The 72,089-nt window shown below is 38.2% G+C and overlaps 4 protein-coding genes across 4 annotated transcripts; 1 reads left to right on the top strand and 3 right to left on the bottom strand.

Annotated features, from left to right (window-relative positions):
• Positions 1-20,679: 20,679 nt before the first annotated feature.
• LOC145776013 (monocarboxylate transporter 2-like) lies at positions 20,680-24,345 on the bottom strand. The gene is made up of 3 exons (XM_082587423.1): positions 24,252-24,345; positions 23,027-23,773; positions 20,680-22,169 (listed from the first exon to the last, which is right to left on the bottom strand). The coding sequence occupies exons 1-3, from the start codon at positions 24,343-24,345 to the stop codon at positions 22,042-22,044; spliced, it is 969 nt and encodes a 322-aa protein (XP_082443549.1). The 3' UTR covers positions 20,680-22,041.
• On the bottom strand, positions 24,268-25,554 carry LOC145775183 (monocarboxylate transporter 13-like). The gene is made up of 2 exons (XM_082586418.1): positions 25,278-25,554; positions 24,268-24,395 (listed from the first exon to the last, which is right to left on the bottom strand). The coding sequence occupies exons 1-2, from the start codon at positions 25,475-25,477 to the stop codon at positions 24,386-24,388; spliced, it is 210 nt and encodes a 69-aa protein (XP_082442544.1). The 5' UTR covers positions 25,478-25,554; the 3' UTR covers positions 24,268-24,385.
• A 14,610-nt stretch (positions 25,555-40,164) lies between these two features.
• On the top strand, positions 40,165-50,700 carry LOC145775845 (monocarboxylate transporter 4-like). The gene is made up of 4 exons (XM_082587227.1): positions 40,165-40,363; positions 47,727-47,870; positions 48,414-49,166; positions 49,265-50,700. Exons 1-4 carry the CDS (start codon positions 40,165-40,167, stop codon positions 49,429-49,431), a joined length of 1,263 nt encoding a protein of 420 aa, XP_082443353.1. The 3' UTR covers positions 49,432-50,700.
• A 15,089-nt stretch (positions 50,701-65,789) lies between these two features.
• Positions 65,790-66,728, bottom strand: LOC145776012 (protein CFDP2-like). Its single transcript, XM_082587421.1, has one exon. The coding sequence runs from the start codon at positions 66,726-66,728 to the stop codon at positions 65,790-65,792; it is 939 nt and encodes a 312-aa protein (XP_082443547.1).
• Positions 66,729-72,089: the final 5,361 nt, after the last annotated feature.

Raw genomic sequence — 72,089 nt, 5'->3', positions numbered from 1 at the left:
TTTGTGGTTATTTTATATTACGACTAAGGATGGTTTATAGAGATTTTTAAATGTTAATTGACTGTCAATGAAATTCTGTCTGCCTGATGGATGTTCAAACTAATTTGACTATCTAAATCCACACAAAATACGGACTTCATTTAACGTTCTCTTTCTATGTATCTCGTCTTGTTCTAAAGGCAGAATGCGAGCCCTTTTATGGTATGCTCTTACTTATTTTGATTAATGATGGATCGCTACAGATTGAACGTTCTGTTTCTTCTACGTTGTTTCTTTCAACAGATTGAATGTTTTTGAGAGCACTAACTTTAATGCTGCAGCATTAGGCTGATAAAGAACGTTCAACCTACAGCTGCAAAAAAAAAGTAAATTGTATGTCATAATTTAGTATGCTATAACATAACCTAGTGCAAATGACCCCAAAAATACGCTATGCCTAAATGTGACGTAACGGCAGTGGCGTAGCCAGGAAAAGAATTTGAGGGGGGGCCAAATATTTGATGAATTGAAGAGAACGACAAAGTGTTTGATTTAAGACATCGCCACCTGATGTGCAGTGGTCTATCCTGGTGGCTTGAGCAAGGGGAAGATATGAAACTGGTGGGGGTTAGAGCGTGCCGAAGGCACGCGTATTCTAGGGGGGTCCGGGGGCATGCTCCCCCGGAAAAATTTTGCAAAATTACACTTAAATAATGGATTATAGCGCTTTCTGGAAACACTTTTAGGGTAATATCTGTATGAAATTTATTAGCAGAAAAACAGCTATTAACTTATTAAAGGTAGCTCTTACACACGAACGGGCAAAATCTGCGGCTAAAATTAGAGAACACCAAAAACTCAGCTACACAAAAACCCAACAGAGTAAGCCATTTTGAAATTGCTTTCACAAATTAGTTAAAAGAAACGTAAATCGAGTAAATTTTGCGCAATTTACGATTTGCAAACTTTATTGGTGTCTTTCTGTGTGTCTAAAACAAGTCCTTGGGGTGTTAATAGCCAGATGTCTTGGAAAACGTTATAAATTTCTACAAACTTTATTATATTTTCAACAAAGGGCTCAACTTCGGAATCCAAACTTTGAAAATTTGAGGGGGCCATGGCCCCTTTCGCCCCCCCTGGCTACGCCTATGCGTAACGGTATAGCTTAGTTAAACAACTCTACTGATGACTCTAAGAGTCATCGCCCAATATCACGACATTGCGTTCCATATAAGATCTTGAAACGGCTCCTGCCAACTAGACTCGAACCAGTTTTTGATCCTCAGCTGCCTAAAGAACAAGGTGGATTTCGGCAAGGACGCTGCACACATCAAGCAGTCAAGCTGATCGAAGATATTAAGGAAAGTTTCGAGAAGAACAACAAGACAGGCGTAATCTTGATAGACCTCACTGGTGCTTATGACACTGTGTGGCACCAAGAGCTGACATTAAAGCTACTCCGCATGATCCCAAACAAAAATGTAGTGCGATTTTGACCAGTGATGGGTAGTGCAGTCGCCCGCCACGAAACGATTTTTCACAACAATCAAAAAAATAATAATCAACCTGCACAATATTTCTCTATCAACCTGGCTAAAAATATAGCGGGCCAACCACGTTCCTCTGCCAGATTGGTTTTGAACATCTTGTTTGCAGTTTCGCTGCATTGTGAGCCCTCGAATATTGTAGTAGCAACGTTTCCACAACATCAAGATTAGTTCAAAGATTCTAAGTTGTTTTTGCAAAACCTCACCCAGTTTTTTTTTTACTGTTCAAGAATACAAGTGTTGATAACCACTTTACAAGCTTCAAAAACATTACAGAGCAACACAGGGTCGTGTTAACATATTGGCCGTGTCGCACTCCCCGGTGGGATGGCGCAACGGATAAGGCGTTGGCTTTCCAGTTATGCAAACCTGGTTCGACTCCTGCCTTCAGCTGGTTGTTGAAAAACCGCTCACCTTTACCTAGGGTGTAATAAATTCGGTGGCCATAATTGCTGCAGGAAAGGTGGCCGAGAATAGGAACTGGCCACCCTACTCTCCTTAGTGCCAAAGATTTAGTACAATGAGAACCTTATCTTCTCATACCCAACACTTAAATCAAGTATAGGACCACCTTTACCTTTTTTACTCCCCGACGAAGGGAGCACGGCTGTTTAGAGGCCTACTCATTTAAGTTTGTTTAATCTTTTTTGCTATTTGAAATAAAGCAGGCTATCAATGTTGCTACAGAAGCTAGATATTTAATAGTTTAAATCACGCAAGACCGTATTTACTGCTTCAAAAAAAACGGTCGAAGGTCCACTTCTGTTTAGGGGCCCGACCATATTTGTTTAACTCGATACAAACTACCGCCCTGGTAGTGTCGTGCTTAAACTAAAGTGCAACTCGCAGTTTAAAAATTGGGCCCGCTACTGGATTTCGGGGGAGGAACAAGATCTGCGTATTGTCTGTCCACATGTTTACCACAAATCATAGATTTGTTTCTTAACTTTCACAACTCAAATCATGCACCTTTTTACATGATTTTGCTAATTTTAAAGTCAATTGTAAAACATAATGTTAATTATTATACAAGCAAGAAATCAAGATGACAATAAAACTTCTAAAAGTTCCTGTCTAAGTTTTTACAAAATTGGCAGAAATTTTTGGCAATCTGGAAACTTTGGGGGTACGGTTGCATCCCTTGCACTCCCAGTTCATACACCTTTGGGTCCTGACATAAACCTCATGTATTATGATGCGATTATATAGTAAATTGAGGCCTTATGTATTTAGCATAGCACTCGTCAAGGAAGACGTTTTATAGTCAAATAAGTAGCTGATGCACATTTGTTCTTATCAAACTAAAAGTAAACATTCAACCGTTAAAGAATAATCTGGGTCTTATGAGTCTATTTCTACAATCATTGCATCTGATTCTGAACTCAACCTCAAGTACATCTGCTGTCTATTTTTCTGTCACTAATCTACTATACTTGATTGAAACCTGGTGATGATGCAGTAATGCATCTAGTGCTAATGCAGTGCAACAAAAACAACCCTACGTCAATGGTAGGTAAGTAGTTTTGCTAACGTTGCAAAAGAGTAGACTTTGTGCTATTAAAGCCCATGTTCTTCGATCGACGTTTGTTCTTCCAGTAGCCTGACATTGCTTGAGGTTGAGAGTAGCCTAAAGTTCAAGTGGCACTACACTCATAGCCTATCTCTAACTGTTTCAAAACTTTTGCCAACATTAGTTAAAATTTAATGACTTTAAACAATATTTTCGTTGTGATGGTCAGAAATAAAAACAAACTGAACTGAATTGAAACAATGTCACGGTCTAAACTAACAACACAGAGAATTTTGTATCTAGTTTATGGTAGGCTAATTGAGAATCATTGTCAGCCACTAAATCTCCTTGCAGCAGTTGTTTGTCTAAGAAGAGTTACTTTTGTATCCATTGCGACTTTACATTTCCACATATTTTTACATCGAATTCTACATCTCAATCTCACTATGTACTGACATTCTTTAACTCTTGATACAAAATCGATAATTAATCTTTTGCTATATTACTTTGGTCTTTAGACTTCGCCACTTGATGTCACAGTCCAGTTTTCACTTTCAAACTTTTCCAAAGGTTAGCTGCATTGATGTCACAGTCCGCTGTTTATTGGGTAATTGCTACATAAATATTTCATATGTCTGTAAACTACTTGATTTCAAATGTGATATACGAGTATATATTGAAATTAAAACATCTTTAACCGAGTTTGGCTATTAAATAGTTATAACACATGTTATTCCTCAATTCAAACGTAACATTATGTCCTGGTTAATCAAAAAAGCTCTTTGTATCTGCAAAGTCATTAATTTTGTGAAAAAAGGTTTAAAAGTAAAGATGTTATTTTATGTGGCAACTTTACACAAAAATATCAGTAATCGCAAAGAGATTATCTTTAAGCAGTGGCGTATACTCCAGGTACTCAGTTTATATGCTATTGTAGTGTTAAGATTTGATTTCGTAACGTTAGTAGTTTTATTTGACTTGATGCTTTTTACTTTCTGAAGTAGCCTAAGTTTTAATCTGTGGTTTCTGAAAGTTTGGCACGTTTCTTTTCACCAGTTTTCTTCTTCATCGTGTGTCACACGGCCGTAGCCCAGAGCATCAGGCAAGCTCTTGCTTTATCGTTGAACTCGGCTAAATCCTGTTCGGAGCATCTTGCTTTTAGGACAGGGCATTTGAGGAGATGTTGCATCGTTTGCTCTTATCTTCATTTACAACTTGTGTTTCCCAAAGAATAGGCTATAGGCTACCCCGCAGTGTCACATCAATGTCTTACATCTTCTAATACCAGTTCTTAAGCGGTTGAGGCATCGCCAATACTTCCAAGGTTCACGCTTTCCCAAAGGAAGGCCTTCTGCGGGAGAAAGCTCCACATTAGCCGGTGTCAGCCCGGCTGCAAGCTCCTCCTGCCATAGTTGGACCCGCACATTGGCGGCGATCTCATCTTGATCCAGAAGGGCAACTAAAGTAAGGAAACTTTTCTTGACTTCAATTGCCTGCGTGCTGGGGTTTGGCCATGCACTAGGGGTCTCAAATCCATGTCCTGACAAGATCTTTCTTTTCTGCAGGTCACGCTTCTTCTGATGTTAGGAGGAGCAATTCCAGACAGAATGTGTAGCGACGTGATATTGATTGGTTTGAGAACGTCTGTAATTAGGCTGAACGGCAGCTTTGGTTCAATATGGAGTCGATTTTCTTGTCATGCACAGAGCGTTTCCATACTGTACAAGCATATTTTACAGTCAAATAGCATGCTAGAGCAGTTGACCGTTGCCAGAAGGGAACCCCAATCAGAGTTCCCTAATTTCAATAAGATACCAGTGACTTATAAACCATGCGTTCAAAGTGTTTACTGAACACGCGCACAAATCAAGGCAATAAGTTTTTTTAGTAATAAAAGGTTTCTGCAGACTCTTAACCTCAGTTCTGGCTTCTCGGTGTTATGGAAATTGCTAATCATCAATAATTGTAGGATCCATGTGAGAGAATTCAACCAAACGTATAATAATCAATAAAAAATCAACCAGGTTTGGTAACTACAAAAATTTATTGGTAGAGCTTTCGCCGCCGTAAAGGCGGCTTCATCAGTACTCTATAAAAGCACAAATAAATTAGCATTAAAAAAAAGAATATGTAAAAAATTATAAAGTACAAGGTAACACTTCAAAAGATAACGTTTGAACCATAAATAAATAAAATTTTAAAATATTATTTATTTATGGTTCAAACGTTATCTTTTGAAGTGTTACCTTGTACTTTATAATTTTTTACATATTCTTTTTTTTAATGCTAATTTATTTGTGCTTTTATAGAGTACTGATGAAGCCGCCTTTACGGCGGCGAAAGCTCTACCAATAAATTTTTGTAGTTACCAAACCTGGTTGATTTTTTATTGAATAAGTTTTTTGTTTACTTTTCTTATTTAATGTTTATTTCATGATTGTTGGAATTACCCTTTTAGTTCTGTTTGACTAATGCAGTTTTTATCTTCGGTGCATTTAATTATTAAATGTCAATGCAAACCCGTAGCTTTCATCTTGTAAAACTTCAAGTTTTTCAGACATTTTGACGTCTTTTAGCCATCTTGATTTTTGAAATCTTGTCCCAGCTGTTTTACAATGTATCACGGGACAAATAAATACTTTTTGACGCAAGAAGTGCTTCAAGAAATAAGTCAGCCGTGTGTGATGTCAGTGATGTCCGCCGTGTTAGCTCTGTGGTTACGCGCTCGACAGATCACGCGGCGCTGGTTCGGCTCTCGGGGTGTGCGGCTGTGCGCTTGAGCAACGCATTTCAGGACTGCCTTACATTCAGCGACACCTAGTGAATGGAATGATTCTCCGGCAACAACACTTCAACAATCGGAAAATTTCACTCTGTCAATCTCGGTAACCGGCCCTGCGTCAAAAGCCTCTACAAGTATGCGAAACTACCAGGAATAACCAATCAAGGCTTTGTCAATCCGAGAATAAAGATTCAAAACCAAACCAAATGAAATCGAAAATTGGTCTTATTAATCATGGTTTCATGCACAAAAACTAATTTTTATTACAGGAAAAAATTAGTCATATTTTACACCGGATTAAATTAGACTTACTAACTGCGTGGGCTTTGCCATGGACTTGGTAAGCGAGAACTAATGCAAAGTAATTGTATATGTTTGAATCTCGTTGAAAAAGTGAACACCCAGCCAAAGCGGTCACGGTACGCCATTGTCTTCAAGGGAATAAACGTCACTACAGAGGCATAAATTGGGCTTGTTAGAATTGCCATATCATGGTCAATACGTTTAGCCCATTAGAGCAGTGCTTCTCAACCTTTATTTGTGGCGACGCAAATATTAAGGTTAAATTAATAGCGAAGATTTGGCGACCCTATTTCCAAAACTACGTTTCGCACAACGTTTTGTAAGCATGGAAAAATGAGCCACACTCGTTTATAACACGAGAACATAACAACAAAATGTCGAATTTAATTAATGTGAGCCTTGGCTTTGTATTGTTTCAACAAGTTTGTCAAAATTTGGGGTTATTGTGCTCAGTGCCAATCTCATGTCATCTTCAGGCTGAAGACAATTTCTTTTCTTTGCTTTGATGTGAGTAAGCGCAGAAAACCCGCTCTCACACAGGCAAGTAGTAACAAATGGCAGGAGAGCTCTTACTGCGTGCATACCAACAACAGTCTTTTCATTCTTGACTTTTGTCCAAAATTGACCAAGGGTGTCTTTCTTAAAATAGTTCATCAGTAGGCTACACTGTCGCACTGAATGTCAAATCCTTTACAATTTTAGAGATAATCAAATTTTCGTATCAATGAACCCAAATGCCTTTCTATGACAAGTTGGACATCGTCAAAGCCTTAACTCCGTATCTTCCAGTAACTAATTCAAAACAGTAAATGATGCTGTTTCTTGAGACGCAATCTTTATGTTTGGTGTGGTTTTTGAAGCAATTAATTGTTACAATTCCCTAGTGTAGTGTGTACTGCTGTGTACACATAATTCATCCAAAATGCGTGTGGCAAAATCGTCTAGTGAAACCTGCGGCGTAGTTTGAATAGTGGAAATTACGAAAACTAAATTAGTGGTAGGCAGTTTTAACTTTGCTCAAGAGACATTATCTTTTATTAAGCGATATTTATACAGCGTGACCCAAAAAGATACGCACCCATGTTTTATTCGATTTTTTCACATTTGGAACACATCTTGGGAAAGCCATAAACTGACTAAAAATTGACAAAAAAAGCTGAAACTCTGGTCAATGGTCTTCCATAAACTGAATAATGTGTGGTTGTAATTTGAAATAAATAGCTTTTCAATCAAAGTCACAATTGAAATTTTCATGGGTACGCATCTTTTTGGGTCACTCTGTAATATTATATTTCATTAACGACCCAACCAAATGAAACGGCGACCCAGTTTTGGGTCGCGGCCCAGGGGTTGAGAAGCACTGCATTAGAGCATGATTTTTTGCCAAAAACATTTGAGTCCGCCTCCTTTCCTTATGAATAGGCTGCTACATTGGTCATGCAGGTTAAAACAACCTTATGTTTGCAGACGATAGGCTATGTCGTTTTGTCTCAAGGTTGAAAGATCATGAAGCTATTTTGTCAGTTTGCTCCAAATATCCCACCTCTCACGATATCCAGTGGCCTAGTGTTTTTTAATGCATCAAAAACACACTGCATTTGGTGTGTGCAACAAACGCATGAACTTACAGTATGATTTTGTTGACCCTTCAAGGTGAAGCGTTGAGTTTGTGCAGTCAACCAAATATTTTAGTGTGCTTATTAGTAACATGTTGTGTGCTGACACTGACAGTGATGTAATAGACGTGTGTTTTGGCTTATGTAGATGTGAAAGTGTGAGCACTCTCCAAGTTCGTTGTAATGTACAAACGATTGATGCTCTTTTTCTACTGCATAGCCGTACGAGCCAGGGGGCAACTGTCTCCCTGTTATCAAAAAATGTCGCACATTCACGCAAAATGTACAAATATTTGGGTAAACTATGCTACATAAAAAACTAGAAAGTGTCTCCTTGATCTTTTTATGAAGCTGTCCTAATCAATATGTTAATTTGGGTAACAACAAAATACGAAATTAGCCTACCTCAATCTGATTAAACTTTCCATAAAATTTTTAAAATTATCATGGTAATTAGGGAACCAACAAGATTGAAGTTACCCGAAACTGATTAATCCATCTATGAAACTGTCCATTTCAACATATTTATTTTAGGCACCAACAAAATAAGATAGGGTATTATCTGAATCTGACTAATGTTTCTGTGAAATTGTCCAAATCAACATAATGGGCTAATTTGGGCATCTACAAAATATGAAATTGCCTAAATCTGATAAATCCTTTCATAAAAGAGCTTCCTTCCTTCTTCTTGTTTGTGTCAATTTGCTATTTAAAAACGCAATACTTTCTTTCGTATAACTGTTTGAATGAGAGAGTGCAGATTCGACGACCTTCTACGCCAGTGGTTCTTAACCTTTTTTTCTATCAAGCCCCCCTGCAATAATGGTCATGTGCCTCGCGCCCCCCTAGATTTTAAATAAGTATCATACCAAAAAAAATGCATTTTTGTCTGTTTATTGTACACATCAGTGAGATACTTGACACTGCTTCTTAGCGACTAGATTTTTAATGCAAGGTTTAACTCCAGAGAGTGATCAACGTAAGTCTCCTTCAACTCTCAGCCTGTTTCTGTACTTGGTCTTGATAGCAACGATGAGCAGAATATGCAGCTTCACAAAGATCCAAACATTGTTAGAATGCGAAGAGCCCGAGTTGCGATAAGAGGGTAAAATAGTACCACGTGACTGCAACTATAGGCTGGGGATAGGCCACTGAGCTAAGCACTCATGTGACCTGATAAGGTGAATTCAGGCCCGGTGCTAGGAACCGCGGGGCCCAATTAGAAATGTGATGACGGGGCCCCTACTCTTCATAGCAAAATTTATGGGTGTTTATATATCATAAAATACATACCAGTACATACAAACTACAAAGATAGACATTTATTACTTGCTATAAAACAAATTAAAGGTAATGTGGATGTTTATTTACGATATGTTGTTTTACTTTTAATACGGTAGCAAAAAAGGAAAATTAGGCAATTAACCTTTAGTTTTTCAGAAAAAAACTTTTCTTGCCTTTTTATTAGCAAAGTCATTCAAAATAACTTCAAAGTCAATGGCTTTAGCAATCTCGCATTCTATAGAAAGCATTGACAAACTGTTAAGTCTTTCTTGCGCGATTGTAGATCTCAAGTACGTTTTAATTAGTTTCAGCTTTGAAAAGCTTCTTTCCCCTGATGCAGCAGTTATTGGCATCGTCAAATAAATCCTCAATGCAATGAAAACATTAGGAAATGTTGTAAATCTATTGTTTTCTATCAAGTGTTCAAAGAGGGCATACGGCTTAATTCTGGGTTGAAGGAAAGTTTTTAGAGCTTCAAGTTCTTCAGCTAGCATATACCCATCAATATCTTTGTTTTTTTCTGTAACAATCTTTTCTTCAGCGTCCTATCTTCTTGTGGTAATTGTTAAAGCAGCTTCAAGGTTTGATGTGTGCTCCCTTATTTCCTCCTTTCGCATATCTTGAAAGCTATTTATAAATCCAAATAATTTTGCATGATCTTTAAGTTGTTTAAATCTACTTTCCATTGACTGAATAGCTTGATCGAGGACTAAGTTGAAGCATTGAACTCTGTACATTTCTTTTGGATCATCATTAGGTTGATCCTCTGCTTCATACAAAAACATTCGCTTCCTTCGACGTATCTTTTTTTCATGAAATTTTCTAGACTCCGGTGGTAATTCAATCGATTCAGCCAATTCATTTGCACCTATTAGAACATCATTAAAGCCTTCTTCTCTATAATTTCTTAGCCATGACAAGAGTGTTTTAAATGACTCTATACCTTCATTAATATCTTTTGTTTCACTTTGTAGTTCCTTGCTTACGTAGTTAACTTTAAAAAGTACTTCATACCAAAATATCAAAGAAACACAAAATTTGTAGTCTTTTAGCTGGTTTGCTAAAGATTCAGCCTCTGCTTTTACCATCGGCTCATTTGTTATCTCTGATATTTCAACAAGAGCATCATATAGCCTACTTCTCCAACCTGATAACGGATAGCTTTAACACTGTCAATGCGACATTCCCATCTTGTAGTGCTCAAGGGTTTTACTGATAACCCAGGTACATATTTTTTTAAAATAGCCCACCTCTTAGTTGATGCCGAGAACAATGTGTAGATCGATTGCAAAACTCCAAAGAATGTTATAGCATCTGGACAACATTTGGCTACATCTCCGAGTAATAGGTTATAATTGTGACATGCACAGGGTACAAAAAACGCTCTTGAATTTTCTTTCAGTAGTCGTGCTTGTACTCCAGATGTGTGACCTTTCATGTTGCTACCGTTGTCGTAGCCTTGGCCTCGAATATCTTGCACTTCTAAATTTATTTCCTTCAGTGTGCTTAATAGTGTTTTATACAAATCTTCTCCTGTGCTACTTTGAACTTGTATAAACTTAACAAAATGTTCAAAGACACCTGGAGGAGCCAAGTTACCATCAGACACATACCTGATAATTAGAGACATTTGCTCTTGATGACTTATATCAGGAGTGCAGTCTAAAATAATGGCATAGTACTTAGCTGCTTTTACACGTTTCAGTATCTCATTCAAAGTAGCTGTAGCCATGATATGTAGAAGTTCATTCTGAGTATCTTTTCCTAAATAATGATTTTTAATCTCGTTTGTCTTGATTTTTCGCAAATGCATGTCAAGAACAGGATCAAACTTTCCAACTAACTCCACAAGACCTAAAAAGTTTCCATTGTGAACACTCTCATGTCGAACATTTTCATTTGTTCCCCTAAACGCTAAATTTTTCTCTGCAAGAAACTGCACTATAGCTACTAGCCTTTCAAACACTTGCTGCCAGTGCTTTGCTTGCTCATTGATAATTTTTTCTTGATTTTTATCAATTGTCTGTCCACTACAAAGTCTTTTACGTAGCTCCCAGTAACTGCATGTAGCTTCCATATGGTTTGTTGATTTTTCATGCTGACATAACCTTGTGTGAATATTAGACCAATCGTTGAAGCCACTAGTTGACAAGGCCGTGGATGCATTCTTTACAAAAAGTTTGCAATAAAAGCAATAAATTCTATCAGCAGACTTAGAATATATAATCCAAGGTTTTTCAACACTCTCCCCATTCAGAAGTTTTCTCTTACAGTGGAATTTTGAAAAACACAATCCTTTCCCATTTCTTGAAAAGCTATTCCCAGGAATATTTTGAGGACCTTTCATTGCTAAATAATCTCTAAGGTTGTTATTCATAGATGTTAGCCAATTTGCTGGGTCATCGTCCATAATATTTACAGCTGTACTTATGAATGATACATTACTGTATGCTGACGTTTGGGCTTGCTTTTTTCCGGTTATGATTCTGCATTCTGCATTGGAACTTTCCTATGATGAATTGAGATTGTCTTCAATTCTATTCACTGCTGTGTCATTCTTTTCTAATTCGTTATTTATCTCCGATGTGTATTGATCAACTGTTGTCGGATTCATGGTTATACCACTTTCTGAATTGCTATTATTTTCTTCATTCTCAATCCTTGAGCGCTTCAAAGGTGGGGTAACAAGGAATTTATCGATAGCCCCTCTTTGTTTTTCATTTTCAGCTTCTTTTGCCTTCGCCAATGCTCTTTTCTGGTTACCACTTTAATTGCGTCCTTTATCTCGATCTCTGCTAGTATTTCCCATGATATAAGGCTTATTTATATCATATTTATCTCTTTTAGAATAAACTTCAAAAATCTTAATCTGAGTTTCTGTAATGAAGCAGAACAGAAAAATTTAATTGCTAATGGTGACATAACGATAATTTACTAAAATTACTGTAGCACCTATCACTTACCGAAATAAAGAGACTATTTCTTTAATACTGTACGACTTAACACAACTAGACCTGCAACTATAACTTAGTTAAACGATTAAGCATACAAAAGAACTATATTTAAGATTAAGCTAGCTTCAAGTCTTAATACGCCACACTTTAAAAGAACGAATGATCAGAGCTGCCAGATTTTTGACACAAAAAGTAGCAAAAAAAGTAGCAAAATGGCTTGATAAGTAGCCCAATCTGGCAACTCTGCGAATGATTGCAGGCATGCAACCATATTCATTATGACGTAACAGGCAGACACAGAAATATAAAATTCAAAGAAAATGAAGGGGTGTACCATCAAACATCTATAGGATTGGCCCATGATACAAGAGAAGGATCCCCAGAGGATACAAACTGATATGAATGAATCAACAAGTGAATAAAAAAATAACAGTTAACCTCTCAAGTACATGTAGCTCCACACAGAGTGAAATTTACATGCCTTTTGACTCTTTTTTATTTCTATTATTGACTCAAAAAGAATGTCTAAAAAGACATTACGAAAAGTAACTACGGACAAAGGCCAGTGTTTCGATTTTCCGATCTCTTCAGCGTAGTAAAGTGAAAGTAGAATACATAAAAAATTAAAAAAAGTAGAATATATAAATAAAAAATAAATAAATAAATAAATAAATAAAAAATAAATAAAATATAAATAAATAAAAAATATAAATAGTGAAAGTAGAATATATAGAATATATACAGAAATATAACTTTGATTTAGTTACGATGCATAACAAATTGATGTTATGAGAAAGAATATTATTTCAATTTTTATTTTACGTTTCAGTAGTATTTTAAACCTCGTAATACAGAAAGACCCCCGCTAGCGCGGGGCCCCTTCAAGGTGCGGGGCCCAATTTGATCTAATCGGTCAAATCGGCCTAAAACCGGCCCTGAAGGTGATCGAGCATTAAATAAAAGTGTAAAAAAGCAATCTAGCATTAAGTAAATAAAACTGTAAAAAAGCAACTTGAACAAAAAAGTAAAAATGAAGCAGCGTCGAGAAAATTTGATAAATCTGAAGGAGTTCAGCGCAAAATAGTTTTGTAAAGTTCTGGTCTAACTAATAAAGCAAGAATTACTGAACACAATATAAAATAAAACACAAAATATGACAAACAGCATAGATCCTAGGACATTAAAGCAATTAAAAAAATTGAATTTGTTGTAGAGCTCGCGCCCCCCCTGAGAGATGCTTCACGCCCCCCACCCCCCGGTTAAGAACCACTGTTCTACGCCTTCCGGGCTATGGTCTTTCGCACTCTCTCAGTCATTGGATGCACACAGTTTTTGTTTCGCGTACGTTTCGCATCCGAAACTGCCCAAATCAGATGATGCAGTAGCCTCAAAGCCTATTTGGAGTTATAGATGTATTTTCCCAAGCTCAATTTTCGAGCAGGTCTCATTAGCCTATGTAGAGCAGCATATGCGAAAGCTGAAATTTCTACTAACTGAGCACACCCAACTAACTGCTCAACAAATTTTGGCGCGAAAATGTGTCACATGTTTATTTCAAATGTGACCCAATAGTAGCGGTGTTTATATCCGTTTGTGAGAAATTCCAATTTCCCCTTTGCCCCGCGTTCCGCTTTGCTCCACTTTCCCCTACACCAGGAGTCACCAAATGGCGGCCCGCGGGCCGCATGAGGCCCGTCACGCTGTATCGCTGCGGCCCGCGGAAGGTATTAGCGTACAAGTATAACCAAAAATACTTTCCGGGAAGCATATTTTTGCTTTGCATACGATTCCACCGATCGACCATTCAGATTGTATAATGTATAGTTCTAAGTGGGAGTCGCTTAACGTTATTCCAATGCGATGTCCAGCCACACTGTCCCAGTGGTTGACTAAAACGCCGGTTTTCGAATTTCGAAATTGTCTGTGAGCATAGGGTTGCTTATTTTAAGTTTGTAAGTGTCATGTAAACACTAGTGTGCGTTTCACCGTTATTGTGTTTCACGAGCAGAGTTCCCTTCAAGCAAGTTTTTGTTAGCAAAATAGGCCGGTGTGCCAACTCAATTTATAATAAATTGGCAAAATATTATATATAAATTTAAAGACATTTTCTGGTTGTATCAAGAAAATGAAATATCTTCTGACAGGTGTTGGTTGAATTACTTCTGGTTGTATTATGGTTGTATTTTCATGAGACAACTTCTGGTTGTATTATGAAAATATTTAGTTTGGTACTGCAAAATGTTGTTAATCAACAATTCTTGCCATGCTGATAAGCACCGCAAGTGACAGTTGTCTAATAATCAAGAAATATGGTTTTATAGACTCTCACAAAAAGATGAAAAACCAAATCATTGCTTTTTTAGAGGGAACACCGTTCATGAGTTACGATAGAAACGTTTTTTTCGGTGATTTCTACAAGCGTTTGTTTCGTGGAGCCTAGTTTGTTTCTCTCTGTTATTGGAGCCTATTTTTCGCTGATATGTTAGCAGCATAGCAGGTCACTGTTGTTGCCTGTATTGCGATGTGTCAAACATTTCTTTGGTTACTGAAACTGTTAATTGCAAGATATCTTTTGTGAAGCAAAGTGACAACATCACTCTTGCTTGGCGATGAATATTCTAATAAAACCGTTCGCCTCGCTACAAGTGCGCAAAACAAGTGGCCTTGCTTATTAGACATTGTTAAAAGAAGTCAAAAGTGTTGTTAAAGGAGCTTGGCCTGGCAGTAGCATTGTTCGACTAATTTTGTTGCTGCGGTATTCTAAGATAAATAGAAACAACACGTAACGCTGGATACTGGGTACGAAATGCGTTCATTTCTAGCATAAGAGTCAGCCTACCTAAAATTTTATTAGTGCGGCCCGCCACAGCTCTCCTTAGTGCCAAAGTGGCCCGCATGCAAAAAAGGTTGGTGACCCCTGCCCTACACCAAACTGTATTGGAAAGTTTGTAATAAAAAGTAAAATTTCATAAGTTATAGGCTACAACATTTAATAAAAAAATAAAAATGTTGTCACCGCGACATGATACAGTGTCTGGTTAGCCCTCATAGCCTAGGCCTATACAATAATAAAACTTGGACGATATTACAGTCAATGTTCGGTTCAGTTGTTTTTGTTTCTGACCATCACAGCAAAAACAATACACGTCAACATAGCAAAGGTCGAGAAAAAGGTAGAAGCGACAAAACGCGAACGTTAAAATGAAATGAAAAAACTGATAGATGCATTCGAGCTCTGAACATGCAAGAAAATGTTGAAACTTTATATGGAAGCAAGAGGATACTGATGGAGTGATGGTGAAGTATTAGGCCTACTATCTAAATTCAACTCAAACAAAGTTTTGTTACAAATTGCCAAAAATAATTGAATTATTTTGGGACGCACAATACGTCAACATTTGTTACAAAAATCATAGATGCAAGAGAAGATAAATGAAAAAGAGATAAAGGTAGATCAACACCTGTTGGAACATTAAACATTTCGAAACAGACAAAATTAAAATATAAATCAAAGCGTTCATGGTCGTGAACAATGCTGCATTGTATCCGAACTTTATTATGAGACAGGAACATACTATAATGATGATTAGACCTACAGTCTATGACAATATATCAACGTAATCAGGGCTAATTGCAAAGCACAGTGAATACTACGCTCTGTCAGCTCAAGGGTTAAGCGCCCGACCCAAGATCAATCGGCGCTGGTTCGGCTCTCAGGGTGTGCGCTTGAGCAACCTGGTTTTGGTTTGGTTTTGAATCTTTATCCTCGGACTGACAAAGCCTTGATAGGTTATTCCTGGTACTTGTTCGCATACTTGTAGAGGCACTTGACGCAGGGCCGGTTACCGAGATTGGCAGAGTGAAGTTTTCCGATTGTTGAAGTCTTGTTGCCGAGAAATTATTCCATTCACTAGGTGCCGCTGAATGGAGAGCAGTCCTGAAATGCACCCCGAGAGTCGAACCAGCGCCGTGTGATCTTGAGTTCTATTCAGTGGCACTTAGTGGATGGAATAATTCTAAGGCAACAAAACTTCAACAACAAAAATAAACTTTACTCTGTCAATCTTAGCAACCGGCCCTGTGTCCATAGCATCTTTTCACATATAAACTAGGTGGGCAATTGCCCACCTAGTCCCTTTGCTTGCCCACCTAGCCCTTTCTTTGCCCACCTAGTTTGAAACTAGGTGGGCAATTTTTAAGACTTAATTTTTGTTTAAGTTAGATCCAAATTTTATTCAAGTTAAAGAATGAACAGCTAAATGGAAAGCTTCAGCGTACATTTAGAACTTATGAGCCCACCTTTGACCTTATACTTATAATATCCTTAAGTTTCCATTCAAGCAGATTAATTAGCAATTTGTGTTGTGAGTAGGCCTCAGGGCCTCCGAGAGAAATCAGGACTGGTCGGGAAACAATACGAAAAATGGGCCTCGGAAAAAAAATTTTCAGCAAAAATAAAAGCAACCACTTTGTATCATGCGTTGCATTGCATCATATGCTTTAAGCTGAACTTGGCTTTCCTCAGCGTACAATTGAATTCCTCTGAAATTAAAATTTAGTTAGGCTACCTATCGTCAAGAAAAAAAAACTTTCAATGTGAAAATCAACAAAAATCACTCGACTACACTTGCAGCAAAATTGCTATTGTTGCTCACTATTTTGTCTAGAAAAACTTGTAGCCTAGTAGGCCTATAGGGTCGTATGGTGTGCACATCTCATGTGCGTTGCAACCAGTGTTTAAAAATATCGGATGTGCTGTTCCATATCCATCACTGATTTGGTGGTTGAGCACTCCTTTCTTGACCAAGTGATCGATGTCCTGAATGTTTGATTCGCAGTGTGAACATCCAGGGCTGCTGAGAGTAGCCTACCCCACCTACCAGTATCTAATGTTTGGGCAGTTCGAGCTTGTTTGCTGATGATCTTGTTAGCTGTGACACATTCTTGTTTGTTTGTTGCGTGGAACAGAGCCGTTGTTGGGTCGGTGATAACTGTCTCCTCCCCTTGACAAATCTACGTGACAGGCCAGTAGCCTAGGCTATTGGTTTCGATCATGATGCGAATCGAATTTGTTCTAGCTGGTAATTTTAGTATAGAAATTGTATAAGAAATTGTAAACACACAATACAGGCATTGAAAATAGCTCAACAAATCATTCAATCCGTTTCGGACCTTTTGCAATGCAACGTTACGGATCACAGCATCTTTGAGTAGAGATGATGAGGTGGGTAGCCACTTTAACAAGTCGAAATTCTGCCACTGAAATTGACTACAATGCAACCGCCAACCAATGAGAACATGTTATAAGAGGCTACCGTCCAATTGTGACCCTTCTAGCACTCATCCAGAGAGTTAATGCTTGTTTTGAACTTTATTTGGTAATTACAGAAGAAAAAGAACAATAGCAGTGGTGAGAATCGAACACGCATCAATGAAATGACTACTTTCTAGCCCTAACTTTAACCCCTAAGCCAACCAGCTGACAAAAAATCCATCACTTAATTTGCTTTCTATGATCTTCTTTTTGCCATTTTTTACGTCACTAAACCGTAGCTTATGATTGGTTGGCGGTTTCATTCTAGTCAATTTCAGTGGCAGAATTTCGACTTGTTAAAGTGGCTACCGATGAGGTGGTGCGTTCCGGTTTACAGCTCAGTTAAATTTACTGTGTAGATTTCTTTCAAAAGTACCAACTTATCCAAAATTTCATTATTGTAGGGGATATTATAACATTTTAAAATTTGTTCCACATGCCGCAACGACACATCAGACATACGATGATATTTCCATAAAACTTTAAACTTATCGAAAATATGTTTGAGTTTGTTGATACATTTGTTAATAAACTACCAACAGCTAGCGAATCCTTTGCAATATAGCACACGGTAGAATAAATATCATTTGTATAATTGAGCTGGTGAAGTGGAGTTGTTGGATAGTTCTGTCCCAAATAAAAGAAAATTCTTTTCATTTCATAGTTCCTACAAAAACTTAAGCTTGCGAGCAGCCAAGTGCATCCAACTCTTTTCAGCTTTCTCTTAACTTTGATTATATCTTCCTTTTCTGATTATCTATTAAACAGTTCTGCCAGTTCTTTATCGCTATATGAATTGATTAGTCGTGTGAATCTCGTTTGGGACTGCAGTCCACATCGTGTAAAGAAGCATAGATTTTAAGCAGCTCAAGTAGTCAACTTGGACTATGGGACAGCTTTCTTTAGAATTTCCCATCTGGCCGAGTTACTATCGAAAATGACATAAGCTTACAGTCGATCATTTACTTTTAAGTTGATATGACATCTGGACAACACTGTACACTATGAACTCCAGCTAGATTTAAGCAATGCCATCCATCAGAAAATAGGCAGAAAGGTTTACTTCTTTTGATCTTGTTTGAACATCGTTCACCTTTCCAGACGTGTTAGATCAATATGCCTGGCCAACGCAGCTTTTGGAGTCAAGATTCGGTTGGTCAAGCAAAAATAGGCTACACGCTTAACAAAATCAGTTTCTAAGTTAAAACAACAGAAACTGTTTAGTGATACAGAAATCAATAGATTTAAAGCAGCATATTTTACGCCTTAAAGCAATTTAACATAGCTTACCTCAATACGAAAACGATTTGTTTTTGATTGTAGCATTTACAATGATCGAAAAATACTTGAAACATTTCACTCAAAATTTATTCATTTTTAAGTTGATACATTTTTATTTTAAAGTGCCCCTGACAGGTTGGATCCAAGTATAGTAACTTTTTAAAGCATTTCCTAGCGCAGAATTACACTTAGCGAACTTTTTAATCTTAACCTCGTAGCTCGACTGGTTAGGGCGTAACTTAATCAAACGACTGCTCCGCAGCGCCACCACAGGCGAAACTCCATATTTCACTGCTCTGGGACGACTTTGGTGGTATTACGTCATCCTAAGTGGACGTCGTTAGCAACGGATGAAACAAACGCTTCCTAGATGTAATTGGTAGATCACAGTTTGGTCGGAGTTGGTACAAGCGGTTGCTTTTTTCAAAGATTTATTGTTTTTTGCAGTTTAATAAAACTGTACTGGATACGTTCCTATAAAACCTAAAATATACTTGAAGTGAAAAATGAAGAAATCGTACGAATCATCATTCATATTTAATTCATCATCACTATTCAAAAATAAATAAAAGTTCTCTCTCTCTCTCTCATAATGTGCTTTCAGTTGGCCATTGAAATCCTGTGTAACGGCCATCTGGGTCTGGAAAATTGTTTCGGATTCGCCAAACAATGCATGACGGCATCACAATCCGATTGTTGCTTCCGAGAGCATCACCTTGTAGTATACACTCCAACACATGCCTGTAGGCATTTTTACTTGAGTGGTTTTAACAAAATCATCTTCAGTGAAGTGAACATATACGACTGGTTTTGTATGGCCCATCCCACTTTCGAACACTTGAAGAAAACTTTGACCATTTTCTTCTCAGTACCTTGTTTTGTGGGAAAGTGGGAAAAGCAATCAATCAATCAATCAATCAATCAATCAAAGCACACGGTCTTTGTCACTGACAATGTCACATAAACAGCAATTTGTAGGCATTGCTTCAACCATAAATTAAAGGTACTGTTTGTGAGATACTGTTGTTACACTGCAAATGGCTATAGCCAGATTAGGACAAATAAAAAAGTATGAAAATTGTAGCCCTATGAAACTGCAATTTCAATTGAATTGAGATGCTGTTTGATAAAAGTAAACTCAACCTATTTGATCGAAACCTGATAGTAATAATAAGTTCACTTTTTCATTTCGGTAATTCTTAATTTGCACATGCTTTAGACCAACAGAGCCCCACACATTCACGTTTTGCAGTAGCCGTACCATACTTTACCAAGTCATCACAGAGAAAGAATGTATCCTTCCCGCTTACTGTGACGTCACAGCGGTGTTGCCGTTTTTATTTTCGCAATTGAATGAGTGCCAGATTCGCCGATGTCAACGAAAGTTTGCAAGCGTGTAACTTAGTAGCCTGTTGATATTTTTTACGATTTGCTGGTCAGGGAAGTTTGTTAGTGTCATCTTTTTGGTATCTTAGGTAAATTTAGCGAATTTATTTACCTGTCAGAGGCACTTTAAGAGCAAAAATGGGCCCCCTTAAAAGTGAAAAAATAAAAACTACTCGTTTTTCCTTGACATCGTTATTCTAGGGGGAAAGTTGCCGACTTCCTCCCCTCTCGGAGCCCCTGGTAAACGTACCTCAAATTTACCGAAGTTTGTTTCCAGATTTTCATCAAAATAAAATACCAGCTCTTTAGAATGATCTAATTCGCAAAGATTCAACTCATTATAATATCTTATCAGTTGTGTTTCATAGATTATCGTAGTTGTTTCTTTTTACTTTAGTACAAGAGACCTCTGCAACTAAATGTTGCTAGATTAAATTTTATTACATTATTATATATAAAATATTGTGGGGGGATGAACATAGGAATCAATTATGGGTCTCAAAAGTTTAGTCTAAGTATAATATGCCTTTTTACCCACAATTTGCCTGAGAAATCTACATTTTTAAGCTTAGCCTACATGTTTTACGCTCGGGAAAAAAATGCCCATTTCCCATCATTTACGCGCGAAAAGTGCCCTTTTTAACATAACTCTTGCGCTAAAAGTGCCCTTTTTTGAAAATTTGCCCACCCAGTCCCAATTTGTGAAAAGATGCTATGCCTGTGTCAGTGATTCAAAGCCTTTACAACTATGCGAAATTGCCAGGAATAACCTACCAAAGGCTTTGTCAGTCCGCACAGAAACATTCAAAACTAATCAACTAAACAAAATAACAAGTTTCGATGGCTTGGCTAAAAGGGGCGAGGACTGGTAATTACAATCTTGAAAAGTGTGCGATGCAGGAGGTGGAGTGATTGCAATTGGTGACGCAACAATAGTGCAGATGAATCGTCATACATCCTTAAGTTTATTCTTTCCAGTCGTACATAATGTTACGGGCATGATGGTTGTGGATGAATCTTTTCTTTTATAAATAGAGAGTTGTAGGCTGTGGGATGCACAATAAGCGGTTAAATAACAATTGCCCGTGGTTGACTTTGCAGCAGAAAATTAACTGAAATAACTGGTCAGATTAGGTAGTAAAACAACTGTTTATAATTACGAAAACTAATTATTGCCAAAACAAAAGGCGAAGCGTACTACCGAAGCAAATGCGCGCAGTTCAAAAGACATGGTGCCAATATCACAACGTGTAAGTTCGAAAAAGTTTTATTCTGGCTAGCAACAAAGCTTTATTGCACATGAAATGATGCTATTCAAGTTATCACAGCTGCTTCAAATATAGATTACAATGCTTTGTAGGTACATCATTTTCACAATTCAATGGCAAAATTGACAGTGTGTGATAATTTACGTGTTTTATTGTAACAATTTTGCAAACAAACAAAAGTCAACAGTTGTATTTGAAACAAAGTTATCTAGTTGTGACCAAAGTGAATTCAAAAATCAAGTTTTGCCGAAAAACATACTAAGTTGTCTTCTGCTGCGGAGGCTACGTAGTGCGTGTATGTTACGTCGTATAGTTTTTGGTGACGAGATATTATTTTGAGATAACATTACAAATTCACTACTTTTCTATCTTACGCTTTCTCAAATTCCAGGCTACACCACAAGAAACTGAAATGCATTCAACAGTGTTTTGAAATTTTGCAACCTTTCTTTCAAAGGCCTTCAGGTTTAACAATTTTTTAATAGGCGTAAAGTTGAACTGCATTTTAATGTAAGCTCAACTTCGCTTATATGTAAATTTTCGGGATAGTAGTCTACTGGTTTACGAATTCCCTGACAACAACATTTCAACAATCGGAAAACTTCACTTTGTCAATCTCGGTAACCGGCCCTACATCAAAAGCCTCTACAAGTATGCGAAACTACCCGGAATAATTTATCAAGGCTTTGTCAGTCCGATGATAAAGATTCAAAACCAACCAACGCAACGAAATTTGAATTTGAGCCAGTGTGGAATATTTTGAAATTTCTTAACACTTGCCATATTTCAACGCGACCTTCGAATTCACATGCAGTGGTTATGAAATGGTGACCTTTCGTCGTGATTTTCTTAGTAGAGGAATGAACAATAGACAAGCACCTAGAAACAAAACAGCTGCAGCAATGAATCCAACCCGTACGTCATTGTAAGCATCAATGAATGATCCTGAAAGAAAACATTTTTGTTAGAAATGAATGATTTGATATGATGTAGAATGAATGATATACCGATAATAAAAATGATAAATAAGCTAAGTTCTGAGTTTTTTACTGTTAACTCTGTAGTTACGCGCTCGACTCAAGATCAAGCGGCGCTGGTTCGACTCTCAGGGTGTGCGCTTGAGAACTGCTCTCTATTCAGTGGCACCTAGTGGAAGGAATAATTTCTCGGTAACAATATTTCAACAATCGGAAACTTCACTCTGTCAATCTCGGTAAACGGTTTTGCGTCAAGAGCCTCTACAAGTATGCGAAACTACCAGGAATAACCTATCAAGGCTTTGTCAGTCCAAGGTTAAAGATTCAAAATCAAACCAACATGCCTGTAAATTTCAAGAACGGCCACACAAATGTGACTCAAAGTTCATTATAAAGTCTAGAATAAGATATAAGATACATGCACTCATATGGGTTTGGCTACAATATTCAATAAGGTCAACATAAAAAAAGAACTTGGAACAGAAAAACTTAGTTTATACCTATGACAAATCGTCATGAAGGAAACGTTTAGACAAAATTATTCGCTCTTGGTATACAATGAAGCGTCTTAAAAAGACACAAAATGCCTTGCTCTTCAGAGGCATTAGACCAACATCTCTTCGATTGTCAGTCAGGTGCTCATTACTGTACATTAATTTACAAACGTTTGAAAAACAACAAAATATGCAGCTTAACTGCCTGTTGTCCCGGGCTTTCTCTTTGATTCATGACAAACTATGTATGACGTCTAATGTTGCTACGTAAACCAATAAGAGTACAACAACATAGTCAATAGTCATGTCAAAAATAAAACAGATTACTTACCTACTGCAGGTATGATGGCTGATGCAAGAACAGTGCAAATAAAGCCAACCCAACTCAATCCATTCTGCAAATTTTCTTCACCTACAGCGCATACTACAAGCGGCACCATCATTACATGGATTGTTACAGTTGTTACGTTAAACAATACACTGTTAACAATTAGCCAAGCATAGGAATTAGCAAACCATACAGCACCACAAAGAAAACAAGAAAGTGACATAGATATACAAGTCACCAATATAAAGTTAACTCTTTTGTGGTCGCCCACTGCGCTTAAAACCCCTCTCATGCCTATGCTAGCTCCAGACGATATTGACAAAAGAAGAGAAGCTACAACAGGATCAACATCCAATCTTTCAAGTGCTAGAGGAACGAGATAGCTTAAATATAAACGATAACCTCCATAAGCTGTCAGAGATATAAAAATAGCTATCCAGATTTTGTAGAGTTTTAAAACACCACAGGAAGAAATAATAGTTGACTTCATGTCTTGTGCTGCATCCGTATGCAGACGGATAGGTCTAAAGAGAGCTGAGGACATAACGCAATTAAAGCTCATGCCTCCTGTGATTAAAATAGCTCCTCTCATTCCGTATTGGTCGATGAGTATTTGAAGAAGAGGAGCCAACAACAGTGTTCCAAGAGGAGAACCAATCTGGGTTAGACTTAAAGCCATCATGCGTTTCTTCTTGAAATAGCGAGCAATTATGACAAACGATGAAACAGTCAGGTTTCCGTTGACGAATCCTAAAGACAATAATAACGTATATCGTGGTGTGTCTTTTTGGCGCTGTAATCACCGCAGCTATGCGCTGCTATCAACAATTTACAAAGAAGACAGTGCCATTTTTTATGCGATCTTCTTCAGTCAATGTGAATGCAAATGATTAGTAAATACCAAAATGATAAAGTATGCAAGGGTTAGGAGTTACCACTTGATTGAAGGTTATAGGCCTATTATGGAATTACAGTAGATTTAAATCAAAATCGCTAAAATTTTAATTAGGCTAAAACTTAGTGAGCTGTTGCATCATAAAAGAGGCTAAACGAAAAATCGACAGATACAGTACGTTTCAAAGCAGCAGATATATTGTGTAATTGCCCAGTCAGCAAATTAACCACTTTCAACAATGATTTGACGTCTGCAGACGTTGATTGAATCAATGTTGAAAGCACCAATTTTGCTGGCTGGGTATGTATATATTATACACTGTGTAGTACTTGCCTGGAATAAATCCAACCAAAATGTAAACGAGAATATCATTTCGTGCCACCCATGCTAGCGAAATGACGAGAGCAGACACGGCAGAGAGAAACATACATGCTCTGCGGAATCCAAATCGAGACGTGATCAGTGGACTAAATAAAACTGTAAAGCAACAAACAAAAACCACAGAGTAAATAACATGAACCGTAAAGTTCGCAAAACCGCAAAAATGTAGGCCTACATGCAGTGCCGGTCTTAGGTTATTTCGGGCCCTGTGCGGAATATGCTTTGCGGGCCCCAATGACAATGATTCAATTCAGTAGCATAGCTAGGTATTTTGAAAGGAGAGGGGGGTTGACAGCCGGCGGGCGAAGCCTGACAGCGTGTTCGCCAAAGGCAACACTTAAAGGCGGGGGTCTGGGGGGCCACCCCCAAAAATATTTGAAAAAATTCTTTGAATTTGGTGCATTCTGAGAGCATGTTTAACAAAAATTACTGCATTTTCTGAGTAAATTGCGGCCCCCCTAATTTGCGGCCCTGTGCGATTGCACGGTTTGCACACCTCAAAGACCGGCACTGCCTACATGTCATTTTCCCCGTATCATTGAACTTACCAACACATCAGGTCACAAACATAACAGGCTACCACATGGCCGCCTGGAGATGCGGACTAATTTGTTATCTCTATGCACGGTTTGTCATCAGGCCGTATATCTAGGTGGGCATCGCTAACAGTGTGGTAAAGTTTGAGCATGCAGGTGTACTCTAACTATAGCCTACCACTACTACCACTGGCATTAAAATATCGATGGTTAAGCTAAATCACATAGTCGCATAAAATCATCACCCCGTCCATTATCATCGTAACGTTATTGCATTAGTTTTAAAAGATTCTCAGGATGAGGATCTGTTCAAAGCATATAGACTATTATTAAGCTATAGTCTTTGTCTTATAATATATATCATATGACATTTGAACAGTCCTTCACAATGTAGACACCATTGAAATGCAAAATAGCGACTATTTTATTGCATATAACTTACTCACAGCCCAACGCTCTTCCAATCTCATATGCTCCATTTATCCACGTGACCTGCCCAAGACCAACATTGAATTCACGCATCAGGGGTTGATAAAATAATGGATAACATCCCATAAGGCCCCATGTAAAAATTCCTTGTATTAAAACTCCAAGAACAACCATCCATCCCCAACCCCCATCTGGTGGATCTATTGCTTCCATTAGTAAAAGTCACACATTTAAATTAGTTTCTAATTTCAAGAAGATGACACTGTTACTGTATTGAAACAGGTGCGTTTTTTATAAAAAAGAATATTTACAGCAATTTTTAGCCCAAGCTTAACATCGCTTTCAAGAGAATGTAGGTCTAGTAAGTTTTTTACACAGAGAATTGGCTTCCATTGCTATTAACATGCTAACGGAAGCTTTTTATGAAGTTTTAAGAATGGATCAGCCACTTTAAAAAGATTAGGAGCACATGCTCTCCTCTCCGTAGACGCTATGCTACTGTTAAAACCACTGCAGGCTAAACTCAATAATAAATTTCCGATTATATTACTTTAATCTACTGATAAATAGCAAAAAGAGGCTAATCACACATTGTTATTTAGATTCTGTTTTTTTACATGGACCCGCAGTTTTATCACGCAATAACAAGGAGTATTTTCGGCAAAATAAAGCTTTACGATTCAGGTTTAGGGATGATGATGAGATGATCTACAATGATGTATATTGTTTAGCCAACGACCAACCTAATTTGTCTAAAGTGAAACTAGCAATAGACGATAAATCTGTATAGCCTGGTGGCTAAGGTCTGGCTATTCTTCAATACAGGTCTACTGTTTAATGAAAACTTCTGTGCGATTTTATAATCAGCATGTTTAGCAACTGAAAGGTTTTGTTTGTGAGTGACATGCTGGTGAACCTAGAGTTAGACAAACAAATGCTGTAAAGTGATTTAGGGGTTGACAATGATTCTCAGTTAGCCTGTTATATACAAAACCTACTATCTTCTTAGTTTAGACCGCAACATTGTTTAAAGCAGGGGTGCCTAACTTTTCCCGACTTAAGATCTACTTTTCAAGTAACCAATCTCCTGAGCTCTACCAGACCAGCATCAATATCCCAAAACCATCGTTATCAATCATCAACATGAGCAATAGCCATAATTTCACATGTCAACCTACATTTATTAAAACGGTTTCTGGTAGGCTACCTGCTTCTCTTTATCAAAGCTACAACCAATAGTACATAGTATGCTGCAGATACAGGAAAACTCGTTAGACATGCAGTTCAAACGAATAACAACATGATAACTGTTCAAGTGTTCAGCTTCACTAAAAACTAGGCCTACCAGCAGGCCGACAAAATCCCAACATTCTCGAGCAACAGCTACAATTATAATGATTCAAATTTTTCGGCCCCCCTAAAAAAAAGTTGGCCCCCCCTTGCTCTGCAGTCTGGCTACGGCCCTACCAGTGAGATCAATACCACAGCAGCGTAAATATCCATTTGAATGAAACGTAATTATTCTCGCAATTCTACTATTTTTTTGTTGTTCTATGCAGGCTTACACCTAATATAGGCTATACTTACATCCCGGTAGTTGAATATTTACATCACGTGGACGGGAAGCGAATCTTCGTGGCACCTTCAAGCATGTCTAGGTCTTGCCAACAAGGCCTATGAGAGGGGGTACGGCGTACCCTTGAGGGCCCAGGACTGTGATTGTTGGGGGCCCGTAATTGTGATTTTGTAGTTTACGCGCAAAAATTTTTGGTTAAAACCATCCTAAAAGATTAAATTCAAGCATAAGAGCAGTTATTCTTTAGTCCCGGGAGCCCGTAATGTAAAAAAAGGGGCCCGAAAAGTAAGTGAATGCATTGCGTGGAAATTAGGTGCCCAAAGTGGTGACTTAATGCTTATTTACAAGCAAAAATATTTTGTTAAAAATATCCTAAATTAAATCATCAAAGTTGGTTGTTCTCCTGTCCTGGGGGGGGCATAGTGTAGCAAAAGCAGGGTTAAGAAAAAACCGGGTTTTTTTAAAAGCCCAACCCGCTAGTTTTTTTTTTTTTTTTTAAAGCCCAGGTAGGCTATTTTTGAGCTTTTTAAAAACTATTTGAAAAAGTTAGTTTCAAGCTTATTTTACTTCAAAATGAATTTCGGAGCAGGGAGCGCAGCCAGAGTAAAAAAAAGTCCTCTGCTAGGCATGTGGTGAATGAAAAAGTTAATGATGTTATAGTTCAGAGGTCACCAAACTACGGCCCGCGGGCCAGAACCGGCCCGCGCACTGATTTCATCCGGCCCGCCACGTGCTGCGGAAATAACAGCTGCACTACAACTGTTAAGGAAAAAAGTTACCAAAATTGTTCGTTCTTCTAGTTCGTTGTTGTATGTTGAATTTGTACATTTTTCCACCAGGCAGCCTATAGGTTGGTGTTCTGTTTTTATCATTAGGCCTCCACAAATGGGAACAGCCTAGGCCAAATTTGGAAAGATGTAATGTTTTTTCAAGAGCACGATGCCCTGTAGTGTATCATAGCAGGGGATAACTTTTCCAGCAACCTTTCGATTTTCATCACAACTTTGCTATTCCACCTCTGACTGTTATTTATTGTGCTCAATTCAAGTCAATGGAGATTCTAAATAGTTGTATATCTTTTCGCAATTTGCATCCCGCCTGCAGCTGTTAATCTCGCAGAAATCCGGCCCTCAGAGAAAAAAGTTTGGTGACCCCTGTTATAGTTGATGAACAAGATGTTATATTTGAGCCTTGGTAGAGAGCTTGACTTGTTGTACCAGATACATATTACACTCAGTAACGTTAACGGATTTAACATTTTTTGTTAAACACATAAAAAAAAACAAGAAAAAAACTATTAAATCCAACGTTTTTGACATCACATAGTGTCCTCATTAGGAATAATTATACGCTTATACATTTAAGAGAAATAAATAAATGAATTTGAAAATTTTACATTAAAGCTGTAGGTTACTACAAGTGATACCTCTCAACAGCACCATCAACAACTGACACACGAATTCAATGCAGAATACACAAACTGGGGAGGGACAGATCACATAATATGCACAACACAAAACAATAAATAATAGTTTTATTGCAGCCTGGTAGGCTACTATTATTGCGCACAGATGTCCAATTCTGCAGTAAAATGTTGTATGGTGTGCAATATGTCTAAGCAAACATCACGCGTTTTACAAATGAAAAAGGGGGCCCGGAGTGAGAGGAGGGCCCGGAATTACTCTTCGTACCCCTAGTAAAAATGTCTCTCAGAGGCCCTGCAGTTGCCAAAAACACAGCCACATGCTTTTGAGCGATGTCGAACTAGCGTCTTTTTGAAGAGGTGAGACGAACTGACACGAGAGAGAATAAAAATTATAACGTATACAATTTGGATGACTGCTAAAATGCGATAATTCATAACCTCGTATTATTTCGTTATTGTGTAATGTTTAAATTCAGTTTTGTTATAGGCCTACAACATTGTGCGAACACCTTCTGATAACTTAAAATTATAATTTGAGTAACAATTATTGTGTGGAAATAGTTTAATGGAGTTAGATAGTCAAAATAGTTAGAATATCCATCAGGCAGACAGAATTTATTAGACAGCCAATTCACATTTAAAATCTCAATAAAACCATCCTTAAATGTAGGCCTAAGCTAAAATTACCACACTAAATATAAACGCACACGAAACTCTATCTAGTCTACGTTCTAATCTAATCTATAGAGTTGAAAATACTGTATTTTATTGGAATGTAAGTATGTAACTGAAAAACAATAATCTAAATTACCCCCAAAAATATCAAATTACCCCCTGGGGGTAATTACTCACAGGTCGAGCACCACTGGCTTACACTGTCAAGCTGTGTCACATCTTTGCCTTGACGTTGTAGTAGCCTACTGCTTGCATGTGAAGGACGTTGCATAGGTTACCAGGCTGCAACCTGCTTGACTGCAACTTAATTTTAAACGTATTCAAAAAACTCGTGATGTTGGCTACACCATTACCCTTACCTTGCAGCTGTACATTCAATACATTAACCTCGCCGATTTATTCAATACGCCAGGCGATTAATTAAAGCTTTGCAAGAAAAAAACTTGACTTTTCTCATCATATTCTAACTACAGTTGGCAAGAATTTTGAAAAAGTTTTCAAGATGTGAGTTGTAGTGTCACTTGAACTATAATCTCAAGTAACGTACAGGAAGGAAAAACGTCGATCATTTCTGTTTCAATCGAAAACATCGACTTCAGTAGCACAAAGTCTACCCTTTTGCGGCGTTAGCAAACTACTGATCTACAACCCTTTGACGTAAGCTTGCCTTTTTGTTCCACTACTTTAACACGAGTCGCATAAATTGCTGCATCAACATTCAACACCACGCGACAGTCAAGTAGATCATTGACCAAAATAGAGAGCAGATTCGCTTGAGTGAATTTCAGAGTCAGACAAAGCGATTTTAGAAATAGACGTAGCCTATCAAGCTTAATATTTGAGAGTTGAATGTTTCATTTTGTGTGATAAGAAAAATTATAAGCTGCGTATTTGACTACATGATGTCCTTTTCAACAAGTACATAATACTTAGGGCCTCATTGTAAGCTACGCATTTTTGTTGTTCTGTGTGTCCGTATATTTTCTTGTTGAAAGAACAACAAACCTTTTTCTAATTACATTGTCATCTGCATTGTTGTGTCATAACTCTCTATTATTATTTTACTTTAAAACCTGTTTTACACGTTTGTGATGCAACAAAACCATAAAGACTGCAATGTGGTACAAGATCCGAACCAAACCTTAAGGTTAAGCATTCAAGAATTAGGGTTCATAAACATAACAGTCAACAGTCTTAAAACTAATTGAGCTACTCAGTGGGAAATAACTGAACAGAAATATTTTTTTAGAAGGAACGTTGAATTAAATTTAAAGAAATCTAGACAAAAATATATCGTTTTCATTTCACTTACAAATAGTTTTGTAAACATTCTACCAGTGTATAATTTTTTTTTTTGAAATACCAGACGATATAAATACAGTTACAATGTATTGGTTTGAAGATTTTTTTGATTACAGGGCAACTACCTGAACAATTGTAGCCTAATTTGCTAGTACAGTATAACGTTACATCACATTTAGGCATAAAGGTAGTTTTGAATTTTTTAAAAACGTAGGAAAGGTTTATATTTGATAAGTAGCCTACAGCCCTACAGGTACATTGCTTTCTGCAGAAAAGCAAAAACTTTTGCTGATCAGGACTGATAGTTGGTTGAACACGATAAAGAAATGTTTTAGACACATTTGTAAAGAACCACATCAAGTGGTTCAAATTTCACTTGATGCCAAGCGATTGAATGTCGCATTTTCTCCTTTCGCGTACGCCAGGGTGTCCAAACTATTTTTAGGAGGGTTAAATTTCTCGTGAGGGCCAACGATTTGGTTTGGTATTGAATCCTTAAACCCAGACTAACAAAACCTTGGTAGGTTTATTCCTTGCAGTTTGGCATACTTGTAGAGGATTTTGACGCAGGGTCAGTTACTGAAATTGACAGAGTGAAGTTTCCGATTGTTGAGATGTTATTGCCGGGAAAATATTCCATCCACTAGGTCACTAGGTGCCGCTGAATGAAGAGAAGTCCTGAAATGCGTTCCTTTAATGCACACTCCGAGAGTCGAATCAACGTCACTTGTTCTTGAGTCGAGCGCGTAGCCTACAACCACTAAACTAAAGAGGCGGACGATTTTATCACATTTGGCACAATAAAAGACGCATTTCTGCAGGCTACTGTGTCACAATATTGTCATTTTTATTCAACAAAACAATATGCAAGTTTGAGCATTTGTTATTTAAGCCTAAATATCACGGAATATCTACATTTGCACCAGGAATTGAAACAGTCAGAAAGTTTGTAAAACGCAGCTGTTTCAATGTGAAGAATGAAACTCGAAGTAATCACAAAATAAAGAACCCTAAATGTAGATGCTTAACTCATGTTCAGCAATATGTGCTGAACATGAGTTTAGTATCTACATTTTGGGGTCTTTATTTTTTAATTAGATTATCCAGGCGTTCGTAAAAAAGTAGTTGATTTGCCAAGCTTACCAGAAGCTCAGCGCCACCAAAAACCTGGAGGCGAGTGTTCCCATTTTGCGAGTAATTGGTAAAGACCAATTATTTTGCCGTTTGACAACCATTTTTACATTTCTGACAGTCAAACCTACCACTTCTACACAAAATAAATGTTGCTTGATGTTGAAATAATGTAAAATAGCTGATTTTGTTAATTTTGAATGCTTTCTGAGCATTATGCAACCTGAGATATATCAGCCAATGTAAAGAAAAAAAGGTTGAGGTTTAGTAACATAAAAGGTAAGCTTGCATTGTCAGTGGCTCTCAAACAGAACTTCGAGTGGTCAGAGACTAAATTAAGACACTAGTGAAGAACAGTCCAGTAAATTAAGTGGGTGATTCGCCTGGGTCGACAGTTAGTCACTTTTTCTTCCCACAATCCTACCTCAAACTTTGTGTGATCATAAAACATCATAAGGTTGTGATGATAAAAAATACAAGATAACCTGTAGAAAACACAAAACATATAAACGTGTTTGAAATATCGTGCTCAATGAGAGGTTGACTACTAATAGCCCTCACCTTTGCGCACACCGCTTTTTCTATTCCACTTTTTCCTTTGTCATGCTTAGCAATCCGAAACATCTGTTGCTATTCTATTAAATGTACAGGTTTTAAATTAATATGCTGCTCATTTTCTGTCAATAATCGACTAAACTTTCTCACGCAGACTACTGTCAAGTGCCGTTGATGCCCCACTTGAAGCATTAGTTGGAATTTGTGCTGTGGTTTGAGGCTGTCAGCGAATGAAAAGCCAGAGCAGACATTGAACGATCAAAGATAGCAAATGTCTGAATATGATTTCAAGTTGCAAGTCAAACTCTCTGGCGTTATAAGATAGCCAGGAAGGCGTGTGCAAGTAAATGTAGAGGTAATTTTAGCATTTACCAACCGTTTAGTGCAGAGGTCACCAACATTTTTAAGAATTAAAGGGCCAGGTGATTGTGAGAAGAGATGCTCGTAGGCCAGATAACTGTTTTGTTCAAAAGTATGCAACTTATGGTGATGATTTATTCAGCTGCATTTAACAATTGACACGTTCCGTTATTGTAGGACAGGTGAATAGGTTGTGGGGAAAAGACTGATTGTTTTGTCACAAACCCTCAAAGTCACTCATACTAAATTTTTCGAAAACAGTTATTTTCAGGGATGGAGAAACCACGTGGGCCTGGGCCCACCTACTTTATTTTCTGGGTGGGCCTGGCCCACCCACTTCTGAAAGCCAAATTTCTTTGAAAAGGTAGCGAAAACGGCAAATCAGAGAGGGAGCTCCAAAAAAAGGTCTTCACTCATTTGATACACATAGTTTGATTGATTGATTGATTGAATCTTTGTCCTCGGACTGGGAAAGCTTCTTGGAGAGCTTAATCCTGGCAGTTTCGCATACTTGTAGAGGCTTTGAAATCACTGACGCAGGCCCGGCCCGGCCACCGAGATTGGCAGAGTGAAGTTTCCGATTGGATTATCTTTGATAGCTCAATGATGAAATCCAATCTTCAAACTTTTCTGTTGAGTCCATTATTGATGTGCAGCACGTGTGGGTGTGGTTGCGTGTGACTGGTGGAGCAATCTATCAATCAATATAATTATTTTCTATGCTCTCTATGGTTAAAAGTTAGAACAGTGATATCATTACATATGCACGTACTGTATAATGCTGCATATTACTACTCCCAGGTGGTATTATAACTGTGTGTGTATTGTTGCCTTTTTATTTGTGTGTAGGCCTACATCGCCACATTTTGTACAGCGCTAAAAAGCAATTCAACAATTTTGTAAATTTTTTTACCAAATCCGGCCCAAAAATGGAAAATTTTGCCGGTTGACACGAAAGGCAATTATGAAAACGCAATGTGTAAACCAGGGAACGGCAACCTTTTTCAAACAGCGGGCCAAAGTCAAACTTTACATGCTGGTCTTGGCCGGTAGTAGCCTATGCAATAGCCTGCCAGTTTTGATAGATTTATAGGCATGATTTCAAGGCGTTGACGTAGCCTAATGCCTTCAGAATATCGGCTAGTAATATCCTTGACGGGAATCAGCTGAACAAATTTACATCAAAATCTTTGTTTACTGCACGCATAAATACTGCCAGCTCAGCTGTAGGCTTATCTGTCGTGTCTGTGCTCTCATCTTTGCCATTGCGAAGAACTGTAGATATACAATAACTTTTTGCTAAATGTTACGTTCTCCGATATCTCTTCTTTTCGTCGAGTTACGGTTCTTGTTGAAAGACTTAGGCCTATATCTGAAAAGTAGTTTGTTTTTTTCTCTGGACATATGTTTTCAATAACATCCCTCTTACACTTTTTCCCAAATTCTCCATCACTAGCCTATACGATTTCTTGTCTTTTGCTATTGATTGTGCTACCTTTTAGCTAGCAAAAGAATAATCTGATTCATTGGTTTTCCTTTCCTTTGTAAGAGAGAAATTTGCTGTTTTAAAGCTATTTTTGAGTAGATTAACTTTGCCGTTCCTTGTTTGATCCATTAACTTGGAAAACATAATATGTTTTGTATCATGATGGCGCTTTATGTTGAGTTCTTTGTTTATACAAACAGAAACGCTGCAAATCAAAGACGTGGGCGACTGGGCCTACTAAAATGATTAATGAAAAGTACTTGTTCTTCCATTCGATTATACTGTAATAAACCACTGACCTGGCCACATATTATTATAATTTGCCGACTCCTGGTGTAAACGATTTGTAATATTAGAGATGCAACAATGTTATGGGGGTCTGGGGGGCTTCGCCCATGAAAGTTCGATTGACCTTGACTGGTGCGCCTCTGGGCCCACCTACTTTTAAAATGGTTCCTCCATCCCTGGTTATTTTTATTAGGTTTTAATAAAAAATAAGGATGAGAAACGGCAAACACATTACTTAAAACTTTCCACAGGGTTAACTTTAGATAAAAGTTCTATTTAGTATATATTTACTTTCTTTGTAGCCTACAGTTTGGCAGCCTGTTGGACCAACCTCGCGGGTTGTAGTTTGGTGACCCCTGGTTTATTGCAGCGTTGATCAGCACGGTAATACTATAAGCAGCTAGCAAATTAGTCTTTTTTACATTGGCTCAGCGTCTGCAGACGCTCAATCGTCTGTAGACTCTGCAAAAGATAAATCATCAGCAGACTTTGCATGGAGTGGAACCACGGTTGGCTTATTTGTAATCTGCAGGGGTCTATTAACCAATCAAAAGGCAATATTTAAATCAGCTGATTGTAGCCTAGTCATGCGACTGATGCACGTTAGAAAGCCTGGTCTAGAGGGCTAGGGAATAGCCTAGTCATTTCAATGGAGTGAGTTTGACTCCCACCCTTGCCATTACTCTTTTTTCTTGTGTAATCCTCAAGCAAAGTTTAAAGCAAAAACTGACTCTCTAGCTGGGCTAGTAGGCTCACAATGCTGCAGTCAGCTGATTTATTGAAAAAATTGTCCCATGTTGAAGTGTCTACCGGTCAAAATGTCCCATCTGCTGCAGCGACCTGCAAATTGCAAAAGCACTCACAGTCAGGGCCGGATTTAGCAGTAGGCAGAGTAGGCAGTAGCCTAGGGCGGAAAATTATTGAGGGCGGCAAAATATACGAATATATTGCATTGATAATACTCAGTGGTGTACGCGCATACAAAAAATATTGACGCCGTCAGCGTAAACGCAAACGTTCGAAAAGCATACGCCGTATGCGTCAACGTAACTTGTAAAAAAAGTTGGCGGCGTCAGCACATACACTAGCGTATACTCATTTTGTTTGCAAGGTGCCAAACATTCACACGGTATAGGCTAAACTACTCGAAACAAACAAGTTTTATTTTGAATTTCCACGAAGAAACACAAGCATCTGAAAGTGTTCATCTGACATTTTGCTGCGTTGTGGTTTCAATATTCTTTTCCCATTGAAAACATTCTTTCAACTGCAGCGCTAGAAGGTATTGGCGTGTTGTAGCGAAAAAAAGACGTTAAAAAGTATGCGTTGACGCTATGCGCTAAAAAAACGCGAAAATTTTACGGCGTAGCTTCAAGCGACAACTATCCAAAAAAATGTGGCCGTAAGCGTTAGCGTAAGCAAAAAGTCTACGTCGCAAGTCTACGGCGTAGAATTTGCGGCGTATACGTACATCTCTGATAATACTGTAGTAGCCTACGTGAATATAATAATTCACAACAGATATGTAGGAATCAATAAATATATTATCACATCACACACATTTATAAGCAGTGCGGCAAGTCATGTATGGCAAGTCATCGCCCCTAGAGTACTTCACGCTTGATTGGTTTTCAACAATATGCGCTGCTTGCGCTTCTTTTATTTATCTGTCTCGCTTAGTAGGCTACGGAGGACTAGGGTTTGTCTGTGCATTTTTTATTATTCTTTGTTCGGTTTGTTTCACTTTTAGTAAATTTAAAGGAGCCAAGAAAAAATGTTTTTAGTCAATGTTAGGTTGATGGAAAAGTTGCAGGCTGTTTTTTGTACTTGCCTTGATGCTTAAAGTATTTAAACAACGAATGATATCTTGAATGATCTCACATTTTTGAGGATTAACTCATCTTTACTTGTTTCTACAGACTTTGAAAAAATTATTGATTTGTTTGCAAGAGAAAAAGCCCTCCGGAAGCGATATTAAACAATTAGTTCATTATACAATGACATTCATTGATGTACCGTATTCAAATAAACGTTGCAAATAACTTTTTGTAAGGAATTGAAAATATAAATCGTAGCGCACCATTAAAAATTTTTTTTTGAGGGGCGGCACTTTTCGTATCTGCCTAGGGCAGCGCTTAGGCTAAATCCGGCCCTGCTCACAGTTGCAATCAGTGTAAAAAAAACTGCTTTTCTGGCCGGGTAGGCTGTTCATTGTTCAATGATCATTGTTCAGTCATATTTCTTGTATGGGGTGCTTCCCACAAAACATGCAATAGGAAGAAGTATTTACCTGCGAATAAGTATTCAGATAAACGGTTACTCAAAAGTTCACGGCGAATTTGACGTCACAATATTGGCTCCTTGTTAACCTAAGATTGCCTACCTTCCTTAATCAAAGATTTTCACAACTAAATACAGTTCTAACACAGACTTGTCCAAATAACCTTCTAAGTTCTAACCTACAGTATGTTGTTTAAAAAGCTTACGGTGACGGTACCGTGTTTGAAAAATGATCTTTTGCCCTCGTGACTAGCTTTCTTTTTGTTTACGACCTCAGGCTATGTGTATAAAAGCATAATGCTGTGTTTTAAAGTGAAATTAATTCGCGGTTCAGTTGCGTGCACTGCACATAATTGCTGTCTAATCAATGCCTTCTGCTGAGATCAATAAACGTTTGCTGAGCTGGAAAAGGTCGACGTCTATGAGGGGTTGGTTGGTTTGGTTTTGAATCTTTATTCTCGGACTGAAAAGGCCTTTGATAAGTTATTCCTGGTAATTTTGCATACCGTACTTGTATAGAATTTTGACGCAGGGCAAGTTTCCAAGATTGGCAGAGTGAAGTTTTCCGATTGTTGATATGTTGTTGCCGAAGAATTATTCTATTCACTATAAGTGCCGCTGAATGGAGAGCAGTCCTCAGAACGCGTTGCAAGCGCACACACCCCGAGAGTCGAAACAGCGCCGCTTGATCTTGGGCTGGCGCGTAACCACTGATCTAACGGGGCAAAGAGAGTAAACATTCATCATTCATCATCATTTTCAGTCTGTGAGAGCCCACTGCAGAGCGTAAGCCTTCCCCTTTTCATGCCAATTTACATGATTATGTGCTAGTTGGTATCAATTGGTTGTATTGCATTGTTTGTCAATGTCGTCCCTCCATCTTACTTTTGGTTTTCCTTTCTTTCTTTTGGTTTCTCGTGGTGTCCATGTTGTTAATTTTTTAGTCCATCTATTGTCCTGATATCTTGCTATATGACCTGCCCAGGACCATTTTATTTTCTTGATTGTGCTTAATATATCTCTCAAACATTAGCAGTTTCAAATCAGTAGACTACCATCAAAAACATTTTCGAGTATAATTAATAATATGTAGGCCTAGCTTACTTTATTTCGTTTTCAAAAATATAAAAAATCTGCATTGGAAGCCCAGAACTCGGCTGCATAATAATTCATTTCTTTCGTATATCCTTGTATTTCAGTTGTATTTTATTTCAACTGTGTTTTTATCATGAATCCCTGGTTTACAAATCAATAGCTTTTTTTCCTAAAGTCTGAACCTTAATTCATTTGTCCAGGCAAACACTCACAAAAGTATTTCAATAAAATTTAATTTATGTCGTGGAACCGGTTTTCGTTCATTAGAACTCTTCAGCACAACTGGATCGAAACAAAATTACTTGAAACAAAATTTAGCCTACAAAATAAATAGATGTCACTGTCAGCATAACTGTACCAAAACGAACAAAAATTTACATACGGTATTAATTAGATAAAATGTTCATGTCTTCCTAAATGTAATATTGTAATGTAATGCGGATTAGTAAATTTTATTTGAATTTTCAACTGCTTGCCTTTACTTAATCAAGCTAGGTCAAATTATATTATTCGAAAGTTGCGTTTTTGCTAAAACAATGAAGAAAAGGAAAAGAAAAAAAGAAAAGAACATGGAAGACATGAACATTTTATCTAATTAATACCGTATGTAAATTTTTGTTCGTTTTGGTACAGTTATGCTGACAGTGACATCTATTTATTTTGTAGGCTAAATTTTGTTTCAAGTAATTTTGTTTCGATCCAGTTGTGCTGAAAAGTTCTAATGAACGAAAACCGGTTCCACGACATAAATTAAATTTTATTGAAATACTTTTGTGAGTGTTTGCCTGGACAAATGAATTAAGGTTCAGACTTTAGGACAAAAAAGCTATTGATTTGTTTTCTTAGTGATTGCTTTCTGTATTAGGTAGATCGCCCATTTGAGGAAGTGTCATAGTACCAGATCACCTTTTCCAGTTAGTTCTTCCCACTTTTGAATCCCTGGTTTCTATCATAAACCCCTGCATCAGGGCCGGATTTAGCTGATGGGGGACCCGGGGCACTTTTAGATCGGGAGCCCCATGCAAAAAAAATTTTTGCGCCTACGGCGCGAAAAAGTACTTCTACGTCTACAGTAGCATCAATCCACCACTGCACAGCATTTTGTAGGGACTTCAAAGGCTGAAAAAAAAGGATACAAAATCACATTTTTTCCACGTAGGGGGGCCTTTAAAAGTAGGGGGCCCGGGGCACCTGCACCATCTGCCCCCCCCCAAAAATCCGGGCCTGCCCTGCATAAACCCTATTCGTGATTTGGAATACACTTGCGATTACAATATAAGCTACCCGATTGAAGAGCACTGGCCAACGCTATGTAGTCTGCAATTTACTCATTGAAGGAAAAGAAAGTTATCGATTCCTCTGTTAAAGGGATATTAAAGGAAAAACCTGGCTTGGCGATTTTCCACGTTCTTTCCGTTTAACATGCTACCATAAAACGATTTTCACTAAAATTTTGCCCCATTGCGGTCTGACCACCATTGTGCGCATGCTTTTGTCTGAGCTCTCAAAACGGGATTGGGCTTGAGCAGCGAAGCGTGCGACTGTACAGTCTGCGTCACTAGAGACTAGCAATCAGCTGATGTCGCAATAATTGTTACTGCGGGCGATTTGACTGTAGGCTATGTATGTACATCAAAACATCAAATTTCAACATCAAAACATCAGACAGTTTGCTCAAAACATCAGATGTGGTAACGTGGCTTTTGTTATTGCTGCCTTTTGTGAGGTAGCCACTTTAACAAGTCGAAATTCTGCCACTAAACTTGACTAGAATGAAACCGCCAACCAATCATAAGCTACTGTTTAAGTGACGTAAAAAATGGCGAAAAGAAGATGATACAAAGCAAATAAAGTGATGGATTTTTTTTCAGCTGGTTGGCTTAGGGGTTAGGGTTAGGGCTAGAAAGTAGTCATTTCATTGACGCGGGTTCGATTCCCGCCACTGCTATTGCTCTTTTTCTTCTGTGTTTACCAAATAAAGTTCAAAACAAGCATTAACTCTCTGGATGAGTGCTAGAAGGGTCACAATTGGACGGTAGTCTCTTATAACATGTTCTGATTGGTTGGCGGTTGCATTGTAGTCATTCGCAGTGGCAGAAATTCGACTTGTTAAAGTGGCTACCCTTTTGTGACGTATTCTCGAGCAGTGTTTGCACTTTTGGTTATTTTGAAAAGAATGAAAAAAAATGAAACATTGGACTTTGGGCCTTGCCAGCGCCATTGAAAACATTTTTTTTTCGGTAATTTTTCTTGAAAAGTATTCTTGAATGTTTAGTTTACGCATTTTAATGCTTAATTCCCGTTTGAAATTTTCATTTAGTAGTCCTTTAATATAAATATCATCTTGTTATATGAATACCATTCTGTGCATAGAAATTGCCAGTTCGCAATAGTAGCCTCGTATTATGCATAAATTTCTTTGAATATGCAGTTGCTGTGTATAAAAGCACCTATTGCACATTCAAGGTCGTATCTGCGTAAGTTTGAAGACGGAAGTTTGCAAATTAGATGAGTAGGATTGATAGACAGCTTGTAGACATTATGCAGATGCAATTAGGGAAGCCTACGCTTTTTATTCGACTTATACCACAATTATTTGAAACCGTTTTTCTGCTTTAGGCTATTCTGCTGTTGATTTAAGCTTGCGACTGTGGAATAGTCTATAATGAAATCAAAAAGTAAGATGCCTTTCTGTTGAGTAAAGTAAAGAATAATAGTCAACTAATATGATGGAGGCTATTGATCCACCAGATGGGGGTTGGGGTTGGATGGTCGTTCTTGGAGTTTTGGTTCAAGGAATTTTTACATGGGGCGTTATGTCATGCTATCCATTGTTTTATCAACCCCTGATGCGTGAATTCAATGTTGGTCTTGGACAAGTCACATGGATAAACGGAGCATATGAGATTGGAAAAGCTTTGGGCTGTGAGTATTTTTTACATATTATAAAACTTAGTTGCTGCTCATTGCAATAACATAACCTAATGGTCAGGGGCGCCGAAAGCGGGGGGGCAGGGGGGGGGCAATGGTGCCCTTTTAAAGTCATGTAAGCTACTGCACATTTTGCAATATAACAATTTCTGCTATTCGCTTTTAGCCTAATTATAATCTTTCATTTTTGCCTCAAAATAATATTTATGGCACAAATTTTTGCAACACAGTACAGGCCTTAAGACTCGTTTTTTTTTCGACAGCCATCGTGGCCTATCGGGAGCTCTTTCTCGGCGGCCAAATCTGCGTGCTTGGAGGCCAAAATACAAAATAAAAATAACGATAGCACAAGTAAATAGAATTAAACTTGCAACAATGCTAAAATGAAAACTTAGCGTTGGTGAAGTTTGGACCTGGGTGACGTCCTACAATAGAATCGTTGCACCCCGCAATAACTGCTTTATCGGGATTGTAATCCAGTACTGCGGGACCATCTAACGACACTCGCACGAGTGTCTCCAATGTGGCTGATTTCAAAGAAGTTCGCCACTCCCCTAGAATTCTTTTTAGCAACGAAAAACAACGTTCGACATGTGTTGACGATGACGGCAAGGTAATTAAATAAGTATTTCAATGATGTGAAGGACATTACTAAAAGAAACATAATTTTTTAAAAATATGATCAAAATATGTTTTCCCCTCGGATGTCAACTAACCTAGTTCTCCTTTTTAACAACGATTCAATGTCCGACAACATCGAATCGACATAAAAAGGACAATAATGCCAGCCGATGTAAATTAGCACTTCGGATTAAGACTTTGTTAAAATAAACCTCGGGAATTACAAACAAGACTTACAGCGCTGGTGATCGCAGATAGATATATTCCATCAATAACAAATATTCCCGCACAATACAACAGTGGCAATTATGACGCGCTGACCTAATTCTGTGTCACTCTTTGATACTGCATATTTTCGACAGTTAATCCACGATCTTTCTATTGCGAAATTAAATAATTGGCTAGAAGAGACCGGCGGCCAAACTTGGCCGATTGAGGAGGTAGCACCGGCGGTCATTCAAGCACTACTTAGCGGCCATGGCCGCAGGCTGCTTTAACCCATATCCTCCTACCGTCAGTTTAAACTGACAGCATATTTAGATGGTTTCTAGATCACAAACCGTTTTGTCGAAACCCAGTTAGTATGTTATGAGGCTCGTAAGGTCTGTACCTAACACTATAGTACATTTAGTGAAATTCCGTTTATCCTTCGACTGGATATAACGGATCAAATTTCCAAAACGGATATTTTTTGTTGTTCGTACTTATAGCTGTGTCAATTTTTACTGGATCGCGTTATAATGACATAAACCACGAAATTAGTTAGAACTAACATTGCTGTATCCATATTTTGCATACTTAGAAGAAATTAATTGTTTGTTTAAGTTTTGTACCATTTCCGCTTCCGTCAGTTTGAACTGACGCTAGGGGCAGAAGGGAGCATGTAAATTGTAAATGATTTTACAAATTATGTGCAGAATAGTTGAGTTGAGGGGTTATTTTGCAAACATTTTGATTCTCAAGCAAAATATTGATATATTAGCAAATGAAAACTTAATCTAGGTCAATCGGTGAACATAATATGGTATGCAATTAATTGAGTTTCGCTTTTAGCAGCATGATCGTTGCTTACTTCACAAGGTAGATTTAAACGATCTGTCTTAGCCTGATGCTGCGAGTTTGCTGTGGCAATAGTAAGTTGCGCTAGCTTTAGGAACACAGTTCCCTAGTCATGTGCTATGATGAATGGTGTTGAAGTCAGTGAGTGGTTTTTTAATGTGGTAAGTACTTTTAATGTGGTAAGTACTATTGCCACAGCAAACTCGCAGCATCAGGCTAAGACAGATCGTTTAAATCTACCTTGTGAAATAATATGGTATAACTGTTTCATTTTGAAGTTAAAAGTAGTGATATATCATACATCTTTTGATTTCATACAGCATAGCAATGGCAAAACATTTGCATGATAGCAACAAATTGACAGTATTTGAAGCATTGGAAGCTCTTGAAAGGTTAGAAACTGATGAAGAATCAATATCAGAAGTCGTGTCTAAAGCAAATTTAGTTATATTTCCTCCTAAAGACGATGACATGGATACAGATGAAGATGATGGTGGTGAAATGGATTGTATTCCAGACAATCTATGTGGTAGATAGTTGTTGGCTAATGCTGAATTGGATATCGTTGGGAATGAATTGGATATCGTTAAGTATGCCAGGCAAAAAGGCAATCACACATTTACAATGACGTTAAAAAAGTTGAAATCATTTATAGCGGTCCTTCTGTTAAGCGGATATAATTAAATGTCACGACAAGAGATGTATTGGCAGAGGCGAAAGGATTCCAACAACCAAATGGTAACTGAACTGATGACAAAAAATGAATTTGAAGAATGTAAGCAATTTCTTCATCTCTCTGACAACCAGCAATTAGACAAAAGTGACAAATTTTCCAAACTCCGGCCATTCTTTGCTGCAGTGAACAAACAATGCCTTGCAAACTACAAACCTGAACAACATGTGAGTGTGGATGAAAGCATGGTACCATACTTTGGGAAAGATGGCGCAAAACAATACATTCATAGGAAGCCTAAAAAGTTTGGCTATAAGCTGTGGGTGCTAGCGAAGCCGTTAGGCTACTGCGTACAATTCCGCCCTTATGCAGGAAAAGGCTCCCAGCTGGAAAAGTACGAGGATATTGGGCTTGGGATGGGTGCTGCAGTAGTAGCTCATTTGATGCAACATCTACCTCCACAAAGCGAGTCCAGTTCCAACTATCATGTGGTTATGGACAACTTCATCACAAGTCCGGTACTGCTGCGATACCTTCGTGAAAAGTCTATTGCAGCTACAGGAACAGCCAGAGTTAACCGCAAGGAAAATCCTCCCCTCAAGCGAGTTAATGAAGTTGACAAGTTACACAGAGGTGCCTCGGATGTTGCTGTGGAGACATCACATAACATTGCTGCTATCCGATGGAAAGACAGAAAAGTAGTAAATGTTCTGTCAACCTTTGCAGGAAAAGACCCACTGCAAAAAGCGAAGCGATATAGTAAGCAAGAGAGAAAAAAGATTGATATTCAGCAGCCAAATGTAATACACGTTTACAACCAACATATGGGTGGTGTTGACCGTTTGGATCAAAATGTTTCAAAGTATATGATCAACTTGAGAAGTAAAAATGGTGGTGGCCATTATTTCGTTTTTGTATTGATATGGCAGTCAACAATGCTTTTCAAATATATCGCCATCGCAAGACCGATGCTGGTGAAATTCGTTTAGATGCTCTGGGCTTCAGAAGAGCAGTTGTTGACAGTTACCACCAGCTTTATCGAAAAGATGTTCCAGATATACTGTTTCCGGGACCCAGGGCATCTCTGCAACCCCATATAAAATACAGCACTGCCCAACACTGGATCATAAAAGGGAAGCAACGCCGCTGCGCCAAACCAGGATGTTCTGGAACATCCCTTTATTTTTGTGAAACCTGCAATGTTGGCCTACATCCTCAGTGTTTTAAGGAGTACCACATGAAATAGATGATGTCGGAATTGGGCTCTTTCAGCTGAACTCAAGCCGGGTGAACATGTGAGACGAAATGGTTTCAAGCCAATATAAAGTACATTTTTACGATAAATCAATATCGCCAGACGTTGAATCAACCAAGAACATTCCTATCTTTTGATGCTGCGACATTTATTTGATTCGTTAACATGTAGTGATTTCTTGACTTTTTTGTCCTTTTCCATTATTGGTTTGGTTGAATACGTATTAGACTAAACACTGACCGAGAAAACTTTTTCGTATTTATTTTATATGCCCCCTCCTGCTCCTAACGTCAGTTTAAACTGACAGGCCAAAAATTGTTGATAATTTTTTTTTCAAAATTTTTTTTTCAAAAATATTGTTCAATTTGGTTAAGATACCTTAAAAATAATATACATACAAAAAATTGCAAATAAAATTTGATTCAGGAGGATATGGGTTGAGGCTTGACAGCAGGTTACATCATTATAACATAGCATGATGCCTTTCTTTGTATACCGGACACTTGTAGACTATCATTACTCAATACATAGTGAGCTGATGGATTAGCATTATCGCTATCTTATCTTAAAACTTGAAAAAAAATTGGCCTTTTAGTAAACAAAAGTGCCCTTTTTCGTAATCTTGCCCTCCCCCCCCCCCCCCCCAGTCAAAAATCGTTCCGGCGCCCCTGCTAATGGTGGCCTCAATGACGTTTAAGTAAAGAAATTTGCGTAACCTTTTTATCGTTATCGTGTTGCAGTTATTGCACTTTAAATTGAGAGCTTAGACAACTCTGATTTCTGGCAAGACATACGTTGGCTTACCAACTCAAACTGACTTTCTAGAGTTGCCAATAAGAATTTTTTCACAATTTAAGAAGCTCAGCCCAAACGTACAGCATGTCTACTAGTAATATTTGGCCAGGGATAATGGAATACTGGGACGACTCACTCACTGATTTTTCTTGCGATATGGACAGCTGGAGGGTTACTTCAAAATTTAAAAATTGGCAGTAATACAAAAATTCTCATCAAATGAATTGCTATATTTTGCTTCAAATTTTGGTAGAACATCTACATAACCTTACTGCAGCATTGTGAGGCTACCTACCGTTACCGCTGCAGCGTGAAGTCTACCCCTGCATTATCATGACTTGAATAGTATAAACGTAATATCACATATTTTCTACATTTTTTTTGGCGATATACACTTTGTGCACACGTGGATAGGTCACATGCGCTGCACCTAGGTATGCGACATATTGAAGTAGATCTTAAGCTTTGGTGCACCAAATGTAGTTATAACATTATGACCCTCCAATTGCCCACCTTCTTTTTTAGTGAACAATCTCCTATTTCTACCATTTCTACTTTTGGCCTGTCAGCAACTTATGGAACGCAGCCGCTGTAACAGTCCCGACATTACTATTATTGTAAAAGAAATGTAATTTTGTGATAGTTGTACAATATACACGGTCAAGAATTTCCCAGATGTAGACTTCGTGCACTTCAGAATTATTCTAGAAGGTTCGGGCTACCATGTTCAAAACATTACCCCACGTAAACTGCGCGCTGGCTCCAAGTTCTTTAAAAACATAATATTCGTTCGGTCTTTGGTTTAGGCTACGTTTCTCCTAAAACAAACACTTCATGCCAGGGAGTTGCACATCCAGTACTCCTATAAATCCCTGTGGTCTATGTCAACTTTCTTCATGTTTTCCATTTCTGTAGCCTATCTGGTAACTCTCTTCATTGTAACTTCTGCTGTAGCACTTCCAAAGGTGTACGGATCCACGATTTTTGGGATCCTGGTACGATTCGGCTTGAGATCCATATTCGACAATTTCTAGATATCTCAGATTAGGGTCCGATACATATCTGCATCAATTTAACTTTTGAAAATTCATTAAAAATATATTCCAATTTTTTTTTAGAAGATGTTTGCAAAACATTTGAGGTGCAGCATTTGCTGGGCAAAGGCATAACGTGTAGCGTATAGCTTATACTTTACGCTTTTACGCAGTAACACGCACCATGCATAAACGCCAGACTCAAAACTTTCTCTGGGTTTGGAAAATTGCCAGGAACTTTTACAAAAAGTTATGCAAATTTAGGATTCTAATTCGATATGAATCCGACTTTTGTGAAAAAAAAAAAAAAAAAAAAAAAAAAAAAACAAGAACTAGATCCGGATCCGTTAAAAAGCAGTAGCTTAAAAATCGGTTTCTGTTTCTTTAGCCTACCACCTCTTATAACAGGGCAGGGCTATAACAGCTTTGAGAGAGTGCAGACTCAACGACCTCTTACGCCTTCAGAGCTACGGTCTTTCGCACTCTCTCATTGGATGCACACTGTCAGTTTTTGTTTTATGTATGTTTCGGCGTTTCGCATCCAAACAAAAATAAAATGACCATCCATCCATCCATCCCAAACTTTTTTGCTTGCGACCCCTTTTAATATCCTAAAATGTTTCGCGGCCCCTTACGATTAAAACGACGAACTGTGTGAAGTATACATTTGTTGTATTTATTGAAAAGCTTAAATCTAACGAAAACCAAAAACAATTTACCGTTCTCAGTTCAGTTTGTTTTTATTTATTTCTGACCATAACAACGAAGCATATGGGCATTGGGCAGCCAACTGGAAGCAAAACAAAAAAAGCAAACACATTTATTCAGTGTGATGGGTGTGACTGCTTTCTGCCACAAAGCAAGTCCAGCTGTCGGTGGCTCGGTGTTTGTTAATGCAGGTCTCAAAGCGGTTTCAATGTTGTTTAGGCTGAAACGGTAGGCAAAGTGAGAACATTTCAGATAAATCATTTTGAAATATTTGTTTCCATATGTTCAAATTTTTGATGAACGCATCAATGTTAGATTTCAATGTAATATATTGATGTTTTGTCTTAGGAGGGACGAATTAAATTCGTTCAGTTTTTCAAGCAAATCTGACATTTAGCATAATTTCAAAAGCTAGATGTCATTGCGAATATGGAGAACCAAGACTGGATTTTATTATGTTGGAAAAACCACGATTTCGTGTTTCAACGTTTATTGGCTAGCCATTTTAAAGCTTTGATTTTGAAAGCCACCTCACTTCACGATGCAGTAAAAAAGTTTTTAACTCCGATTCCATTTCACCTCATGAATTTTCAAAAATATGGGCAGCCAAATAATGAGTGCGCGACTCTTAATAAAGTTAATAACTGTCACAGCATTTCGCACATAAGTGTTAATATGCAGTACCTTGTGCAAATTGGTATAGTTTCTGCGACCCCTGAAGTTCGTTACGCGACCCCTTGGGGGGTCGCGACCCCAGTTTGGGAAGCCCTGTCTTATAACTTTCAGTTGTATATTAGGTTGGCAGCTTAAGCTTTTCGCAACTTCTGGGTTAGCCTATACAGTAGCTCCAGGATGGTTAAACCATGAAAAAATATAGTTGGACCGCATAGATGTAGGCTAGTCTACATTGTCTATTTCGTAAAAAAAATGGTGTGATTAGTTGATGACCACGTTTTCCATATCATAAAATCCTTAAGCTAACAAAGAAAAGTCCGCTAACCTTCATGACGTAAAAATAGCTATATAAACTATTAATTAGATTTAAAAGAAAAGGTAAAGTTTTTTTGATTCTGTGATCGCAGATCTCGTGTAGGCTACTGTAGAACAACAAAATTGAATTGGTACCTCATGGAAAGCCTCAGTCATTGCTAATAAAGTTATTAAGGGTACTATTGAGGTGTTATTACGGCACTACTGTAATACCTTTTTCAGATTTGCTCATTCCACAAGGAATATCTCGGTTTGGACTTCGCAAATCCTCCGTGTTTGTTTCAGCAATAGGTGGCCTTACAATATCGCTGGCTTATTTTACATCAAGTGATATTTTGTTGTACATATTAGTTGGATTTAGTCCAGGTAAATACTGAATAACACTTTTCTGCTTAGTAGCTTTTTTCTGAAAATTAAGTTGCCGAAAAACTGAAAAAAGGACCACAATTAGAAAAATGGCTTTGTTGTTGCCTGCTGGTTACTTAAGTAATTGCCTTTCTTCTGCAGCGTTCATAGGCTACCACATGCAGGTTGATGCGATGAAGTAGGTTACCACGTTCAATCTAAAAAAGTGACATGTTTTATTGCCGGAATCCTTACTTAGGCCTACACTTCCACGAAATTCATTGTTTTCTCACTTACCGATTCACTTCAAAGTTACTTAATTAGCTAGGCTACATGCAGTAGCCTACCAGTAGGCTACTTAAGTATGATAAAAAGGGCACTTCAGTTCTACCTCAACATTATTTGTTAACATTTTATACTCTCTAAGTCTATACGCTGACGCAACTTGAGATTTCTTGCTAATATTAGAATTGGCTACGTTGCCTACCGCTTAATTTTCAATAGTCTGCGATGGCACAACGCATCCCCACTCAAAGATAGTTTTATTACATTTTTGTGTTTTAGGATTTGTCAATGGTTCTCTCATTATCACATCTAACGTCATAATTGCTCGCTATTTCAAGAAGAAACGAATATTGGCTTTGTGTCTAACCCAGATTGGTTCTCCTCTTGGAACACTGTTGTTGGCTCCTTTTCTTCAAATACTCATCGACCAATACGGAATGAGAGGAGCTATTTTAATCACCGGAGGCATGAGCTTTAACTGCGTTGTGTCCTCAGCTCTCTTTCGACCGATCCGTCTGCATACAGATACAGAACAAAATACTAAGTCCTCCAATGGGCGGCTGTCTGCATGGAGTATTCTCACACTTTACAAAACCTGGATTGTCATTTTTATAACTGTGTCTAGCTTCGGGGCTTTTCGTTTGTATTTGAGTTACCTCGTTCCTCTAGCACTTGATACTCTTGACATAGATCCTGTTATTGCTTCTCTTCTTTTGTCAATATCATCCGCCGTCAGTATAGCAATGAGAGGAGTGGTAGGTGCTTTCGGTGATCACAAGAAAGTAAATATTTTATGGACGATAGGTTTTTCAATGCTTCTTAGTGCTTTTGTATGTGGTGCTGTGTGGTTTGCAAACAGCTATACTTGGCTCGTGGTAGATTGTGTTTTCTTTAGTATTACAACTGTTACAGTTCATATTATGTTAGTACCTGTTGTGATTGCTGCCGTTGGTGAAGAAAACTTACAGCATGGATTGAGTTGGATTGGCTTTATTTTCACTGTTGTCCAATCAATCGTGATGCCAGGCACAGGTATGTTCGCTCAGCATTTACACCTGTCTGTTTGTGTTTCATAAAAACTGATCATTTCGCTATGCATAACGTAATCAATATTTCTTTTATGCATTCAGGATTACTCATTGATACCTTCAACGACGTACGAGTGGGATTTGTCACTGGAGCAATCATGTTTCTGATTTCGTTTCTGTTGTTCATTCCATTGCTGCGAAAGGGATCCAACAGTAGAAAGCAAATGCTGCACAAGGATGACAATGCTTGCAGCTCTGTTGATATATAACAATTTTAAAAGCTTAGGCTTAAATAGCTGCTGCCTCATGTTGTTGAAAATTAACACCCGAATATTCACTCCATTCATTTGAGTTGAAGAATATCCATATTTTGTGGCCTACGCTACTGTATTATGCAGTCGGTTTTGATATATCAGTGTTGAAGAATCGTTTTAGTTGAGAGGATCTTTATCCTCGTATTGAGAAAATCTCTCCGGGACTTTACCTGGCAGTTTTGCATACATGTATTTACAGAGACTTTGAACCACTGACGTAGGTCACTACGATTGACATAGTGAAGTGTGGCTGTTGCTGCTAAAATGATGCCGTAACTGCGTAGATCAAAAGTAGGATACACCCCAGGAGTTGAAGCGTTTCTCATTGTTATTCTATCTTTGTTTGCAAAGTCCGCGCTTACCAAAGAAACTATCAGAGCAACTAAGTTTTGGTTAAAAAGGTATTCACATGTTATTCCTGAGTTTTTCTGTGCTTTTTTTATTTATTTATTGGTAAGTTAAGTAAGTTATGCCTAAACCAGTGGTTCTCAACCTTTTTGTTTTGCCGGACCCCTTTTGGTACCTTCAGAGCGGTTGCGGACCCTTAAACAAAATATCTGAAATTTTAGTATATCGCTTCTCCTATAATGGAATCAAATGTTCCATAAACGACACACTTAGAAGAATTTCCTGAACTCGCGACATACTTATGACGATTGATGACATTGTCGAAATTGTGTTATTATGAGCTTTATGTTGGCACACTGCATCAAAAATCAGTAATCTATACAGTATATTGATTTGATGTTTTTCTTTAAATTCTATCAAAAATCAATAGAATTTTGCGACCACAAAGAATTTCTCTCTTTTTTTACTTTTTGAGGGAATTATTCCAATTCCATCTATTAGATTCCTCTGAAAGGAGAGCAGTCCTTAACGTGCGTTGCTCAAGCGCACACTCCGATAGGTCGAACCAGCGCCGCTTGATATTGAAGCTTCTTCGTTCCAGAAGTCGCGCGCTAACCAACTGAGCGATCGGGGCGGTCACTGAGCTATTGGAGCGGTACATCTGATTGATTTGTTACATGTGAAAACACTCATCAAAGCAATGAATGATATTGCATCATACTCCAGCTTATTACGTGCTGCAGCTACGATAAACACGAAATTAACTTTATTAGTTACGTTCCTATTTTATGTGGACAACAGTTTATTAGTAGTTTTGAAGAGTCGGATAAAAATAACTTTGCTGTTTGTTTGAAAAGGCAATGAATATTGGCCGGATTGGACCTATCTATTAAACCATTCTTGCTGGAATTTGTCTGTTTGTAGCTTGCCTTGCAATAAAAATTTGAACGGTGTGTCGAGTCATCAAACATCTGTTAGCAAGCAACAATTTCAAACTGAAAGATGTTAGACATTATGATGTAGCCTAATGGTGCAGCAAGTTAGGCGCTGGCTTTCTGGTCATGCAAACTTGGTTCGGCATCCGCCCGATAGCCTAACCCTAACCGGTAAAGCGCGCGACTTCAAAAACGTAGGCTAAAATTAGAAGTTTTGCACTGATTTGAAGTTCAGTGATCACACTTTGGTAATTGGAATTCTCAAAATTATCAGTTTAAAGGGATATAAAGTAAACTTAGCTTGCAGTTCAAAATCGAAATATACATTGGCCTTCAGTCAGGCCACCACTCACCAGTTCGCACGTTGTCAAGGCCTGTACATATAGATCGCTATATGATTGGCTGTAGCGGTTATGGTAACAACTAACAACAACAATCGGAAACTTTACTCTGTCAAGCGGCACACGTCACATGCCAATCTCGGTGACCGGGCCTGCGTCAGTGGTTCAAAGCCTCTACATTACAAGTATGCAAAACTGCCAGGATCAAGCTTTCAAAGAAGCTTTTCAAATCTGAAGATAAAATTTCAGTCAAACAAACAAGCTGTGTGAAAATTCGGTAAGTTGTCTACCGCCCTCCAAATAATTTGGGTCTGCTGTTAACCTCTAATCCAGAGCTTATTACCAATGTCAATATTTTGGAACCCTTAGCTAACTCGGACCACAACATGGTCTTAGCAGAAGTTGCGTTCTTAAGCATCCGCAGCAATAAAAGCTGTAGATTGCGTCGAAATTTTAGGAGGGCAGACTGGGTTGTGTTCCAAAATCTTGTGAGTGCTGTTAACTGGGAAAATGCTTTTTTTTACCTTGGAGGTCTATTCAATCTGGGAAAAATTTGTATCATGGAAGTGACAGTCCCATCAACAACACAAATAACTACGACATCTCTTTTGTGGGAAACTCAAAAGGTCCGTAATGCTCGAAAACAACGCAACAAAGCAGAAAGACAGTTTCTTGTAAATAAGACTACTGAAAACAGGAGAAAACGAAATATTACAGCAAAGAACTTCAATTCAGAAGTTCGGTATGCCATCAAAAATTTTGTATGCAAACCAGTTGAAACTAGGCTATTACTGATGCCCAGTAGCGTAGCCAGGAATTTTGAAAGGGGGGGTTTTGACGACCCAGCGGCGGGGGGTCTTGGAGGCCTCCCCCAGAAAATTTTGAAAAATTACTTTGAATTTGGAGCAATCTGAGAGCATTTTCAACAAAAATGTGAGTATGAATATTCCTGTATAATGGTGCTTTTCTTCGGTATTTTTCGGAAATAAAGCAAAGTCTCAATGTATTTGAATGTTTGGTATTGGCAAAACTCGCTTAATGCAGTTTTGTTTAAAATTAAGCAATTTTTTTTTTTAGACTGAAAGCATCTTTTTCAAGCATAAAGAGACTGAAAGCATCATTCTCAATATCGTGACGCCACACCCGTGCCAAAGGGGAGGTTGTAACTTCAAAGGCTAAAAGAAAACAACACAAAATCAAACTTTTTCCACGTTGGGGGCCCCCTTCAAAAGGGGGGCCCGGTGCACCTGCACCCTCTGCCCCCTAAATCCGGGCCTGATCCGATGTGCCTCAGGGAAGTTGCCTTGGGCCTCTGCTATTTATTGTCTATTTCAATGACGCTGATGACTACATTAGTCACAGCACCTTGTTGAAATACAAGGATGACATGAAAATCTACACAGAGTTGAATACTTGAAAATGAGAAGGGCCCAAGTCCACATTTTTGGCAAAATGAGTTATACCCACCATCGTAATACTAACGCTTAGCGCTACCTTAAAGGTCCAAATTCACGCTTTGAAACGTGTTTATCAAAGGCAAATAAATTTGTATGATTAGAAGAATGGCCCAAGTCCTGGACTTCGGCCATTCTTTCATACATATTACTTAGATATTCTTCCGCACATTGCTAAAACGTGCTTCTGCTAAAAAAGATACAGTTTAGGCTGTGTTTCTAGCACATGCTTTTAGATGCCGACGACAGTGCTTAGAAAAATTTTGTGATCAAACTATAAAGATGCTTATCGACAAGTTCAACAAATTTGGTGACCAAACAGCTCAAGATGCTTTTCTTAGTGGAGGAATAGCAGTCGCTAAAGTGCAGCGCAGACGCGGTAGAGGAGATGGAAAGCAGCGAAATATGCACGCAACTTATAAAGTAAGTTTTTGTGTTTCACCTGTTTGATGTTTTGAAGTAATGTTACTTACTGCTTGCAGTTGGCAGACCGGGGTTCAATCCCTTGTCGAGTCGTACCAAAAGACTTTAAAATATGGTATTCACAGCTTCCTTGCTTGACATTCAGCATTAAAAAGATAGTGTAGAGTTTTCACCTTGGCGTGGTAGACAGAGAAGGCAGGTAGAAGCGATTCGAATATTGTATGGTCATTTCGCTGTCTCCTGGCCAAGACAACTCGGTGAATAAATGCAGAATTTGCAATATTCAAAATAACTTGCTTGGTTGCTTCAGTTCAAGCTGAGAAACATGGATTGGCATAAACAAGTCTTTTTGATTGAACTATAAACTTGTAGCAAAATCTATGTAGTTTTTGGAACACCAAAACCCCAATAATGTAAATAAAGCAAGTGTTTTGAAGTATCTTTCATTGTTTTAGGTGAAGCATGGTGAAGACGAAATGGTGGTTTGTCGCGAAGGGTTTGCAAGCTTATATGGAGTAGGAGCAAAGTGAGTACGTCGTTATCAGCATTGCTGTCAGCAGCAGGAAGAACGTCCACAGACCAACGGGGCCAACATAATAACAGACCCCGAGCTGTTTCTGAAGAACGGAAGCAGCTGATTGAGCAGCACATAAGGTCATATCCTTTTCAAGTCTCACACTGTGGAAGAAAAAGAACCAAACGTCGCTACTTGTCATCAGAGCTGAGTGTCAGATGCATGTATATATTGTTTTTGGAAAAGTACTTTCCAGATGAATACCTTCAGGTTCAAGCTGGGACAGAACCAGAATCTGTACAATGCCCTGTTAGACACAGGATATACTTTAATTACTTTAAAGATAATTTTAACTACGGATTTGGAAGGCCACGATCTAATGTATGTGGTACATGCGCCGAAATAGAGGTCAAGATACAAAGTGAAAAATATCAAGCAACGCGAAGAAAAATCCAATCAGACTTGGAACTCCACAAACGCAAAGCTAAGTCTTTTTATGACAAGCTGAAAGCTGACTCTGCTACGGCGGAAGACGATTCAGAAACGGAGACACCAGCTATCGACTTTCAACAAAACATACCTTTTCCTCACCTTCCTGTTGGAGAAATTTTTTACATGCGGCAAATTTGGTTGCATAACTTTTGTGTGTACAACGCAAAAACGAAAACATCTACGATGTAGGCTACATGTGGCCAGAAACTGTTGCAAAGCGAGGAGCAAATGAAGTAGTTTCGTGCCTTCATCATTATCTCCAAAACAAAGTTTTACCCGGAGTCAAGAAGATAAACGTTTATTCTGACGGTTGCAGGGGCCAAAACCATAACCACATTGCGGTGCAGTTTTTTCATATACTGGTAAAAAACGAAGATTTTGATACCATTGATCATAATCTGCCAATAAGGGGTCACAGTTTTCTGCCATGTGACCGGCGTTTTGCTACGATTGAGAAAATGAAACGGCGGAGAGAGAAGATGGAATGGTATGATTTGTTTTATTATCTTTATCCTGTATTGCGGAAAGCGGACTTGAGCGCTATGCATCGGTGTACGCCTTCCGACGTACACCTGACCCACGCTGCAGCCGACGGCAATGTCTGTTTCCGGTTGTTTACTCTACTTATGACTTAAATTTGCTACTACCCATTGCTCGAAATCGATCACTGGGTGGAGGCAATTATCGTAAAGTTTCTCGCCCAGAGAAACAACAGCAAGTGCGGGTGGCTGGAGTCGAACATGCAGGCTCTCGACTGCGAGCCCAACGCGCTAACCACTCTGCCACTGCTGCCTGATGGATGGATCAACATGATTGAAGAACAGTTTGAAGTGGTTCGAGTTACCCAAGACTTGATAAAAGAGTATCGTAGACACTTGGCTCAATATTTCAAAAAAGCGACGAAACGGGGAACTGAGAAGTATCTCGTGTCAGAATATAAAAGCTTCCGTTTCAGGAAGGAGCATTCGTTTGAAATTGACGTTTCAAAGAATATGATGGGACTCGTTCGAACTAAATTTCGGATCCTGAAGCCTAACGCTCTTCCTACCTTAAAAGCTAGTCAGTGCTATACTAGCCAAGTACCGATTAAGGCTGCGAAAAAGCAAGATGTTATCAAACTGAAAACATACTTTTGCGCCAAGAAACAAGAGACATGATAGACCAACTCGTTACAATAACGGAAAATGCATTCTTTGATGCGCAAAACTCAAATTATAAAAACTAAAGAGTCACTTTTTACACAAACTGCTTTTATCTTACGCAATGAACTGAAAAACTGCTTTTTACTGTAGGTACATAACAAAAGTCTCAGATTTCTTTCATGATGAATGTATTTTGATATGATATGACAATGGGGCAAGGTCAGTGGCGTACCTAGCGAGAGCGCCTCCCCCCTGCGTGGCTTTTGTCAATGCATTTTCAGCTAAGAAATGCTCCGTTTTTTGTCCCAAAAAAGTTGTTTTTCAAAACAAAAAAGGTCTTCAACCTCGAGAGGGGGCCCTTAAACGTGGAGCTCTTTAAGTGCAGGCCCCCCTGCGACTGCAGGTATTACAGGGGGTTCCTACTCCAGTGGGCAAGGTGCTATTTATCAATATATCCAAGCAAAGCGCAGTGCATTACAAATTTGTGAGGTCCTGAATAGAAGAAGGGTCCAAATCCAGTGAGTTTGACGATCCGCACCGCATAAACTATAACGCACAGCAACACACAATACAGTTTTTTTGTTGTCTATTCCCATGAGTAACTACCCACATTAACCAGGCTTAGATATCTTTAACAAAAAAAAAAATTGTGAAGTTTTTTTTTTATTTTCTCGATATAGTATCACTTGGACTTGGGCCATTCTCATTTTCAGGTATTCAGTTGAGCAGAGATGATCCCGATCTTGCCTCATCCCTGCTACAAACGGACTTGAACTCGTTAATGGACTGGTCTGAATCCTGGCAACTACAGTTGAATATTGACAAGTGCTCCACCCTACGCTTTGTCCATGGCAACTTAGAGCATCAATATGTTCTAGGTGACATGCCAATTGCCCCTAAAAAGAATGAAAAAGACTTGGGTGTCATGATAACGACTGATCTAAAAACATCCACCCATGTCTCGTAGGCCTATGCAGTTAAAAAGGCGGAGATGATCTCGGGTGTTTTAAAACGGACACTGGTCAGCAGGGACAAGCATGTCTTTTTTAGGTTATATAAACAGTTGATCAGGCCCCACTTGGAATTTGCAGTGGCGGTTTGAAATCCCCATTCTGTTTGGGACATTGATTTGGTGGGGAGGGTGCAACGACAAACAACAAAATGCGTTTATGGACTGAAAAACATAACTTATGAACAAAGACTATTTGAACTAGACCTTCTCTTGTTGGAAAAACAGAGATTAATTTTTGACTTGACAGAAATTTTTAAGTTAGTGCACAAGGTTTCGGTATCACCGCATCTTCCAAATATTTTCTCTTTAACTGAAATAATTTAATAGAGGTCACAATTTTAAATTACATAAACAGTTTGCTCAACTAAACTGCCGTAAATTTTCATTTGCCAATAGAGTAGTCGACACTTGGAATAATTTATCATATAGCCTACTGTAGTGTAGAGGTGGGCACCCGCTACTTTTAAAGTAGAGCGCTACCCGCTGCCAATTTACAAAAGTAGCGCGCTACCCGCTACCGCTACTCGGACCAAAGTAGCGCGCGCTACCGCTACTTCTTCCGCTACTTTTGTCTAAAATGATACTAGGAAACACTCTTCAAGTCCCTAGTGACGCAAAAATGACCTTGAAAACGAATGGGATCACTCGTTTCCACTGTCATTTTAACGTCGTTATAGAAAACACACTCTAAGGAACTTTATTGTTACGCATCTTTCAAAAACACGAGCATTTCAAAATGAGAGTCACTAAGTCCTGCCCGCTTTGGTTTAGGCTAAGCACATCTTTTCCAACAGAGAAAAGTCTCTCCACTGCAGCACTGAAAGGAATGGGGGTGTTGTATTTAATGAACAGATGTTTTAACTCGATATTCGAAAAGCTCAAGGACATGCTCCTGTCCGAAAAAAAGGCGTCCACAATTGCTGTTTTCTTCTGCACCGACGTTTCACGGGATGCCAACACACCAAAAAATTCATTCTCGGAGTCGTGACTGGTGTTGGTGTCACTCTTCTCAGTATCAACCTGGCCTGATGTCTCCCGCAACAGTCGAATTACATCTGTCTTGACTTTTTCTCGCACTGCGTCAGCATCATCCGTGGAAACGTAGTGCAGAAATTGTAGCCACGACGTCTTGAAGGAGGGATGAAGACATATATGATGCCATAACGCATTTCATGTCGTTGAAGCACTTGCTGAATCGTTTCGTCACCCCTTCAAGTACTTTTACTCTCAACTCCTCACAGGTCACAAGATCACTGATCTCGGTTAACTTTTTCGCGCAAATTGTAGCCTAATGGTTGGAAGCAAGACTCCGTAATACGCCTTGGACTCGCCCTGGAGAATGTCTAAAGCCTGGCAGATTAGCTTCATCACACGGAGATATTCGCCGAAGAAGTTGACGTCAGCTAGAAATAAATGAGCTGTTTAAAAATAAGATAAACTACGTTGTAACTTCTAAGTTGTAAGCAAAACAAATCACACAAAATTGCCCTGTAGCCTAATGATTTCTTTTAATAAAAACCATCGTGTAAGAAAATTTTATCAGCAACAAATATCTTAGTTAACCATTTGTCAACAGTCTTACTTTAATCAATACGATAAAAAACCTTATTTTTTGACATCTAAGCATAGGTGATGACTGACGAGGTAATGCTCACTGCATGCTGTAGTCTATATTCTATATAAACCCTATACAACTTTACTTCGGCTATTATTAAAATTAAAATGAACAGTATCGATTTCATACCTTGATCGCAGGATCACAGCATACCAGAAAACGAGATTTCCAAAACACCAAAACTATGCAATCAAACCGATTATATAGGCTATAGGCTATATAATATGATAGCCACTTTAACAAGTCGAAATTCTGCCACTGAAATTGACTAGAATGCAACCGCCAACCAATCATAAGCTACGGTTTAAGTGACGTAAAAAATAGCGCTACTTTGGTAAAAAAAATAGCGCCGCTACTGCAGCCGCTACTCCAACTAAAAAGTAGTGCCGCTACCGCTACTTTTACCAAAATAATAGCGCCGCTAGTGGCGCCGCTACAAAAGTAGCGCGCTACAGCCCACCTCTGAGTGTAGTCAATAGTATGTCTATTGCGATATTTAACCCAGTAAACATTGATTGTTGGGGCAACATTGGCAAGAAGGTGGCCGCAACATTGGCAAGATGCAGACGCCAACGTTGGCAAGATGTTTTTTGCACCATTTGGATGCATCTGGCCACCGTTGGCGTCTGCATCTTGCCACCGTTGGCTTCTGCATCTTGCCAACATTGGATTATGCATCTTGCCAACGCTGGCTACTGCATCTTGCCAACGTTGGCTTCTGCATCTTGCCAACGTTGGCAAAATGTTTTATGCACCATTTGGATGCATCTGGCCACCGTTGGCGTCTGCATCTTGCCAACGCTGGCTTCTGCATCTTGCCAACCTTGGCTTCTGCATCTTGCCAACATTGGCTTCTGCATCTTGCCAACGTTGGCAAAATGTTTTATGCACCATTTGGATGCATCTGGCCAGCGTTGGCGTCTGCATCTTGCCACCGTTGGCGTCTGCATCTAGCCAACGTCGACTTCTGCATCTAGCCAACGTTGGCTTCTGTATCTTGCCAACATTGGCAAAATGTTTTATGCATCATTTTGCTTCATCTTGCCAACGTTGGCATCTGTATCTGGCCAACGTTGGCAAGATGGCTTGTGCATCATTTTTCTTCATCTGGCGCCTAAATTGTGGTTGACTTTTATGCACCATGACGCTGCTTCATCTGACCTATTGACTATTGTGATGCCCACGCTTTGACCAAGGTTGGCCATGCGAAGCAAGCTGGTGCATAAAACATCTGAACAGCATTGGCTTTTACATTTGCCAAACGTCTCTGTACCTAAACTTCGCTCATCACCAAAAGTTTATTGTTGAACCTAGCTAATCCTTGGGCGAAAGAACAGCAGCAACACAGATTTATAAGCAACACTACTCCCTTTGTGACAAAGCAAAGTAACAGACGAGCTTCTTATATTTTCACATTTATTAGAAACAATAAGCCACATCAAATCGTATTGACAGATGGATATTCATTGCACATCAGCAGCTTTTTCTTGCGTATCTTTATCATTCTGAATTCCTGAGAATGAATAAAAATATTTAATTCAAGAGGGCTGTTTGGCAACAGTGTAGGATTTTGATCAGTTGTCGTCCAGGATAATACGAAGTTCATTGACAATCTGCAATATCAATGTAATATCCCTCTTCTCCAACGTGCGTGACAAAAAACTTATCATTCGATTCTGCGCCACGCAGAGCGATAATCAAGTTCCAATACATTCTAATTGCGTGTACAGATAGTTATTCAACAACTAAAGCAACACATTCGCAGTTGTCTTTCAAACATACAACAAGCTCACCAAAAGTTAGTTTTTGCCGTTTTCGGCCACCTTGCCTGTCCTTCCTATTTCGAAATCATTCTGAAACTCTTCATCAATTTGCTGCACGGCAGCAGCTTTGTCGTGCGCCATCACCATGTCTAATCATGAAAGTAAAAAAAGAAGTGTTAAATCAGTATATAAATACCGACATAGCCTACTAACCACCATGTTCGTTGTTCACATCAATGCGAGTACACCACTAAAACATTTTCATACATTACTCAATACTCTTCACAATTACATCATACATTAATCAAAAGAGCAAAATGGCATAGTTATGACATAATCATTTAGTCGTAGTAGAAACATTTATCCGTACTCACCAAGAACAACCTTTTTCAGATTCTTTTTTAAACAATCAAACGAGTGCTTAGACTTCACGACGTTTTTTTTTTCTTTCTTTGTTCTCGACATGACTTGAACTGTGTTGTGTTCGATGATAATAGTTGGAATAAGTCCACTGATACAATCGCTTGCATTTTTGCCAACAACTTGACTTAAATTTGCCACCTGCAAAATGTAAATCGAATGTAATGACAGGGGTTTCATCCATCATATTAAAAAGCTTCAGCACTTGTTACAGAAATTTTCGACTGTTACAAATGACAGCCAACGTTTAAAGTTTTATTTAGGATTCCAGTCGTCTGTTGTGTTGCGTATGTAGGTTGCAGTGTAGGCTACTGTAGGCTATGTTGTCGCAATGGGCGCAAAATAAAACATGTTACAGTAGAATTCGCCTATAACGGTTTCGTTTATAGCGTCAATTCGCCTATTACGTCACATTTCGCTCGGTCCCGGCAGAATTCCTATGTTTTACGTACATTGTAGTTCGGCTACAACAGCATCGTCTATAACGTCAATTCGCATGTAACAGCACCCTTTATTGGTCCCCAGACGTCTTTTGTTCGTTTATAACGTCACTTTAAGCCATCACCTTCACCACGAACGGTCAGTCTTTTAATCCAGTTATCGCTGCTGCTTGCAAAATGTCTTCCCTTTATTTTGCTACGTCGTTCTCAGCAGGGACTTTAACTGAATTAACTTTTTTCCCGCGTGAAAAACTATCACGTGTAAAAAGCAGCTCTACAGCAGCTGACCTTTAAACAACTCAAAGCAACAGTTGTACGTACAGTAGTAGGGACAGTACATTACGGGACGCGCAACTCCGTTGTTCCTTCAACATTAGAAGGGTCAATTGCCAATTTGACATTTTTTTTACGCTTTACTGCTGGCTTGCTTTCAATTAAAAACCTTAAATTACTTTAAAACCAACTTCACTCTTCTTATATAACCCATAAAAAGTAAAATATTTTGTAAATTACAAAAAAACGTAACCCTTCTAGTGTTGCGGATAAGCCAAAAGCGGATGAAGTTTCGCATCCCTATGATCTACAATCCCTAGTACAGTAGCCTACTGTATAAACTAATTAACTTTTTTCTCGCGTGAAAAACTATCACGTGTAAAAAGCAGCTCCACAGCTGTGTCAAATCCGTGTCAAAACCGAAACAGCTGAAGATCAATGCCTTTTTTGCTAATAAACAATGAACTTCTCTACTACTGTATGTAACGAGCTGTATTGCGCAAATTTCCTGTACCTTTCGCTGTAGGTTATTTTTTTTAAACAATTTCCTTGTTTACTGTATTTTCTGCGTGCCTTTTGTCAGTTTGGTGGTAGCCTACACAGTAACCCTGATTGGATTATACACCTCTTTCTTTAATCAAAAGACAGTTTTGGAATAGTTTGTGGTAGTTCGTCTATAACGTCAATTCGGCTATAACGTCAGTTTTTGCAAATCCCCTAGAGGTGCCGTTATAGGCGAATTCTACTGTATTATTATTATTATTCAGTTGACGGCAATGAAAGCTACATTTGCAAATACTCTACAACCATCACAGACCTATCCACACGACATAAAAATACAAACACATTCAAGCAGTAAGGCAAACACTGCCGGAGCAGCAGAATCAAAGATTGAGCAAAACCCTACACATGTTGTGGGACATCACAAGCTCTGCTACTTTGCTGATATCTTCTTAGCACTCATCTAGGAGCACTGGCACTAAATTTGTCACGAGAATATTTCATATGAAAGTTTTCCATTGGTCATTGAGTTTTATAACTTTCTCTAAATTGAGTTTTATAACTTTCTCTAAATTGAGTTTTATAACTTTCTTTAAATTGTGTAAACGTAGCCTAGTGACAAAAACGACTTTACACAATTATTTCAGGTTCAATGAATAAAAGACATTCACTTACCAGGTTTTCATAAACATTGTCGTAAGTCATTCCTATAGTTTCATTTTGATCATTTCTAAAACTTCTTTTGGCTAATTTCTAATTGATCATTTTTAAAACTAATATCTCACTTGAATTCGATTTTTTATATTTTCGATGCAAGAAGCGAAAATTCCTCTTAGCGCTGTTCACATAAGCATTGTGCTTTCGGCTCTCCACGTAATTGTGTATTGCGCACAACCGCCATGCTTGAACAGTCGAAGTGAATCGAGTGACGTCATAATCCCTTTAGCAAAGGATTAAGTCATGGCCTTTGTCTTCCTTCATCAAAACAAACCAAGTTCTTCTGCTAAATTGCATCTCCTCACGTTGATATAACACATCGCCGCATTCTAAAGCTTTGTTGCCTATTTCACTTCAACGCGTCATATTGACCAGTCAAAGTTTAAGTAGTGACGTCATAATGGAGTTTTCACAACAATTATTGTGCCTGCAGTGTTGTTCTATGCACCGCGGGAGGAGAAAAAACGATTCGCCGGATCGTTGAAAGTAAAAGTAGCGATCGTTTTGTGAAATCTCGCTTCAAGAAATTGAGGAGAGATTTCGACGCAGCATGACTGCTCCTGAAGCTGGGAATTGCCCACCAGTAGCGGTGTCAGGGGAGTTCAGGGAGTACTTTTGAACTCGGGCCCAGGCCGTAGCCAGACATTTTCAAGGGGGGGTTCTCAAATCCAAAAATATGGACCTTTTGATAACACTTTCTTCTTTGCGTGTCTCCAAGCAAGCAATCAAAACATAAGAAGTGGCAGTACATAATATATAGACCAACAAGCAACAAACAAAACAAACTTCAAATTGTCAACATTACAAAAACGACATAAATAAATAGGCTACAAACAATTTAAACATTCACAATAGCACATCTACAGGGGCGCCGGAATAAGAAGTATTGAAATTGTTGGCGTATTGTTGGCAATGTTGGACGAAATTGCCGACCTTGTGCCCTCACATCCAGCATATAGCCAACGTTGCAATTGTTTATTTTGTGGAAACGTGTAGGCTAATGGAAACTTTAAACTGTTTCGGTATCAAGCACGTTATCGCGTTCGCGTTTTGTTGCTCCTACCTTTTTCTAGATCTCTGCTTATTTTGGCATAAACAAACTGAATGAAACTACTTTGTTGGCAAAGCATTGGCTACTCTTCTGACCAACGCTGGTCTTAAATATTCATAATATACTTGTACGGTATCAGAAAATAATAACAGCATTGATAGCATATTATTAAAATTTAAAATTGTAGCAAAATGATGGCATACATTTGCTTAATTTGAAAGAAAACACCGAAACTGTTATGAATTGGCGCAACGTTGGCAATGCTTCTGACCGATGTTAGCCAATCACACAACTGTGTTTTGAAGCAATACCACATGAAAAGATGTTTGTGTTAGTATTTTTCAAGTTTGAAACAAATAAACCTGAAATAAAATCTTTGAGACCTTTTTCAACGCTTAATAAGAAGTATTGAAATTGTTGGCGTATTGTTGGCAATGTTGGACGAAACTGCCGACCTTGTGTCCTCACATCCAGCATATAGCCAGCGTTGCAATTGTTTATTTTGTGGAAACGTGTAGGCTAATGGAAACTTTAAACTGTTTCGGTATCAAGCACGTTATCGCGTTCGCGTTTTGTTGCTCCTACCTTTTTCTAGACCTCTGCTCATTTTGGCATAAACAAACTGAAATGAAACTACTTTGTTGGCAAAGCATTGGCTACTCTTCTGACCAACGCTGGTCTTAAATATTCATAATATACTTGTACGGTATCAGAAAATAATAACAGCATTGATAGCCTATTATTAAAATTTAAAATTGTAGCAAAATGATGGCATACATTTGCATAATTTGAAAGAAAACACCAAAATTGTTATAAATTGGCACAACGTTGGCAATGCTTCTGACCGATGTTAACCAATCACACAACTGTGTTTAGAAGCAATACCACATGAAAAGAGGTTTGTGTTAGTATTTTTCAAGTTTAAAACAAATAAACCTGAAATAAAATCTTTGAGACCTTTTTCAACGCTTAATAAGAAGTATTGAAATTGTTGGCAATGTTGGCAAAATGTTGGACGAAATTGCCGACCTTGTGCCAACATACCCAGCATATAGCCAATGCTGGCCCAGCAATCAATGTTTGCTGGGAAGCGACGTGTCGAAAACTATTTATGATTGTGTCTTATCTTCTCTGCTTCTTGTGATTTTTGTTTTCTTTTCATATCAATTGTTATTTGCGAGAATGTTAATGTTTTTCTCTGTAGTAGGCTACCATGTGTACTGGACCAGAATCATCATCATCATCATCAGCCGGTCATGCCACTGCTGGCAGATGGCCTCCACATATGTTTCCACACCATTCTGTCTTTTGCTGTTCTCATCCAGGTGATGCCAATTTTTTCTTCTATGTCATCTCGCCATTTTCTTTTTGGTCTCCCTCTAGTTCTTCTTGCATATCTTGGTGTCCATTCTGTGGTTATCCTGGCCCATCTGTTGTCTTTCATTTTTGCTACATGTCCCGCCCATTGCCACTTTAGGTTTGTTGCTGTTTCTATGACATCTTTGATACAAGTTTTGTTTCGGATAACTTCATTTCTAATCTTGTCTTTTCTATTTATGTTCAATATTATTCTTTCCATGTTCCTTTGTGCTGCTGCCAGTTTTCTTGTTTGTTGTTTTGTGAGTGACCATGTTTCTGCTCCGTATGTTAATGTTGGCAATATTACTGTGTCCATGATTTTTCGTTTTAAGGTAATTGGAATATTCTTGCTCTTTAAAAAAGTGATATATTGACCAAATCTTCTCCAGCCTGATGTTATCCTTTGGGTGATCTCAGTTTTCATGTCGTTTCCTGGTGTTATCATTTTCCCTAGATATTTGTATTGATCCACCTCCTCTATCTTTTCTCCATCTATCAAAATACCCGTCCTTGGTTGTTTCCCTGCTATCTCGTTACACATTATTTTTGTCTTTTTCTTGTTCATCTTCATTCCATCTCGTTTCCCTTCTCGATTCAGTTCCTCAAGCAATTGTTGCAGAGTACATTCTGACTGTGCAAAAAGGATGATGTCATCTGCAAATCTGAGATTGGTCAGCAGTTGTCCATTAATGACAAGTCCAGTCTCAGATTTCAGCCTCTTGAATATCTCTTCAATTGCAGCTGTAAACATAACAGGTGAAAGAGTGTCACCTTGGCGCACCCCTTTCTGAATCTTTATTTTATCACTTAATTTGTCGGTTCTGATTTGTGCAGTGCCATTTGTGTATGTATTTTTGATAATGTTTACTATTTTATCTGATATACCATGAATTTGAATTGCATTAAAAACAGAGGAGTGCTTGATGGAATCAAATGCCTTCTCATAATCAACAAATCCCATAAATATGGGTAGTTGGTATTCATTCATCTTCTTTAAGATTTACCCAACTGCATGCAGGTGATCAATGCAAGAGAATCCTTGTCTGTAAGCTGCTTGTTCGGGGGGTTGGTTTTCATTTAGACTGCTGCTTATTCTGTTCTTGATGATTTTCATAAATAGTTTGTAAATATGAGAAAGTAGGCTAATGGGGCGATAGTTTGCAAGGTCTTTCTTGTTTCCTTTTTTAAAGAGAAGAGTAGCCTAATTATAGCATTCTTCCATTGTTCTGGCACTTTTTCGGTTTCGATCACGTTGTTAAATAAGTCACAAAACTTTTCGAGTAGAATATCCCCACCTGCTTTTACCATCTCTATCACTATGTGGTCTTCTCCGGGTGCTTTTCCATTTTTCATCTGTTTGACTGCCTTTTCAACTTCGCTTTTCAGAATTGGAGGAATTTGTTCGACTGGATTTTTAGTGACAATGCTTTGTGTTTGATCATTATATAATGTTTGATAGAAATCAGCACATCTTTCTATTATCTTTTCTCTGTTTGATGTTTCTGAGCCATCTTCATTCTTCAGTGCCGGAATCAATGCTCTGTTTCCATTTTTTTTCAGTGTTGCATTTTTTCAATCCCTTGCCTGTCTCAATTGCATTTTTCACCTGTAGGGTGTTGAATTTTCTTAGATCTTGTCTAATACTTTTTCGTATGTTCTTGCATAACTCTCGATATTCACTATTGCCTTTTGATGTTTCTCTCATCATTTCTCTGCGTTTCTTCAGCATCTTTTTAGTCTCTGGTTTGAGTTTCTCTTCTCTTTGGCTCGTGACTATTCCGCCAACTTTCTTTGCGCTTTTTTGAATAATATTGTTCAATTGTTTTGTCTTTTCATCTAAATCTTTGACGTCGCTTTCAAGTATTTCAAAACGGTTTTGCAACTCTATTTGGAATTCATCTGCCTTTTGAATCAGTCTCTCGGTGTCAATTTTTGGGTTTGATATTCTCATCATTCTAGTTCTTTCCTGTTTTACATTTAATCGTATAGTGCTGCGAACCATCCTGTGATCACTTCCGATGCTAACCCTTTGAATGACTTCAGTGTTGAGGACAATTTCTCGTTTGTTTGTTAAAATATAATCAATTTCATTTTTCACCTTTCCATTTGGACTTTTCCAAGTCCATTTTCTTCCATTTGACTTTTGAAAAAGAGTATTTGTGATGATCAGTTTCTCTGATGCTGCAAACTGGATCATCCTATCTCCCCGTGCATTTCTCTTTCCAATGCCATATGCTCCAGTGGTATTTCCGTCACTCTGTTGGTGTTTTCCTATTTTTGCATTAAAGTCTCCCATGATAACTTTGTAGTGACTTTTATTCTTTTTCATTTCTTCATTTATTTCTTCATACAAATCCTCTATTTCTTCATCATCATGGCTTGTGGTTGGTGCATATATCTGTATTATTTGCATAGAGTATTTATTGTTAATTTTTATTGTGAGGGAAGCCATTCTATCACTAATTCCTTTTTTTTCTGTAATTTTGTGTTTTATGCTTTGATGGATTAAAAAACCGACTCCTTTTGTTGAAGTATCTCCCCCTCTGGTGTAGAGCATGTGTCCTCCTCCAATCTGTACCAGATGTTCTCATTGTCTTCTTGTTTCTGCTAGACCAATTATTTGCCACTTCATCCTTGTTTCATTTAGCTCGTGTGTTAATTCTAAAAGCCTGTCTTCATCTTTTAAGCTTCTTACATTATACGTAGAGATGTAGATTTTGGGAACCCGGAGATTCTTCGCACCCTCTGCCCATAGTGACTCTGCTCTGCCTTTCGGCTGCCGGGGACTAAGGGCCATTTTGAATGTGTGTACATTTTTTCATTGTGGGTTTGAACCTTTACTCACCACGCTGGTTCAGTGCGGGTTGGTGAGTGCCTGCAACTTGATTAAGCAGCAGGGCTATGCAGCAGGTGGTACAGGATTACATTTTACCTGTAGCAGATCTACTAATGACCATGACCTGACCTCAGGACCAGAATACAATATAATAAATATTAATAATAAAGTACCGTCTGGCAACACTTGGTTTTGTTTTAGCTTTCATTTTTCAGATACAGAGAAATAGAGAGAAACCTTTTATTTTGTCTGTTGCGACAATACTGCCGTCCCAGGGTAAAGCGACGTAACTACAGATTTTTGATTTTTCCACTTTTTATGGTTAAACGCTTCGCAAAGACTATATTTTTCTTCCAGCAAAGACTCAACAGCGTAACTGCAGTGGTTTGCGAGATATTTGTTGGTCAAAACGACGTAACTGCATATAAAGATCATCTATGCAAAGCCAAAACGACGTAACTGCCAGTTACGTCGTTTTACCATAGAATCCAAAGCAAAAAATCTCAGTTACGTCAATTTACAATAGAATCTAGAGTTAATCCCAAATTCTCAATGGGATGCCAGTCTCTGCCAAACAACGCCAGCTGTTTCGCTTGTGTTGCAAAGATAATTACGTAGCAAAATAATAACCTCATTTTGTAGATAAAATTCTTATTAGCTTCTGAAGTGAAAACATTAGTACAGAAGCTGCAAAGTCAACACGCAACAAAATATTAACCTCATTTTGTAGATAAACTTCTTATTAGCTTCTGAAGTGAAAACATTTGATCTACAAATTGAGGTTAATATTTTGTTGCGTGTTGACTGCAGCTTCTGTACCCAAACACTCTTCATAAAGCGTCTTGTAGCATTCTTTTAGTGAACAGAATCAGCAGTTAGCTTTAACGCAGCTACAAGTTAAACGTGAATAATGGCAAAAACTAGACTTGCATGAAGTTGTGAAAACGCTTATGAATGATTCTGAGAACGATAACGCTGATGACAGAGACTACATGGTGACATACTAAGCAAGCTATGCCCGCATATGCCGGAAATTGGGAACAGATATATTGGGAACAGTTACAATTTTGGGAACAGATACCCACCAACGACAACTCACTTGACTTAATTGATGTTGACTAAAGATACTGCATTGTATTTTAACCATATTATATACATATTTTGTGTGTGAATTCAATGCATTGCGTCAGATACGTCGGTTTGCCTTTGCAGCACTGTCAGAAACACAATCAGGTTTACAAAGGTAAAGCGACGTAACTACACTAATTATCTTAATTAGCGAAAATTAGGACAGCACTCAATGTTTTTGTTCCCATTGAAACAAAAAGTAGGTAAGATCTTTTAGTTGGAGGCATCAAATGTTGAATTGCGATTAAAATGTCGTTATGGTTTACGATTAACTTTAAAGCGCTTTTTTTCGGTTTTAACTTTTCTGTAGTTACGTCGCTTTACCTTTGGACGGCAGAATAGTACGGTACAGTTATACACAATACGAATAAAATAGTACCATAGCTATCTAAATACCACAACAGACAGGAAGCAGCGAAAGACTATATCAGTCATCGAGTCAGCTGCTTCCCAGTTCTTAATGTGAAAAATGTCAAGCATCGGTAAATTACGTTGATACAAGATAGGCTGACCTTCAGTAATATTAATGAAAGAAAAGAAATCATGTGCTGCTGCGATCCTCAAGTGAAGTCCTGAGGTTTATTCAAATATAAACTTTACAGTCACTGTCACTCTAACTCAGTAAGTGAACTGCCATCTTTGATTCTGCAGTGATTTGAAATTTAATGGTCGCATTTTGGCAGTATGGTTTCTCGTAATATTCGTTTAAGGAGATATAAAGCAAACTTAACCTATAGCTTGAATTGGTTTATTTTTTATTTTTGGTGAAACGTGTTTCACAAAACTTCTGACGAAGTAAATCAATAGCCTATGTCACAGTGGATTCTGAAATGCTTCAATGGTATTCCCTAGACGAAAATAAATTGAAAATCACTCGGAGGTCAAAGAATGTTATACTTGAAAATATTGTAGTATAGCTTATGTGAGCATTTATAATTAAAGCAAAAGATGTCTATCATCAGTGCCAGCCTGAAATGACAATTTTAGTCGTAAAATCATACGGTAACCTTTTCTTGAAATTTAAAAAAGTTTGTTGGCCTATCTAGGTTATTGGTTCTAGTAATGCTTTCATAATTTTTTCTAACTTTGTTGTCGGCACTTCTTAGGCTGCAAAGAGAATACATTGACATTTGCTAGAATGCATATTGCACAAGCTTTGCAAAGATAACTGGTTTATATGTTAGTCAGTTGTGTTTCAAAGTTTTTTTTTACTTGTATCTTGTAGAACATAGACATTGGTCCCTGTACCAGACATTGGTACAGGGAATGCATTGGACCATACCCTTCCTCTTTCAACAATTTTGATATAACTTGCACAGGCCATGAGATATTATTCATGTTGTTTCTCTATGTCAAATTGAATGCATCCCCCTCTCCCAGTTACCGGTATAAATCTTGTGTACGCTGCTTGTATGTCTGCTAAATTGTTTTTGTGAGTAGGCTATGATAGTGCAGTCATAGGCGCCGGATTTTGAAAATTGCCGGGGGGGCAAACTTTCTAGCCGACTGATTGCTTACATTCAAAATGCTGATGTTTGTCAGCATTGATGTTTGTTTGCGTCTATCTGCCATTGTATATCGCCAAGCTTTATTATATAATGTAGGCTCACGCCTCGAAATTCACGGCGGACATGTCCGCCGTCACAGCATGTGATGTCCGCGGGAAGTACCATCTAGATCGGTCATATTTGTCCGCCGAGAAACAACACAGGAACTAGCGACACAAATCGTCATTGCATAGCACGAACAATTGTTGCGATAATATATTTTCCAGCGCATTCTAGCGCGCATCTACAAAATGTGAATACTGTAGCCCTTAGCTTCCATTCAAGGAGGAAAACTTTCGATTTTTACGTTGCTTCAACGATTGATGACATTGAATCAGCGTAACAAAGGTGAATTCTTCGCTAAGAATCGATAGGAGTACAGGTACTTCTACACTAATCACGCGCAATTTAGTTCAAGTTTTACGTCACAATGTCTGGCTTTGATCTCCGAGTAATATTGATACGGCAAGGTTGGTTACTAAATTAGATTATACGGGTAGGCTATTACAGCAAGATGCAACAAAATTTGTTAAGTTTTGGTATTAAAGTAAGAAAGGAAAGACGCAAAGAAAATTCACTTTCGCTCACATGACACGCAAAAATAAACCTAAAGAAAAAAACCTGTGAAACTTTGCACAGCAGAAAATAGTAGAATTGGTGTAGAAATTTCCCGACTCCTGCCCAGAGCATTGTGACGCCACACGAGCTCATTCGGTGGAAGTTAATCAGTTATGTGACGTATTGACCAGCCACACGGCGCTTTGACTCTTCAAGCGCAAGTCGTTGGTCTGATGAAAGCCTTTCAGAGTGACTTTACTGATTTTTTAAAAAGCCTGCTAAAACCGTAGTTATAGTTCTGAAATGGCGAAGAATTATTATCAAGAAAAAATGACGATCGACGGCTAAAACTGGTGTGTCCGCCGAGATAGCTGCTCAGACCGAACATGTTTGTCCGCCGTCAACAAAAACGAATTTCGAGGCCTGTAGGCTACTTCGAATTATATGCTGGTCACTTTGAACTTTAACTCTTAATACGCGTAAATACTAAACTGAGCAAACCGCACCTCGTTATTGACACTCCCAAGAAAAAACAAAGCGAAAGAAATCAAGAAAAACGTTTTTCAATCCATGTTACTATTACTATGCTTCAAGGCACCATGCTGGCGTTTATCAGCTACCGTACTTCTGTTTCTTTTGTTATCTTAGGAGCAGCGCTCTTGTTGCAACAAGTAGATCTTTTAATTGAAAATTTGAGATCGATCCGCAATGAAGGTCAAACTAACGCAAATCAGAACTTAGAAACATTTGATTTAGGAATTATTTTAAATAATTTGCGGGGGGGCAGCCACCCCGAACTAAATTCATGGGGGGGCGCCGCCCCTCCGCCCTCCCCGGAGTCGGCGCCTATGAGTGCAGTAGTCAAATAGCTATGATAGCCAATGTAACAAATCACAATGGTATGGTAGCATCAGCCTTTTTGTTGAATCTCTTCGGATGAGCTTGTTTGTTGCTTCATGGTGTACTGGTGTAGGGTCTATGACCATGTGCATATTGTGACCATCGAGGTAATTTCGTCCACTTCATAAATTTGTAAATATTTTGCAATTGAAAATAATTTGACAGAAAAAAATTTAACAGTTTATTTATCAATAATGTCATCACAACTTGTTTAAATTTTATCATTTACTCTAGCTAGGTATGTGACTTGTTTTTAGTTTTTAAATTACGTTTTTAAAAACCTCTCTTTTTATAAAAAAAAATATTAAAATATGCCATGTCCTGACTATCACAAAATGCATAAAAGTAAATATGTCAATGAGAAGTGTATTTATAAGGGTCTACAAGTTTTTACTGTCATCGCATTTTTATCGTGTGTTTTCTTACAGGCTGAATTATTAGGTGGATTGTGCAGAATTATTCCGCCACAATGGCAGTGGTGATGGGACACATTTTGGAATTAAAACAGCAAACACAAAATGCACTATGATTGTAATTTCAATACACACAATAATGCTTCCAAATTATTACACAGGCACTTAAAAGTATGAAAATATCTTTTTTTATAAAAAAAGAGTATATATTTAATTGTTTTACTTAACAACTATGATTTTCAGAGGTCCTTGAAAAAAAATGGTTGTAAATATGCATAGACTATAAGCCTACCCATTTTTATATTTCATTTTAGTTTTGTTTGCTTTGGTGTAGATTAACAAATATTGTATCCTTCAAAAGGTTTTTGGACAAGTTAATTTCAAATGGGTTGAAAAGAACCTGTCAGTTAAGAATACATTAGTGTTGCTTG

This window comes from Aplidium turbinatum, chromosome 8 (assembly GCF_918807975.1).
Source record: "Aplidium turbinatum chromosome 8, kaAplTurb1.1, whole genome shotgun sequence".
Taxonomy (NCBI): Eukaryota; Metazoa; Chordata; class Ascidiacea; order Aplousobranchia; family Polyclinidae; genus Aplidium; species Aplidium turbinatum.
This window is presented reverse-complemented; position numbering and strand designations above follow the sequence as displayed.

Coding starts and splice junctions, on each gene's coding strand:
- LOC145776013 (XM_082587423.1), bottom strand. CDS start 24,345: ATGTTTCTCTCTGCCGTGTCTGCTCTCGTCATTTCGCTAGCATGGGTG. Junction 23,774..24,251: donor TTTGGTTGGATTTATTCCAG/GCAAGTACTACA, acceptor TATTGTCTTTAG/GATTCGTCAACGGAAACCTG. Junction 22,170..23,026: donor AGCCATCATACCTGCAGTAG/GTAAGTAATCTG, acceptor GTTTTCTTTCAG/GATCATTCATTGATGCTTAC.
- LOC145775183 (XM_082586418.1), bottom strand. CDS start 25,477: ATGGAAGCAATAGATCCACCAGATGGGGGTTGGGGATGGATGGTTGTT.
- LOC145775845 (XM_082587227.1), top strand. CDS start 40,165: ATGATGGAGGCTATTGATCCACCAGATGGGGGTTGGGGTTGGATGGTC. Junction 40,364..47,726: donor GATTGGAAAAGCTTTGGGCT/GTGAGTATTTTT, acceptor TACCTTTTTCAG/ATTTGCTCATTCCACAAGGA. Junction 49,167..49,264: donor AATCGTGATGCCAGGCACAG/GTATGTTCGCTC, acceptor TTATGCATTCAG/GATTACTCATTGATACCTTC.
- LOC145776012 (XM_082587421.1), bottom strand. CDS start 66,728: ATGGCTTCCCTCACAATAAAAATTAACAATAAATACTCTATGCAAATA.